This window comes from Balaenoptera physalus (assembly GCF_965194825.1).
Source record: "Balaenoptera physalus genome assembly, chromosome: 19".
Lineage (NCBI taxonomy): Eukaryota > Metazoa > Chordata > Mammalia > Artiodactyla > Balaenopteridae > Balaenoptera > Balaenoptera physalus.
In genome coordinates this window covers 17,382,572-17,454,660 of record NC_138900.1, presented here as the reverse complement: position 1 = coordinate 17,454,660, position 72,089 = coordinate 17,382,572, and the positions used below count along the sequence as shown (strand labels likewise).

At 38.6% G+C, this 72,089-nt stretch overlaps 2 protein-coding genes across 6 annotated transcripts; one reads left to right on the top strand and one right to left on the bottom strand.

Moving 5' to 3' along the window:
- Positions 1-31,893: 31,893 nt before the first annotated feature.
- On the bottom strand, positions 31,894-53,855 carry LOC309648817 (uncharacterized protein). Its single transcript, XM_082437912.1, has 4 exons — positions 53,718-53,855; positions 36,356-36,451; positions 34,286-34,405; positions 31,894-32,154 (listed from the first exon to the last, which is right to left on the bottom strand). Exons 1-4 carry the CDS (start codon positions 53,747-53,749, stop codon positions 32,046-32,048), a joined length of 357 nt encoding a protein of 118 aa, XP_082294038.1. The 5' UTR covers positions 53,750-53,855; the 3' UTR covers positions 31,894-32,045.
- A 591-nt stretch (positions 53,856-54,446) lies between these two features.
- Positions 54,447-66,004, top strand: ZNF181 (zinc finger protein 181). 5 transcript variants are annotated; one of them, XM_082437877.1, is made up of 5 exons: positions 54,447-54,749; positions 55,361-55,436; positions 59,682-59,802; positions 60,046-60,144; positions 61,472-66,004. In XM_082437877.1, exons 2-5 carry the CDS (start codon positions 55,428-55,430, stop codon positions 62,956-62,958), a joined length of 1,716 nt encoding a protein of 571 aa, XP_082294003.1. In that variant the 5' UTR covers positions 54,447-54,749; positions 55,361-55,427; the 3' UTR covers positions 62,959-66,004. The 5 variants fall into 5 exon arrangements, with proteins under 5 accessions (XP_082294003.1, XP_082294002.1, XP_082294004.1 ...); XM_082437876.1 differs by having other exon boundaries at positions 54,447-54,754; XM_082437878.1 differs by having other exon boundaries at positions 54,452-54,754; positions 60,049-60,144.
- The last annotated feature ends 6,085 nt before the right edge of the window (positions 66,005-72,089 follow it).

Sequence of the window (72,089 nt, the reverse complement as noted above, 5' to 3'; positions counted from 1 at the left end):
GGTACATACATACAGTGGAATATTACTCAGCCATAAAAAGGAACGAAACTGAGTCATTTCTAGAGACGTGGATGGATCTAGAGACTGTCATACAGAGAGAAGTAAGTCAGAAAGAGAAAAACAAATATCGTATATTAACGCATATATGTGGAACCTAGAAAAATGGTACAGATGAACCGGTTTGCAGGGCAGAAATTGAGACACATGTACAGAACAAATGTATGGACACCAAGGGGGGAAAGTGGCAGGGGGTGGTGGTGATGGTGTGATGAATTGGGAGATTGGGATTGACACATATACACTGACATGTATAAAATGGATAACTAATAAGAGCCTGCTGTATAAAAAAATAAATAAAATTCAAAAAAAAGCTGAAAGTCTGATTTCTGGGGTACTATAAATATATATGTATATGTATAAATTATATCTATATATAGATATTAAAATATCTATATAGATTTATAATTTAAACTGATTATTAGGTGCTAGGCTTTCTGGTAGGAATCTGTGATACAATGGTGAACAAGAGCAAGTATATCTCTGCCTTTGTAAATCTGATAGGGTAACCAAATCTAATCTAATTATGCTGTGTTATCCAATGGAAAAGCTTTGAAAAGTTTTTAAAAAGTGCAATGAAAAGAAACACCAAATCTGGGGATAGAGAGGTAATGTTACTTTGTACTTGCTTTTTATGTGGATACTTGAATCATTTTATGATAAAAAAACAAACAATGAAAACCTAGTTGGGTTCAGCAGTTTCAAGTAAAGATAAAATCACTTGGAAAGGCTCTTGACAGAAAGTCACACAGAGTCTTCAGTGATTTGAAAAAATCTATGTTTGAGATGTAGAGAGTTAGGGAACGTGTGATGGGAAGTGAAGCAATAACTGTATGTAATGACTGGATCTGAGAGATAATGTGGGAACAGTCAAGAATATTAACCGTAGTCCTAAGAGTAGTACAAGCCAATTAGAGGTCTAATCAGAAGTATGAAATCACAACATTGTAAATCAACAATAAAAATTTTTTTAAAAGTATGAAATTAGTATCTCTCCTTATTATAATTTACTAAGTATTCCATTTAAAATACCTTACATATGTGGTAAAAGCTTATATGTTTACAACTGTCAATGCTGACACCAGAACCACCTGGAACATACTTGTAGTTGAAAACTTGGGTTTATGAAGACACACACTATGTAGGACCATGGGGCATCTGACTAAGGGTATTAGAAAGACCTAATTCTGGGAAGGATACAAAGAAGCAGGTGTATTTTATTTTTTCCTGCTTTATTGAGATATAATTGACATATAACATTGTGTAAGTTTAATGTGTACAATGTGTTGATTTGATATACGTATGTATTACAAAATGATTACCACCAAAGTGTTGGCTAACACCTCCATCATGTCACATATTTACCATTACTTTTTTGTGCTGAGAACAGTTAAGTCTATTCTCCTAACAACTTTCAAGTGTATGATACATTATTGTTAACTGTAACCATGATCCATAACTTATTCATCTTCTAACTGGAAATTTGTACCCTTTGACCAACATCTCTGCATTTTTCCAATCCCCAGTCTCAGGCAACCACCATTCTACTCTGTTTTTATGAGTTTGGCTTTTTTAGATTGTACATAATACATGAGGACATATAGTATCAATATTCGTCTTATTTGTCTCTGTCTTATTTCACTTTAGTATATCCATCCATATGGTCACAAATGGCAGAATTTCCCATTTTCTCATGGCTGAATAATATCCCATTGTATGTCTATACCACATTTTCTTTATAAATTTATCTGTTCATGGACATTCAGATTGTTTTCATCTTAGCTGTAGTGAATAATCCTGCAGTGACCATGGAAATGCAGATATCTCTTCAAGATCCTATTTTCACTTCCTTTGGATATATACCCAGAAGTGGGATTGCTGGATCATAAGCTAATTCTATTTTAATTTTTTTTTTTTTTTTGGCCATGCTGCGTGGCATGTGGGATCTTAGCTCCCTGATCAGGGATCGAACCCGCATCCCCTGCAGTGGGAGTGTGTAGTCTTAACCACTGGACCACGAGGGGAGTCCAATTTTTAATTTTTTGATCCCCCCCGTACTATTTTCCAAAATGGATGCACTGATGTACGTTCACTCCAGTAGTGCACAATGGTTCCCTTTTCTCCACATCCTCACCAACACTTGTTATCTCTTGTCTTTGGATGATAGTCATTCTAACAGGTGTGAGGTGATATCTCATTGTGGATTTGATTTGTATGTATCTGATGTTTAGTGATGCTGATGAGCATATTTTCATGTACCTGTTAGCCATTTGTATATCTTCTTTGTAAAAATGTCTATTCAGTTCCTCTGCATTTTTCAGGTTGTTTGTTTTCTTTCTATTGAGTTGCATGAGTTCTTTATATATTTTTTAGTGATATCTTTTTAAAAAATATTTATTTATTTTGGCTCTGCTGGGTCTTAGTTGTGGCATGTGGGATCTTCATTGTGGTATGCAGGATCTTTAGTTGCGGCATGCAGACTTCTTAGTTATGGCATGCTGACTCTCAGTTGCGGCATGTGGGATCTACTTCCCCAAATAGGGATTGATCCCGGGCCCCCTGCATTGGGAGCGTGGAGTCCTACCCACTGGACCACTAGGGAAGTCCCTCTTTATATATTTTTTATATTAATCCCTTATCAGATACAGATATATGGCTTGCAGTTTTTTTCTCCATTCTCTAGGTTGCCTTCTTATTTTGTTGATTTTTTTTTCTGTGCAGAAGATTTGTAATTGTTGTAATATTACAGTTGTTGATTTTTGCTTTTGTTGCTTGTGCTTTTGGTGTGATATCTAAAAAATCATTGACAAGACTGATTTCAAGGAGTTTTTCCCTATTTTTTTTCTGGGAGTTTTATGGCTTCAGGTCTTATATATAAGTCCTTAATCCATTTCAAATTAATTTTTGTGAATGGTGTAAGATAGGGATCAGTTACATTCTTTTGCATGTGAATATCCAGTTTTCCCAACACCATTTATTAAAGAGACAGTACATTTGCAATTCAGTATTCTTGGTTCCCTTGTCAAATATTAGTTGGCCACATATGCATGGGTTTATTTTTGGGCTGTTTATTCTGTTGCACTGGTCTATGTGTCTATTTTTATGCCATTACTGTACTGTTTCAATTATTATAGGTTTGTAACATATTTTGCAGTCAGGAGTGTGATGCCACCAGCTTTACTTTTTTCTCAAGATTGCTTTAGCTGCTTTTGTGGTTCCATATAAATTTTAGGATCCCCCCCTGCCGGGTTTATAAAGAATACCATTGGAATTTTGATAGGGATTATGTTAAATCTGTAGGTGGTGGGACTTCCCTGGTGGTCCAGTGGTTAAGAATCCGTCTTCCAATGCAAGGGATGTGGGTTCGATCCCTGGCTGGGGAACGAAGAGCCCACATGCCGCAGGGCAACTAAGTCTGCATGCTGCAACTACTGAGCCCATATGCTCTAGAGCCTGTATGCCACAACTACTGAGCCTGTGAGCTCTGGAACCGTGCACCACCACTAGGGAGAAGCCCGCGCACTGCAACTAGAGAAGCCTGTGTGCCACAATGAAGAGCCCGTGCACTGCAATGAAAAGATCCTGCATGCCACAATGAAGATCCTGCATGCTGCAACTAAGACCTGACACAGCCAAATAAATAAGTAAATATAAAATTATCTAAAAAATCTGTAGATGGCTTTGGATGGCATGGGCATTTTCACAATATTAACTCTTTCAATCCATGAACATGGGATATCTCTCCATTTGTGTGTCTTCTTCAGTTTCTTTAATTAATGTCTTACAGTTTTGGTGTACAGGTATTTCACCTCTTTGGTTAAATTTATTCCAAGTAGTTTATTGTTTTTGATACTATTATAAGTGGAATTGTTATATGTCATTGTCAGATATTTCATTGTTAGTGTATAGAAATGCAACTGATTTTTATATGTTGATTTTGTATTCTGAAACTATCCTGAACTTGTTTCTTAGGTTTGACAATAAGGATTTTCTATACAAGATCATGTCATTAGCAAAGAGAGACAATTTTACTTCTTCCTTTCCAATTTTTTAATAAATTTATTTATTTATTATTATTACTATGTTTTGGCTGCATTGGGTTTTTGTTACTGTGCGCGGGCTTTCTCTAGTTGTAGTGAGTGGGGGCTACTCTTTGTTGCAGTGCGCAGGCTTCTCATTGTGGTGGCTTCTCTTGTTGCGGAGCACAGGATCTGGGCGCGTGGGCTTCAGTGGTTGTGGCTCGCAGGCTCTAGAGCGCAGGCTGAGTAGTTGTGGCACATGGGCTTAGTTGCTCCGTGGCATGTGGGATCTTCCCAGACCAGAGCGCGAACTCATGTCCTCTGCATTGGCAGGCGGATTCTTAACCACTGTGCCACAAGGGAAGTCCCCTTCCTTTCCAATTTAAATACTTTTTTTTTTTTCCTTGCCAAATCACTCTGCTTGGACATCCAGTACTATGTTAAAGAGGATTGGTGATAATGGGCACCCTTGTCTTTTTCCCTGATCTTAGAGCAATAGCTTTTAACCTTTCACCATCGTGTATAGTGTTAGATGTGGGTTTGTCATATATTGCCTTTACTACGTTGAGGTATGTTCCTTCTGTACGCAATTTGTTGAGAGTTCTTATCATGAAAAGATGTTGATTTTGTCAAACGCTTTTTCTCCATCTATTGAGATGATCATAGAATTCTTTTCTTTCATTCTGTCAATGTGGTGTGTTACATTTATTGATTTGTGTATGTTGAATCATCCTTATATCCCAGGGATAAATCCCACTTGATCATGATATATGGTCCTTTTACTGTGCTCTTGAATTCAGAGGCTAATATTTTGTTGAGAATTTTTGCATTTATATTCATCAGGGATATAGGCCTGTAGTTTTCTTTTCTTGTAGTGTCCTTATCTGGCTCTGGTATCAGAATAATGCTGGCCTTGTAAAAATGAGTTTGGATATATTCCCTTCTCTTCAGCTTTTTGGAATAGTTTGAAAAAGGTTGGCATTAATTCTTCTTTAAGTGTTTAGTAGAATTCACCAATGACATCATTTGGTTCTGGGCTTTTATTTTGGGTGAGTATTTTGATTACTGCTTCAATATCCTTAGTCATTTCTAGTCTCCTCAGATTTTCTATTTCTTCTTGATTCAGACTTAATAGCTTGTATGTTTCTAAGAACTTATTCATTTCATAATTTGTTGGCATGTAACTCTTCACTGTAGTCTTCATAGTATTTTGTGGAATCAGTTGTAATGTCTCCTCAATCGTTTTTAATTAGTTTGAGTCCTCTTCCTTTTTTCCTTGTTAAGTCTACGTAAAAGTTTGTCAGTTTTATCTTTCAAAAAAATCGACTCTTGGTCTCATTGATTCTCCATTGTTTCTGTATTTTACATATTCACTCTGTTCTTTATCTCCTTCCATTTGCTAACTTTGGGTTTAGTTCTTTTTCTAATTCTTAGAGGTGAAAAGTTAGATTGTTTATTTGGGATCTTTTTTCTAATGCAGGCATTACTCACTATGAAGTTCCCTCTTAGCACTGCTTTTGCTGCATCCCTTAGTTTTGGTATGTTGTGTTTTTATTTTCCTCTTTTTCAAGGTATTTTTTCAAATTTCCCTTTTGTTTTCATCTTTGGTTATTTTAGATTATATGTTTAACTTCCACATGTTTTTGAACTTTTCAGTTTTCTTTCTGTTATTGATTTCTAGTTGATACCTTTGTGGTCAGAAAAGGTACTTGGTATGATTTCAGTCTTTTTGAATTTGTTGAAACTTGTTTTATGACCTAACATATTATCTATCCTGGAGAACATTCCATGTGCACTTGGGTACACACATTCCATGTGTATAGTTCAAATCCAATGTTTTCTTACTGATTTTCTCTCTGGATTTTCTATTCACTGTTGAAAGTGGGGTTGAAGTCCCCTTCTATTATTGTATTGTTGTCTATTACTCTTCAGTCTGTTACTATTTGCCTAATATATTTAGGTTCTCCAATATTGGGTGCATATATATTCACAATTATTATATCCTCTTAATGAATGAACTGAACTGTTTACTATTATATAATGAACTTCTTTGCTGTTAAACTTTTTGAATTAAGGTCTGTTTTGTCTGATATAAGCATAGTTACCTGTGCTGTCTTTTAGTTTTCATTTGCATGGAATATCCTTTTCCATCCCTTCACTTTGAGCCTATGTGTGTCCCTGAAGATGAAGTGAATCTCCTCTGTGCACCTAGTTGGATCTTGATTTTTTTTTTTTAATCCACTCAGCCATTCTGTGTCTCTTGATTACAGAATTTAATACATTTATATTTAAAGTAATTATTGATAGGGACTTGCAGTTGCCATCTTGCTTGCAGTTGTTTTCTGGCTGTATTGTAGTCCTTTCCTTTTTCCTCTCTGTTGCCATCCTTTGTGAATTTATGATTTTCTGTAGTGGTATACTTTGAGTCCCTTCTCTTTATCTTGTGTTTATCTACTATAAGTGTTTATTTTGTTACCTTGAGTGTTATGTGAAATATCTTATTGCTGTAACAGTCTGTTTTAAGCCAATGACAACTTAACTTTAATTGCATAAAAAAACTCTACCCTTTTACTCCACCCAACCATCATTATGCTTTTGATGTCACAATTTGTATCTTTTCATATTGTGTATCCATTACCAAATTTTTGTAGCTACAGCTATTTTTAATGCTTTTGTCATGTAACCTTTATACTACAGTCAAGTGTTTAACACACCACCATGTTACAATATTAGAGTATTGTGACTCTTAACTATATACTTACCTTTACCAGTGTGTAATACTATTTTCATGTTTTTCTGTTTCTACTTAGCAACTTTTTTGTTTCAGCTTGAAGAACTCATTTCAGCAGTTCTTGTAAGGCAGGTCTAGTGGTCATGAACTCCCTCAGCTTTTCTTTTTTTGGTAAAGTCTATCTCACCTTCATTTCTACAGGACAATTTTGCTGGGTAAAGTATTCTTGGTTGGCAGTTTTTTTCTTTCAGCACTTTGAATATATCATCTCATTATCTCCTGGGCTGAAAAATTCTGCTTAGATATCACTGATAGACTTATGGGGGTTCCTTTTTTTTTTTAAGTGTTATATTCTTTTAAAAATATCTATCTATCTATCTAAGTATTTATCTATCTATCTATCTATCTATCTGTCTATCTATCTGTATCTGTTTGGCTGCACCAGGTCCTAGCCAAGGCATGCGGAATCCTCGCTGCTGCATGTGGGGTCTTCTTTGCAGCATGTGGGATCCTAAGTTGTGGCGTGTGGGATCTTTTAGTTGCGGCATGTGGGATCTTTAGTTGTGGTATGAGAACTCTTAGTTGCGGCATGTGGGATCTAGTTCCCCGACCAGGGGTAGAACCCAGGCCCCCTGCATTGGGAGTGCGGAGTCCCAGCCACTGGACCACCAGGGAAGTCCCTGGGGGTTCCTTTATATGAGAGAAAATTTTTTTCTCTTGATGCTTTGAAAATTCTCACTTAGTCTTTGATTTTACACAATTTTATGGTATTTTGGAGATGACTGTTTTAGAGTGAAATGTTTTGGTTTATCTATTAGCTTCATGAACTTGGATGTCAGTATCTCTCCCCAGGTTTGGGAAGCTCTCAAGACATTATTTTTTTTAAAGAGTCTTTCTTTTTCTCTCTCTTCTCCTTCTGGTATTCCAATGATGCATAGATTGCTTCTCTTAATGGTGTCCCATACGTTCTGTAGTTCTCAATCTTCTTTTTCATCCTTTTTTATTCTTTTTTTCTCTTTCTCCTTCTGATAGGATAATTTTAAATAATCTGCCTTTGAGCTCACCAGTTCTTTCTTCTCCTTATGCTATTTTGATGTTAAAGCTCTCTATTGAATTCTTCAGTTCAGTCATTGTATTATTCAGCTCCAAAACTGTTTGGTCTTTTTATTTAAAGCTCTCTTTGTTGAACTTCTCATTTTGTTCTTGTATTGTTTTCCTGATTTTGTTAAACTGTTTAACTGTTCTCTTGTAGCTCTCTGAGCATCTTTAGATCAACTATTTTGAATTATTTGTCAGGCAATTCATGTAGCGCCTTTTTTGTGTGAGTCAGTTATAGGATGTTTACTGTGTTCCTTTGGTGGTATCATGTTTCCCTGATTCTTCATGATCTCTGTAGCTTTGCATGGGTGTCTGTCCATTTGAAGAAGAAGTCACTTCTTCCAGACTTTAGGGACTTTGGAAAGGAAAGAACTTCACCTGCAGGTGGAGGCATGCTGGAACATGTTGAGACCCTGGTTCTAGTGCTGCACGGCATGAAGTGTGAATATGTATGTTGTCTCTGGGTCTGGGTGGGAGTGGTGACTCTGGCTCAGGCTGCTGGGGTACAAGGCATCAACAACTTCATGGTCATTGGTGAGTGATATAGGGGGTCCACAGAGGCTGCAAGGAGTTTTGGGGTCCTCAGCAGCACCTCCAGGTCCAGTGGCTAGGGAACAAGGCACGGAGCAGTGGTAGCCAGAGCTGGTGTTGTGTATATGCTTACCTGTGGGGGCCAGCTGCAGGTGCATGTAAACTGTCAGGGGCCAGTTCCAGACACATGTGTAGCGGTGGGGGCCAGGGTCAACTGTAAAGGCCAGGGTCAACTGTGAGTGCACTGGCAATGTGCACAACCAGGGCTGTTGTGTCTTGCCGTGGGTGCATGTAGTAGAGGCTTGGGGTTAAGAGTTAGGTTGGGGGTATGCAGGCATACAGCTGGAGGGGCTAGCTGAAGGTGAATCCAGTAGTGCAGGTCAGTGACATGAGATAGGGTCAAATCTGAGGCCACAAGGAGCTGTGGAGGCCCTGGCTGTTGACATGCACTACTGTGGCTGCAGGATCTCCCCAGCCATGTGCCACAGCACTGGAGGCCAGTAATGCGGGTTTGGGCCAGGCAGTGCGTGTACAAAGCTTCAGGAGGCTAGCTGTAAGTAAGCCCAGTGGTGTAGGCCTGTAACAGGAGAGAGGGCCTAATTCAGGCCTACAAGCAACTGTGGGGGCCTTGGCTGTTGACATGCCCTTCTGTAGCTGCAGGATCTTGCTACAGGTGTGCACAAAGCAATGGAGACTATTGATAGGTTTCAGGCAGGCAGTGTGTAAGTGCACAGAAGGAAAGGCTAGCCCTGCGCATGTACATGGCAGTAAAATTCATTTTTACTTACCTGATTGGACCCCTTCATTAGCCTATAATTTTTCTTAAGACAAACTTCAGAATTCTTGGTCTATCTCCAGAACCATCTGTTGATTTTCTTTCCAGTTTCATATCGTGCTGTCCTACCCATGTCTCTATTATTCTCAAAACACATCAGATTTCTACCATTACCCTGAGGCTGCACAAGACTTCCATGAGATTCTTCCAGTTGGTTGTCCTAATGTCAGAAGCACCTGAACTATGCTTAGAAAATCCATCACAAACTTTCATAGTGAGAGGCTTCTTTCAGATCTCCAAACAAAAAATTTTCCTCTACCACACTATTTCAGAATTTCGTGAATTTCTTCATTGAAGAACCTAGCATAGTTAATTCGAGTAATCTTTATATAATTAATTATATGCATAATGTTAACGTGTACATTTGTTATAGGATTTATGAGTTCTGGGACATTATTTCTCCATCCACTGTTCATTGAATCACAGATTCCTAGGGAGAATCTGAAACTCCTAAATATTAACAGATGATGGAAAGAATGATTGAATGCCCTTTGGAGAACAGAGTCATACAGTTACAGTTTCACTGTCCAGGAAGCAAAGCAAAACTGAGAGACATGGGTATCACTGACGATGACTATAAAAGGGCCAAATGTTGAGAAACATGAAGCAACAAACAAGATATGTTCACCACTCACTGGCCTAAAATAACAATAGAGTCCTCTAAACAGTCAAAATGAAAGAGGGTGAGGAAAAGGAAGCAACACCTCACTAGGTATAAGATGATGTGTGTGGCTCTGTTTTCATGGCTAGGATTGGGGGAAGGGCTGTTTTTTTGTGACTGGATTGGACTCATGGCTTCAACCTATGTAGGATGAAGACCATGGTGACACTACCCCAGACGATGGGGCCCAAACACATAGTCAATTGTAGAGACCATAACTGTAAGTAGAGGGCTTAGAAATCTGTCTGGAAAGAGTAAGGAACATACCCATAATTTATTATTACACTTAAGCTTCGGCTGTTCAATGTACTACTTTCATAGGAACAAAGGTATTTACCAAGAGATTAAAGATCCAAAAAAGGAAATAAAGGAAGCCAATGCACTTTTGGGAGCCGGTCTGAGCTCCATCCACCTCAGTTTACTGGGGAAAAGCTTAGTGCCCTGGGAGCCACTCATGAGGCTGGTCGTGCTGAGGGGCACCCCTGTGCCCACTCTGAAAATACAAGTTGTCATCCTGTGTCATCCAGGAAATATTTCGATCCAAATGCTGCCACTCTCTGAGGCTACCTTGCCTTGTGTTCATGTCACATATATTCTTTCCACATTCCTTTTTCTGCCTTTTATAGTGTTGACTTAGGTCTCTTTTAATATTGCATTTTATCAAAAAATTTTTGATACACTGTTTTAAAAATGAAGTGGTTCTCAACAGGTGACTGTGTTGCCCCAAGGGGACATTATCAATGTCTGTTGAAATATTTATTTACTTATTTAAAATTTAAAATTGTGGTAAGACTATTTAACATGAAATACACCTTTAAAAAAATTAATTAATTAATTAATTTATTTTGGCTGTGTTGGGTCTTTGTTTCTGTGTGAGGGCTTTCTCCAGTGCGGCGAGCGGGGGCCACTCTTCATCGCGGTGCGCAGGCCTCTCACTGTCGCGGCCTCTCCCGTTGCGGAGCACAGGCTCCAGACGCGCAGGCTCAGTAGTTGTGGCTCACGGGCTTAGTTGCTCCGCAGCATGTGGGATCTTCCCAGACCAGGGCTCGAACCCGTGTACTCTGCATTGGCAGGCAGATTCTTAACCACTGCACCACCAGGGAAGCCCTAGATACACCTTCTTAACAAATTTTTAACTCTTAACAAATTTTTAACTGTATAATACAGTGTTGTTGGATCTAGGTACAATGATGTATATAGTAGATCTCAAGAATTAATTCATCTTGATGAACTGAAACTTTATGCTCATTGATTAGTAACTCTTCATTTCCCCCTCCCCCCAGCCTCTGGCAACCATGATTACACTCTTTGATTGTATGAATTTGACTATTTTAGATACCTCATACAATAGTGGAGTCATATAGCTTGTTTTTCTGTGATTGGCTTATTTCACTTAGCATAATATTCTCAAGGTTCATCCATGTTGGCACATACTGCAGAATTTGCTTATTTTCTGAGGCTGAATAATATTCTGTATTTTATTTATATAAGAAACATTTATATACTTATATATACATTTATATATTTAATGTAGTATTATCCATCCTAAAAAATGTGATAGGCTAAATATCTAATATATGTTATATCATATAGTAATATATATTATAAAATTACATTGCATATATGTATATTTTCTTTATCCATTCATCTGTCAATAGGTTGTTTTCACACCTTGAATAGTGTGAATAATGCTATAATGAACATGGGAGTGAAGATATCTCAATACCCTGATTTTGACCCTTTGGGATAAATACCCAGAAGTAGGATTGCTGGATCATATGGTAGTTCTATTTTTACTTTTTTGAGGAACCTCCACATTGTTTTCCATAGCTGCTCCAACACTTTGAATTCCCGCCAATAGTGTACAAGGGTTTCAATTTCTCCACATCCTCACCAGCTCACCAACACTTCTTGTCTTGTGGTTTTTTTATAATAGTCATCCTGACATTTGTGAGGTGATATCTCCTTGTAGTTTTTATTTGCATTTACCTGACGATTAGTGATGTTGAGCACCTTTTCATATATACCTGTTGGCCATTTGTATGTCTTCTTTGGAGAAATATCTATTCAAGTCTTTAGCTAATTTTTAAATCAAGTTATTAATTTTTTAAAACTGTTGCTCTGTATATATTTTGGATATTAACCTCTTATATCAGATATATGATTTGCAAATATTTTCTCCTATTCTGTAGGTTGCTTTTTCACTCTATTGTTTCCTTTGCTGTACAGAACTTTAGTTTGAAGTAGTTCCACTTGACTATTTTTGCTTTTGTCACCCATGCTTTTGGTGTCATATCAATGAAATCATTGTCTAGACTAATGTCATGAATCTATCCCCCTTTTTCTTTAGGAGTTTTACAGTTTCAGGTCTTATGTTTAGGGGTTTGTGTTTGTTTCTACAGTAGATCTCCAGAACTTACTTATCTTGTATATCTGAAACTCTGTACCCTTTGACCAACATCACCCCATTTCTAAGCCCCTGGAAACCACCATTCTGTTCTCTGCATTGGACTATTTTATCTTTTTTCCCCAGGTTTATTGAGGTATATTTGATAAAAATTTTGTATATTTAAGGTGTACAACGTGATGTTTTGATATATGTATACATGTGAAGTGTTTACAAAATCAAGCTAATATTTCCCTCATCTCACCTAGTTACCATTTTAGTGTGTGTGGTGAGAACACTTAAGCTTTACTCTTAGCAACTTTCAAGTACACAATATTATCAACTATAGTCACCATGGTGTACCTTAGATCTCTAGCACTTATTCATACTGCATAACTGAAACTGTACCTTTGACCATTATCTCTTCATTACCCCCAAACTCCAGCACCTGGCAACCACAATTCTACCCCCTTCTCTTATAAGTTTGACTTTTTTAGATTCAACATACAAGTAATATTATACAGTATTTATCTTTCTCATTCTGGCTTACTTCACTTAACTAAATGTCCTCCTGTTTCATCCATGTTGTAGCAAATGGAAGGATTTCCTTAGTCCTTAAGGCTGAATAATATTCCATTATATACAGGTTATATATTGGAACTGATTTTTTATATTGTGTGAAACTTCCTTATTCTGCATGTGGATATCCAGTTTTCCCAACACCATTTATTGAAGAGTCTGTCCTTTTGCCATTTTGTGTTCTTGGCACCACTGGCAAAGATCAGTTGCCTGTAAATGCATACATTTATTTCTGGGCTCTCTATTCTGTTCCTTTAATCTATATGTCTGTTTTAATTCCAGAACTATACTGATTTTATTACTATAGCTTTGTAGTATGTTTTGAAATCAAGAAGTATGATGCCATCAGCTTTGTTCTTGTACAAGATTGCTTTGGCTATTCAGGGTCTTTATGATTCCATATTAATTTTAAAATTATTTCTTCTATTTCTATAAAAAATGCTATTGGAATTTTGATAGGGATTGCATTAAATCTAGGCATTTTAATAATATTAATTCTTCCAATCCATGAACACAGGATAAATTTCCATTTGTTTGTGTCTTCAATCTTTCACTTAGTTTTTACTTTCACTCTATAGTTTTCAGTGCACAGATCTCTCACCTCCTTGGTTAAATTTATTCTAGGTATTTTTTGGTTTTGATGCTATTGTAAATGGGATTTTCTTTTTCAGAATGTTCATTGGTGTATAGAAATTGAACTAATTTTTGTGTATTAATTTTGTATCGTGCAACTTTACTGAATTTGTTTATTAGTTCTAACAGTTTTTTGGTGGAGTCTTTAGGACTTCTATATATCATATTATGTCAACTGGAGATACAGTTTTTCTTCTTTTCCAATTTGGATGCCTTTTATTTCTTTTTCTTGCCTAATTGCTCTGGCAAGGACTTCCACTACTTTGTTGACTAGAAGTGGTAATAGTTGACTAGAAGTGGTGATAGTGGGCACCCCTGTCTTGTTCCTGATCTTAGAGGAAAAACTTTCAGCTTTTCTAACTGAGTATGTTGTTAACAGTGGACTTGTAATATAGGGCCTTTACTATGTTGAAGTAAGTTCCTTCTATATCTAATTTGTTTAGTCTTTATCATGAAAGAATGTTAAATTTCATCAAATGCTTTTTCTGCATCTATTCAGATGATTATATGCTTTTCTTTCTTTTTTAATTTTAACTTTGGGTTTATTTATTTATTTATGGCTGTGTTGGGTCTCCGTTTCTGTGCGAGGACTTTCTCTAGTTGCGGCAAGTGGGGGCCACTCTTCATCGTGGTGCACGGGCCTCTCATTATCGCGGCCTCTCTTGTCGCGGAGCACAGGCTCCAGACGTGCAGGCTCAGTAGTTGTGGCTCACGGGCCTAGTTGCTCCGCGGCATGTGGGATCTTCCCAGACCAGGGCTTGAACCCGTGTCCCCTGCACTGGCAGGCAGATTCTCAACCACTGCGCCACCAGGGAAGCCCGATCATATGCTTTTTATCACTCATTTTAATGTGGTATATCACATTTTTATATTTGCATAGGTTGAACATCATTGCATCCTAGGGACTGCCACGGAAGTCCTGTAGTTTTCTTTTCTTGTACTAACCTTATTTGGCTTTGGTATCAGTTTAAAACACTGGCCTCATACAATGCATTTGGAAGTGTTTCTCCTCTTCAACTTTTTGGAAGAGGTTGAGAAGGATTGGCATTAATTCTTTAAATGTTTGGTAGAATTCACTAGTGAAGCCATCTGGTCCTGGGATTTTGATTACTGATTCAATCTCCTTACTCATTGGTCTGTTCAGATTTACTGTGTCTCCATGATTATTCATGGTACATTGTATGTTTCCCCAAATTTGTCCATTTCTTGTAGCTTATCCATAATAGTTGGCATACAATTGTTCATAGTAGTCTCTTTTGATCCTTTTCATTTCATTGGCATCAGTTGTAATGTCTCCTCTTTCATGTACAATTATCTTCCCTTGAGTCTTCTCTCCTATATTCATGGTTAGTCTAGCTTAAGATTTGTCAATTTTGTTTATCCTTTCAAAAAGACAACTCTTAGTTTTGTTGATCTTTTGTTGTTTTTCTAGTTTCTATTTATTTCTTCTCTAATAATTATTTCCTTCCTTCTGCTAATTTTGGCCTGTGTTTTTTTTTTTTTTTTTTTTAGTTCCTTGAGGTATGAAGTTAGACTTTTGAGATCTTTTTTCTTAAGGTAGGCATTTATTGGTATAAACATCCCTCTTAGAACTGCTTTTGCTGCATCTCATAAGACTTGGTATGTTACATTTCCATTTTTGTTTGTTTCAAGGTATTTTTAAATTGCCTTTTTGATTTCTTCTTTGACTGAGTGATTTTTCTCAAGAGTATATTGTTTAAATTCTCCATTTTTCATTTTCTTTGTTACTAATTTCTAGTTTCATAAAATTGTGGTAAGAAAAGATACTTGATATGATTTTAATCTTATTAAATTTCTTAAGACTTGTATTTTGGCCTAACATATGATCTATCCTGGAGAGTGTTCTGTATGTATTTAAGAAGACTGTGTATTCTACTGCTGTTGGATGGAATGTTCTGTATATGTCCCTTAGGTTCAACTGGACTGATAATTGAAATCTGCTGTTTCCTAATTGATTTTCTCTCTGAATGATCTGTCCATAATTGTAAGTGAGGTATTGAAGTCCCCCAACTATTATTGTATGGCTATCTATTTCTCCCTTCAGACCTGTGAAAGACTGCATATATTTTTAGGAGCTCTGATGTTGGCTATGTATAAATTTTAAATTTTTATATTTTTCTTGATAAACTGACCCCTTCATCATTATGCAGTGACAATCTTTGTCTCTCTGACAGTTTTTGACTTAAAGCCTATTTTGTCTTACATAAGTGTAACTACCCTCTGATCATTTTTGGTTACCATTTGCATGGAATATCTTTTTCCAATCATTCATTTTCAGCCTATGTCTGAGAGTAATTATTGATAGTAAGGAGTTACCATTGTGATTTTGTTGTTTTCTGACTTTTTAAAAGTCCTTTTTTACTTCCTCTCTTCCTGTGTTCCTTTGTGACTTTTTTTTTTTCCTTGATTGTGGTATGCTGTGATTCCTTTCCCTTTATGTTTTGAATTGACTGGAGGTTTTTTCTTTGTGGTTACTATGAGGCATACATAAAACATAGATATAACATCTATTTTAAGCTAATGATGACAACTTCAGTTGCATGCAAAAATTTGTAACATTTCACTTCTCCAACCCACATATTATGTTATTGATGTCACAATTTACATTTTAATATTGTTTATCCATTATCAAGTTACAGTAGTCACAGTTATTTTAGTAGTTTTGTCTTTTACCTTTTATACTAGACTTAAAAGTGATTTATGCATACCATCACTATATTGGCATATTCTTTTTTCCAGTTTTATTGAGACATAATTGACATACAGCACTGTATAAGTTTAAGGTGTACAGCATAATAACTTGGCTTCCATATATTGTGAAATGATTGATTACCACATAAGCTTAGTTAATACCCATCATCTTACATAGATACAAAAAAAAGTTTTTTCCCTTGTGATGAGGACTCTCAGGATTTACTCTAACTTTCAAATATACCATACAGTGGTGTTAACTACAGTCATCATGTTGTACATTACGTTTCCAGTACTTATAACTGGAAATTTGTAGCTTTTTGTATTAGAGTATTCTGAATTTGACTATATATGTGCCTTTATAGTACGATTTATACTTCCACGTTTTTATATTATTTTAAAAAATTTAACATTTATTTATTTTTCGCTGTGTCAAGTCTTAGTTGCAACACGTGGGATCTTCATTGTGGCACATGGGATCTTTCGTTGTGGCGTGCAGGCTTCTCTGTAGTTGAGGCGCACGAGCTCAGTAGTTGTGGCGTGCAGGCTTAGTTGCATGTGGGGTGTTAGTTCCCCGACCAGGGATTGAACCCACGTCCCCTGCATTGGAAGGTGGATTCTTTACCACTGGACCACGAGGGAAATCCCTAAAATTTTTATTGAAGAACTCCATTAGGACTTCCTGTGAAGCGGTTCTAGAGGTTTGTTGTTTTCTTTTTTCCTCCTGGAAGAATCTTATCTTGCCTTCATTAAAAATTTTCTGACATATAACTGACAAAAAATAAATGTATATGTATATTATATACTTTATAAATATGTTTAAAGTATACAAAGTGATTATTTGATATAAGTACACACTGTGAAAATATAACTACAATCCAGTTAATTAACACATCCATCACTTTTTTTGGTAAGAATGCTTAAAATCTCCTCTCCTAGCAAATTTCATGTATGTGATACAATACTATTAACTACAGTCACTGTGCTGTACATTAGATCCTCAGAATTTATAATGGAAAGGGTACAAACGTTTCTGAGAAGAAACCCACGACATTCCTCCAGAATCTCTTGTGTATAACAAACTGCTTTTTCTTTGCTGCTTTCAAAAATCTCTGTCTTTGATTTTGACAGTTTGATTATAAAGTGTCCTGTTGAAGTCTTCTCTGTGTTGAAACTGACTGGGGAACTCTGAGATTCATTTATCTGGATGGTCCATATCTCCCTACATATTTGGGATGTTTTCACCCATTATTTCTTTAAATAAGTTTATGGCCACTTCTCTTCTCCTTCTAGAAGGACTCCCATAATGCATATATTGGTTCTTAAAGTCCCACAGGCTTTCTTCACTCTTTATCATTCTCTTTTCTTCCCCTCCCCCAACTGTATAATTGCAAATGATCTGTTTTTGAATTCAGTGGTTCTACTGCATGATCAAATCTTCTGTTAAAGCTCTCTATGGAATTTTTGATTCATCATTGTATTCTCAGCTCCAAAATATATGTTTGGTTGTATGTTAAAGTTTCTGTCTCTTCATTTAACTTATTTTGATTATGTATTGTTTTCCTGATTTTGTTGAGTTGTTTTAGCTCATTCAGTTTTTTTGAGATGATTATTTTTCAATTCTTGTTCATCAATTCATAGATCTCAATTTCTTTTTGACTGGTAACTGGAAAATTATTGTCTTCCTTTGGGGGTATCATTTTCCTATTTTACTATCTCTGCCTATACTCTGCATCCCACCCTTTTCCATCCATTCATTCATCTATCTTCCCATTTGTCAGATAGAGGCAATCCCTAGCTGCATTGTCTTCCTGGCTCTCTACTGTAAAACCCCAAGATGACATTTGGCTTTGTCTGGCCCACATCTGGGCTGCTGAGAACAGTTGGATTCATCAGGTGTCTAGATTGGCACCACTAAAGAGTAATGCTCTTGCCCCTCTCCTGCTTCCTTGCACAGCTCAGTCAGTTGATGTGTCTCTAAGCCCCTCCTCAGCCCGACAGTCTCTTCTAACTACTTACTTTTGCATTATATCCCACACGTTCCATCGAATTCTTCATGCATAAGAAGGAAATCATGATCTTGCCTACTCCTCCATCCTCCACAGTATCAGTGGATGGCCCTGTTTTTCAGAGAGTTGAGAAGGTGGAACCTTGTGCAAACTCGTAACACTCTGCCTCCATCTAACCCAACATTCAGCCATCATCATCATGCTTATTTTGTTTTCCATATTGCATGAATCCATCACCTTTACCACCTGAATGGGTTCCACCACGAACATCCTGGTTTAAGCTCTCATCATCTTTTGCCAAGATGATGCCAAAACACTTCTAACTGGTTGGCTCACATCTGCTCTGTTTCTTCTGATCAGCTCTCTCTCCTGCACCAGCTCCGCCATCAATACAAGCATTGATCCAAACATTCACCACTCACTCCCTGAGCCACTGATGTCTCGGCATACAACCTACTTCATGGCCTTCTTTCGTGCTGCTCAACCTTACAGGTCATCTCTATCTGTCTCATACCTGTAGCTTCCCTTCCCAACTTTGTGGAAGAGGTCTCGCCCCCTGCCGTGGCTACTTCCTGCACCAGAGACTAAATCACAACTTCTCCTGCAACTTCGGAGGCTTCTCATGCTTCCTCCTAGAAAGGTAACTGGTATTTAGACTCTGTCACCATAGATTAGCTTTGACTGTTCTTGACTTGATGTAAATGGAGTCCCACAGTTTATTCTGTCATGTCTGTCTTCTTTTGATCTTCGTTATGCCTGTGAGAGTCATTCTTGTGGTTCTATATAGTTCAACTCTGTTCTTTCTCCGTACTCAGCAGTATCTCATTGTAAGGATGTCCATTCTCCTGTGATTGCCGTTTTTTTTTTCCTATTTCTGATATTATGAACATTCTTGTTCATGTTGTTTTTGGAGATATATACTATGTATATATAATATAGTACTCATTTTTGTTGGGAATATACACAGAGAGGAATGACTAGGTCTTCGGGTATGTATATGTTTAGCTTGAACAGAAACTGCTGAACAGTTTTACAGAGTGGCTGCACCCTTTCACGCTCCCACGAGCCATGTGTGAGAGTGCCCATCGCTACGCATTCTCATCAGCACTTGGTGTCTTCCTCTTTCCTTTCTGAGGCCCAGTGGTGAGGTGGCTCAGAACCACAGCACTGAAACCATTCTTGATGAGGTCATAGCTTTTATCCTAATTGCCAAATGTAAGAACAGTACTAACGATAGTGGATAATGGCCCACGATATACTGAACATTCAACCTGTGCCAGGCACTGTGCTAAGTACTTTACAGGTGTGGTCTTGTTAACCCTCATGGCAGCTGGTGAATTAGGAACTGGGCATCTCCCAGTGTTTCAGGTTAGGAAATGGTGATTTACAGGTGGTTAAAAACTGTCAAGATGATTGCTTGGTAGAGGCAGGGTTTGAACTGAAGTGACAGTCTTCACCACCACGCTGTACTTGTTTTTGATGCAGTGGAAACCTGTTCCACTTTTCTGCACCTGGGCTTTGGTAGCACTTGGTTCCAGTGGTCCCTCTTTTCCAATTCTGACAGTATTGTTCCCTGCCTTTTAGTCTGATTGTCCCCTCAATATTGGCTTTGCCTGGCGAATTCCCTGGCAGTCCACTGGTTAGGGCTCTGTGCTTCCATTGCAGGGGGCATGGATTCAATCCCTAGTCGGGGAACTGGGATCCTGTATGCTGTGCAGCACAGCCAAAAAAATAAAAATAAAAAGGCTTTGCCTGGCATCTCATGGCCCTTTCTTCTTTTAACTGTAATTAGTTTCCCTGAATGCTCCAGCTCTACTTAGTTCTTCAGCTTCAACTCATGCATGTTGTGTTCCATGTCCATGCTGTGATATAGACAGGATAGTTAACGAGTATTCATTGCTTTCTGGTCCTTGCACTGTATTAAGCACTGTAGGTGCAGTGTTTCAACTCATCCTCACAGTAATTTTTGAGACTCTATTTATACTGATTTGTAGGTGAGGGGGCAGAAGCTTGTGGAAGTTGAATGGCTTGCTGAAGGGCAGAAAACTAGCAAGGGGGTGTTGCTAGGATTTGTTCATGGGCTGATTCTCCCCAGGTACCATGATGTCAAACACAATACACTCTGTTGGCTTCTAAAATTTGTAATTGACTACAGGTGTATAGGTTTATATTAATAATAAACCTTAATGACACACTTTCATTTGTCAGTGCACTGTCATGTTTATTTTTAAACTTTTTCCAGTCATTTATTTTCTCTATAAAGATTATAGTGAACGTCATCAGCCAATGCAAGAACAGGAGTATTACCAACCAATATCCTACCTCTATCTATACATTTCTTCTTTTTCCAATCCTCTCTTTTCCTGAATTACTGTCTTGAACTTGCTTTCATAATTTCATTACTTTACAGTGGGAGTGTTTTGTATTATAAATTGAATTTCTTTTGTAGATGTGGTGCATTTCAGATTTTGTTTCTTGTGTTAGATTTATTTTGCATCTTTCAAGCAATTTGTTTATTTCATCTAGTTGTTAGTTCATCCCTTGATTTAATTATTACATCATACTTGCTTGTAAGTATATTTAAAGAAAATATAGTTTTCTGTTTTTTAATTTCTGATAAACAGTATCATTGTTGATTGCTATGGCTTGAACATGTCCCCTACATGTTGAAATCCTCACATCCAAAGATGATGGTATTAAGAGGTAGGACTGTGTAAGTCATGAGGGTGGAACCCTCCTGAATGGGATCAGTGTTTTATCAAATAGGCTCCAGAGAGATCCTTCGCTCCTTCCACCATGACAGCGAGAAGGCACCAGCTATGAACCAGGAATAAGGGCCTCACCAGAATATGACCATGCTGGCACCTTGATCCTGAGCTTCCCAGCTTCCAAAACGCTGAGAAACAAATTTCTGTTTGTAAGCTACCCAGGCTGTGGTACGTTGTTACAGCAGCCTGAATGAACCAAGACATTACTGTAGCCTTCTGATACATGCTTTAAAAAAATTCAGTGTTAAATAACTAAGAAGCACAATCTGTGCACTATAGCTTTCTTTCTTCTTAAAATATTCTGTTACGCCAGTATATCACAATGTATTTATCAATTTTTGTGGACATTCACCTGCTTCCATAATTATACCCATAAATTCTGACTAGATTATACTGTTCAGTTAAAGATACTCACTTGTTTCCTTTTTATTTATTATTTTTTTGTGGTCACCCACCTTGCTGCTATATGCATATTCTTTTTTTTAAATTTTATTTTTTATACATTGGGTTCTTATTAGTTACCTACTGTATACACATTACTGTGTATATGTCAATCCCAATCTCCCAATTCATCCCACCACCACTAACCCCCACCCCTGCTTTACCCCCTTGGTGTCCATACGTTTGTTCTCTACATCTGTGTCTCTATTTCTGCCTTGCAAACCAGTTCATCTGTACCATTTTTCTAGATCCCACATATATGTGTTAATATATGATATTCGTTTTTCTCTTTCTGACTGACTTCACTCTGTACGAGTCTCTAGGTCCATCCACATCTCTACAAATGACCCAATTTTGTTCCTTGTTATGGCTGAGTAATATTCCATTGTATATATATACCACATCTTCTTTATCCATTTGTCTGTCGATGGGCATTTAGGTTGCTTCCATGACCTGGCTATTGTAAACAGTGCTGCAGTGAACATTGGGGTGCATGCGTCTTTTTGAATTATGGTTTTCTCTGGGTATATGCCTAGTAGTGGGATTGCTGGGTCATATGGTAGTTCTATTTTTAGTTTTTTAAGGAACCTCCATACTGTTCTCCATAGTGGCTGTATCGATTTACATTCCCACAAACAGTGCAAGAAGGTTCCCTTTTCTCCACACCCTCTCCAGCATTTGTTGTTTCTAGATTTTCTGATGATGCCCATTCTACCGGTGTGAGGTGACACCTCACTGTAGTTTTGATGTCTATAATAATTAGTGATGTTGAGCAGCTTTTCATGTGCCTCTTGGCCATCTGTATGTCTTCTTGGAAAAATGTCTATTTAGTTCTTCTGCCCATTTTTGGATTAGGTTGTTTGTTTTTTTGATATTGAGCTGCATGAGCTGCTTGTATATTTTGGAGATTAATCCTTTGTCAGCTGCTTTGTTTGCAAATATTTTCTCCCATTCTGAGGGTTGTCTTTTCGTCTTGTTTATGGTTTCCTTTGCTGTGCAAAAGCTCTTAAGTATCATTAGGTCCCATTTGTTTATTTTTGTTTTTATTTCCATTACTCTAGGAGGTGGGTCAAAAGGGATCTTGCTGTGATTTATGTCATAGAGTGTTCTTCCTATGTTTTCCTCTAAGAGTTTCATAGTGTCCAGTCTTACATTTAAGTCTTTAATCCATTTTGACTTTATTTTTGTGTATGGTGTTAGGGAGTGTTCTAATTTCATTCTTTTACATGTAGCTGTCCAGTTTTCCCAGCACCACTTATTGAAGACACTGTCTTTTCTCCATTGTATATCTTTGTCTCCTTTGTCATAGGTTAGTTGACAATAGGTGCATGGGTTTATCTCTGGGCTTTCTATCTTGTTCCATTGGTCTATATTTCTGTTTTTGTGCCAATACCATACTGTCTTGATTACTGTAGTTTTGTAGTATAGTCTGAAGTCAGGGAGTCTGATTCCTCCAGCTCCGTTTTTTTCCCTCAAGATTGCTTTGGCTATTCAGGGTGTTTTGTGTCTCCATACAAATGTAAAGATTTTTTCTTCTGGTTCTGTAAAAAATGCCATTGGTAATTTGATAGGGATTGCATTGAATCTGTAGATTGCTTTGGGCAGCATAGTCAGTTTCACAATATTGATTCTTCCAATCCAAGAACTTGGTATTTCTCTCCATCTGTTTGTGTCATCTTTGTTTTCTTTCATCAGTGTCTTATAGTTTTCTGAGTACAAGTCTTTTACCTCCTTAGGTAGGTTTATTCCTAGGTATTTTATTCTTTTTGTTGCAGTGGTGACTGGGAGTGTTTCCTTAACTTCTCTTTCTGATCTTTCATTGTTAGTGTATAGGAATACAAGAGATTTTTCTGTGCATTAATTTTGTATCCTACAACTTTACCAAATTCATTGATTAGTTCTAGTAGTTTTCTGGTGGCATCTTTAGGATCTTCTACGTATAGAAGATGACATGTCATCTGCAAACAGTGACAATTTTACTTCTTTTCCAATTTGTATTACTTTTATTTCTTTTTCTTCTGTGATTGCCATGGCTAGGACTTCCAAAACTATGTTGAATAATAGTGGCGACAGTGGACATCCTTGTCTTGTTCCTGATCTCAGAGGAAATGCTTTCAGTTTTTCACCACTGAGAATGACGTTTGCTGTGGGTTTGCTGTTTATGGCATATGGCCTTATTATGTTGAAGTAGGTTCCCTCTATGCCCACTTTCTGGAGTGTTTTTATCATAAATGGGTGTTGAATTGTCTCAAAAGCTTTTTTTGCATCTATTGAGATGAGCATGGTTTTTATTCTTCAATTTGTTAATATGGTGTATCACATTGATTGATTTACGTATATCCCTGGGATAAATCCCACTTGATCATGGTGTATGATCCTTTTAATGTGCTGTTGGATTCTGTTTGCTAGTATTTTGTTGAGGATTTTTGCATTTATATTCATCAGTGATATTGGTCTGTAATTTTCTTTTTCTATAGTATCTTTGTCTGGTTTTGGTATCAGGGTGATGGTGGCCTTGTAGAATGAGTTTGGGAGTGTTCCATCCTCTGCAATTTTTTGGAAGAGTTTGAGAAGGATGGGTGTTAGGTCTTCTCTAAATGTTTGATAGAATTCACCTATGAAGCCATCTGGTCCTGGACTTTCATTTGTTGGAATTTTTTTTTTTGTATAAATTATTTTTTCCTTTTATTTATTTATTCATTTATTTTTGGCTGCGTTGGGTCTTCGTTGCTGCATGCGGCCTTTCTGTAGTTGCAGCGAGTGGGGGTACTCTTCGTTGTGGTGCACGGGTCTAGGCATGCGGGCTTCAGTACTTGTGGCATATGGGCTCAGTAGTTGTGGCTTGCAGGCTCTAGAGTGCAGGCTCAGTAGTTGTGGTGCATGGGCTTTGTTGCTCTGCAGCACGTGGGATCTTCCTGGACCAGGGCTCGAACCTGTGTCCCCTGCATTGGCAGGTGGATTCTTAACCGCTGCGCCACTGAGGAAACCCTGTTGGAAGATTTTTCAGTTTCAATTTCATTACTTGTGATTGGTCTGTTCATATTTTCTATTTCTTCCTGGTTCAGTCTTGGAAGTTTATACCTTTCTAAGAATTTGTCCATTTCTTCCAGGTTGTCTGTTATATTGGCACAGAGTTGATTGTAGCAGTGTCTTATGATGCTTTGTATTTCTGCGGTGTCTGTTGTAACTTTTTTCATTTCTAATTTTACTGATTTGAGTCCTCTCCCTCTTTTTCTTGATGAGTCTGGCTAAAGGTTTATCAATTTTTTTCTTAAAATTTTTATTTATTTATTTATTTATGGCTGTGTTGGGTCTTCGTTTCTGTGTGAGGGCTTTCTCTAGTTGTGGCAAGTGGGGGCCACTCTTCATCATGGTGCGCGGGCCTCTTACCATCAGGTTTATCAATTTTGTTTATTCTCCTTAAAGAACCAGCTTTTAGTTTTATTGACCTTTGCTATTGTTTTCGTTGTTTCTATTCCATTTATTTCTGCTCTGATCTTTATAATTTCTTTCCTTCTACTAATTTTGGGTTTTGTTTGTTCTTCTTTCTCTAGTTCCTTTAGATGTAAGGTTAGATTGTTTACTTGAGATTTTTCTTGTTTCTTGAGGTAGGACTGTAGCGCTATAAACTTCCCTCTTAGAACTGCTTTTGCTGCATCCCATGGGTTTCGGATCATCGTGTGTTCATTGTCATTTCTCTCTAGGTACTTTTTGATTTCCTCTTTGATTTTTTTCAGTGATCTCTTGGTTATTTAGTAACGTATTTTTTAGCCTCCATGTGTTTGTGTTTTTTAAGTTTTTTTGCACTGTAATTTATTTCTAATTTCAGTGTTGTGGTTGGAAAAGATGCTTGATATGATTTCAGTTTTCCTAAATTTACCAAGGCTTGATTTGTGACCCAAGATGTGATCTATCCTGGAGAATGTTCCGTGTGCACTTGACAAGAAAGTGTAATCTGCTGTTTTCGAATGGAATGTCCTATAAATATCAATTAAATGTATCTGGTCTATTGTGTCATTTAAAGTTTGTGTTTCCTTATTAATTTTCTGTCTGGATGATCTGTCCATTGGTGTAAGTGAGGTGTTAAAGTCCCCCACTATTATTGTGTTACTGTCCATTTCCTCTTTTACAGCTGAAGATAAACGAATTCAGCGAGGTAGCAGGATACAAGATTAACATACAGAAATCGGTTGCATTTCTTTCACTAACAATGAAGTATCAGAAAGGGAATGTAAAAAACAATACCTTTTTAAATAGCACCAAAAAAGTAAAATATCAATACTTAGGAATAAACTTGACCAAGGAGGTGAAAGACTTGTATGCTAAAAACTATAAAACATTAATAAAGGAAATTAAAGAGGATTCAAAGAAATGGAAAGATATCCCATGCTCTTGGGTTGGAAGAATAAATATTGTTAAAAGGGCCATACTACCCAAAGCAATCTACAGATTTAATGTGATCCCTATCAAATTACCCATGACATTTTTCATAGAACTAGAATAAATAATCCTAAAATTTATATGGAATCACAAAAAGACCCAGAATTGCCAAAGCAATCCTGAGAAAAAAGAATAAAGCAGGAGGCATAACGCTCTCAGACTTCAGATAATACTACAAAGCTACAGTATCAAAACTGTGGTATTGGCACAAAAACAGACATATGAACAGAATGGAGACCCCAGAAATAAACCCACACACCTATGGTCAAAAAGACAGTCTCTTCAGCAAATGGTGCTGGGAAATTTGGACAGCTGCGTGTAAATCAATGAAGTTAGAACACACCCTCACACCATACACAAAAATGAACTCAAAATGGCTTAAAAACGTAAAGATAAGACATGACACCATAAAACTCCTAGAAGACATAATAGGCAAAACATTCTCCACAATAAATTGTACCAATGTTTTCTTAGGTCAGTCTCCCAAGGCAATAGAAATAAAAGCAAAAATAAACAAATGGGACCTAATCAAACTTACAAGCTTTTGCACAGCAAAGGAAACCATAAATAAAAAGACAACATACAGAATGGGAGAAAATACTTGCAAATGATGTTACTGACAAGGGGTTAATTTCCAAAGTATACAAACACCTCATGCAACTCAATATTAAAAAAAAAAGTCTTAAGTCCTCAGTAGACATTTCTCCAAAGACATACACATGGCCAAGAGGGACATGAAAAGATGCTCAGCACTGCTAATCATTACAGAAATGCAAATCAAAACCACAAAGAGGCATCACCTCACACCATTCAGAATGTCCATCATCAAAGTCCACAAATAATAAATGCTGGGCATGTAAATTGGTGCAGCCACTACAGAAAACAGTATGGAGGTTCCTTAAAAACTAAAAATAGAGTTACTATATGATCCAGCAATCCCACTCCTGGGTATATATCCGGAAAAGATGAAAAATTCTAATTTGAAGATACATGCACCTCAATGTTCACAGCAGCACTATTTACAATACCCAAGGCAGGGAAGCAACCTAAGTGTCCATCAACAGATGAATGCATAAAGAATATGTAATATAATATACAATAAATATAGACACATACACAATGGAATATTACTAAGCCATAAAAAAGAACAAAATATTGCTATTTGCAGCACCATGCATGGACCCAGAGAATATCATAATTTTAGTGAAGTAAGTTAAACAGAGAAAGGCAAATAGTACATGGTATCACTTACATTTGGAATCTAAAAAATAACACAAATGAATGTGTTTACAGAACAGGAACAGACTCAAAGACATAGAAAACAAACTTATGGTTACCAAAGAAGAATGGGGGTGGGATAAATCAGGAGTATGGGATTAACACATACACACCATATATATAAAATAGATAAACAAGGACTTACTGTACAGCTTTGGGAAGTATATTCAGTATCTTGTAATAATGTATAATGGAAAAGAATCTAAATGGAATATAACTTAAATATAAATCTGAATTACTTTGCTGTACACCTGAATCTAACACAATATTGTAAATTAACTACAGTTCAATTAAAAAAAAAAAAAGAACTACCTATATGATCCAGCAATCCCACTTCAGAGTAATATCCAAAAGAATTGAAAACAGAGTCTTGAAGAGATATTTGTACACCCATGTTCATAGTAGCACTGTTCAAAATAGCCAACAAGTGAATATCTTTTATTGAACAGTGTAGTATAGTCATATATTTTAAGATATAATTATAGAAACAGATGAATGTCCACCCAAGTGGGTAAATACACTGTGATTATTGATGTAATGTTTTGATAAAAAAACAAAAAACAAAACAGGAACACTCTCTAAGGGCTGACCTCAGCAGAGGAAGATTTTAATAATCAAGTGGATATAGGATGACTCATTTTTTGGATACCAGACAGCTGCTCTCCATCATCCTGCCCTGCAGATTTCAGACTTACTAGTCTCCAGAATCATGAGGTAATTTCTCAAAATAAATCTCCCTCTAATGTATTCATTTAGACACATTCTGTTGGTTCCGTTTTTCTGGAAAACCCTAAGTAACAAAATTACTTTTTAAAAAATTGAGATAAAAGAATTAATTCTGAAGAAGTTACATATTTAACATATCGTGTGTCCTCATTTATGAACACGATGACTTCTCTCTGCATTTGAGGACATAGCGAGAAGGTGGCTCTCTGCAAGCTAGGAAACTGAACCCCATAGGAATCTTTTTTTTTAAAGGAATTCCTTTATTTTTATTATTTATTTATTTATTTATTTATTTTTGGCTGTGTTGGGTCTTCGTTTCTGTGCAAGGGCTTTCTCTAGTTGCAGCAAGCGGGGGCCACTCTTCATCGCGGCCTCTCGTTGCGGAGTACAAGCTCCAGACGTGCAGGCTCAGTAGTTGTGGCTCACGGGCCTAGTTGCTCTGCGGCATGTGGGATCCTCCCAGACCAGGGCTCGAATCCGTGTCCCCTGCATTGGCAGGCAGACTCTCAACCACTGCGCCACCAGGGAAGCCCCCTGAACCCCATAGGAATCTTGATCTTGGACTTTCCTGACTCCAGAACTGAATGTAGAAAAAAAGTAGTAAACAACTAGTGACAGTGAGAGGAAACAAGATGGTGGAGTAGAAGGACCTTATGTTTAGCTCTTCTCATGAGCACACCAAAATCACAACTAACTGCTGAACAACCATCAATAAAGATGACTGGAACCTACCAAAAAAAAATTCTACAGCCAAAGACACAAAGAAGAAACCAGAGCGAGATGGTAGGAGGGGCACACTCACAATATAATCAAATCCCATACCTCCCAGGTGGGTGACCCACAAACTGGAGAATACTGGAAGATAATTATATCACAGAAGTTCTGCCACAGAAGAGTTCTTAGCCCCACGTCAGGCTCCCCAGCCTGAGGGTCCAGCATCAGAAGGAGGAGCCCCAGAGCATTTGGCTTTTGAAGGCCAGCAGGGCTTGAATGCAGGAGCTCCACAGGACTGGGGAAAACAGAAACTCCACTCTTGGAGTGCACACACAGTCTCATGTACACTGGGACCTAGGGCAAAAGCAGTGACTTCACAGGAGTGTAGACCAGACCTACCTGCTGGTCTTGGAGGGTCTCCTGGGGAGGCAGGGGGCAGCTGTATCTCACCTTGGGGACGTACACACTGGGGGCGGAGATACTGGTGAGTATTCATCTACATTAACTTGTCACTGAAGGCAGAAGTCTTTCTGGCGTCATTAGCACCAAGACCTAACCCTACCCAAAAGCCTGTAGGCTCCCATGCCTTAGACCAAACAGCCAACTTGGTGGGAACACAGCCCCACCCATCAGCAGATAGGCTGCCTAAAGACTTCCTGAGTCCACAGCCACCTCTAGAGACACCCCTTGACATGGCCCTGTTCACCAGAAAGCCAAAACCCAGCTTCACCCTCCAGTGGGTAGGCACCAGCCCCTCCCACCAGGAAGCCTGCACAAGCCTCTTGACCAGCCTCACTCACCAGGGGCAAGTCCAAAAGCAAGAAAACTATGATCCCTAAGCTTGTTTAACTAAGTCCTCAAAAACAGGTCAGAAACTACCCTAGGACCAGCTGTCCTCTGGCCCTTGGGTGATGAGAGGGGAGTGTACTGCTGGGACAAATAGTCCATCCCCTACAGAGGGCCACTTCTCCAAGGTTGAAAAACATAATGACCCTAACACACACATAAAAATACAAATAGAGATTCAGACAAAATGAGACAGCAAAGGAATATGTTCCAGATGAAGCAACAATAAATAAACCCACAAGAACAACTAAATGAAGTGGAGATGGGCAATCTACCCGAGAAGAGTTAAGAGTAATGATCGTAAAGATGACCCAAGAACTCGGGAAAAGAAAGGATGCAGAGAAGGTTAAGTTACAAGAAGTTTTTAGCAAAGAGTTAGAAAATATAAAGAACAACCGAACAGAGTTGAAGAATACAATAACTGAAATGAAAAACACACTATAAAGGGATCAACAGCAGAATAAATGAGGCAGAAGAATGGATCAGTGAACTGGAAGAGAGTGGTGGAAATCGCTGCCACAGAACAAAGAAAAAAGAAAGAAAAGAAATGAGGACAGTTTAGAGATATCTGGGACAACATCAAACACACTAACATTCACATTATAAGGGTCCCAGAAGGAGAAGAGAGAAAGGGCCAAGAAAATACTTGAAGAGATAATAGCTGAAAACTTCCTTAACATGGGAAAGGTAACAGTCACTCCAAGTTCACAGGAAGTACAGAGTTCCATATGGGATTAATCCAAGGAGGAACATGCCAAGACACATGGTAAGAAAGAAAATATTAAAAGCAACAAATAACATACAAGGGAATTCCCATAATGCTATCAGCTGACTTTCAGCAGAAATCTGCAGGCCAGAAGGGAATGGCATAATATATTTAAAGTGATGAAAGGGAAAAACCTACAACCAAGAATACTCTACCCAGCGAGACTCTCGTTCAGATTTGATGGAGAAATCAAAAGCTTTACAGACAAGCAAAAGCTAAAAGAATTCAGCACCACTGAACCAGCTTTACAACAAATGCTAAAGGATCTTCTGTAGGCAGAAAAGAAAAGGCCACAACTAGAAACAAGAAAATTATGAAATGGGAAAGCTCACCAGTAAAGGCAAACATTAGGTAGGAAATCATCTACACACAAACTATGGAGGTTAAAAGACAAAAGTAGTGGGACTTCCCTGGTGGCACAGAGGTTAATCTGCTTGCCAGTGCAGGGGATATGGGTTCAAGCCCTGGTCTGGGAAGATCCCACATGCCGTGAAGCAACTAAGCCCGTGTGCCACAAATACTGAGCCTGCACTCTAGAGCCCTCAAGCCACAAATACTGAGCCTGCGTGCCAAAACTACTGAAGCCCACGCATCTAGAGCCTGTGCTCCACAACAAGAGAAGCCTGCGCACTACAATGAAGAGTAGCCCCCGCTCACTGCAACTCGATGAAAGCTCGTGCGCAGCAATGAAGACCCAACACAGCCAAAAATAACTAATATATAAAATCATTTTAAAAAATCCTTTTAAAAAAATAAATAAAAATAAAGTTCTTGGTGAAAATGAAAAATCTGTCTTTTATTTTTACTTAAAAACGAAACGCACTTTTTGGCCAACCCAATATATATAATAAAACAGGAACAAGACTCAGAGAGAACAAACTAGTGGTTACCAGTAGGGAGCGGTAAAGGAGGAGGGGCAAGATAGTCGTATGGGATTAAGAGGTATAAACTACTATGTGTGAAATAGATAAGCAACAAGGATATACTGTACAGCACAGGGAAATAGAGCCATTGTTTTGTAAGTACTTTAAATGGAGTATAATCTATAAAAATATGGAATCACTATGTTGTACACATGAAACTAATATAATATTGTAAATCACCTATACTTCAATTAAAAAGTGGCTATTTCTGGGCTTTCTATTCTATTCCACAAGAAGATACACAATGGCCAAAAAACACTTAATGAGGAGTTCAACCTCAGTGGTAATGAGGTAAATGCCAGTGAAGACCAGAGTAAGAAACCAGTTAGCACCTATTCAACTGGCAGAAATTATACAGCCCAAAAATATCATATGTGGGACAGAATGTGGTCTATGAAATCTCGCATTCATCGCTGGTGAAGTTAACAAATTGGTAAAGTCACTTTAGAAAACACTGGGCAACATCTTGTAAAGTTGTTTTCGATCATCCGGTCATTCCACTCATAAAAAGAATTACAACTAAAACTCCTGCACATGTGTGCAGCAAGGTGGGTGACCACCAAAAGAAAAAAAAAGGAAAAGGAAACAAGTGAGTATCTTTCATTGAACAACGTAGTATAGTGAGAATTTTTGGATATAATTATGGAAATAGGTGAATGTCCACAAAAATCGATAAATACATTGTGATATACTGATGTAACAATATTTTGAGAAGAAGGAAAAAAAAACTACAGCTTAGTAATTTAACACTGAATTCTTTAAAAGCATGTATCAGAAAACTACATCAATGTCTTGGTCAGTTTGGGCTGCTGTAATAACATACCAAAGCCTGGGTAGCTTACAAACAACAGAAATTTGTTTCTCACAGTTCTGGAGGCTGGGGAGTCCAGGATCAAGGCGCCGGCGTGGTCACATTCTGGTGAGGGCATTCTTTCTGGTTCATAGCCAGTGCCTTCTTGCTTGTCCCTATATGGTGGAAGGGAGAGGGATCTCTCTGGAGCCTATTGGATAAGACACTGAACGCTCATGACTTCTGCACCTCCCAAAGGCCCCAACTCCTAATACCATCATCTTTGGAGGTGAGGATTTCAACAAATGAATTTGAGGGGTACATGTTCAAACCATAACAATCAAGTATGATAACCATTTATCAGAAGTTAAAAAACAGAGAACCATATAATACGCTGTTTAAGTATGCTTACAAACAGGTATGATACGATTTTAATTAAACCAATGAATTGACAACTAGATGAAATAGACAAACTGCTTGAAAGATGCAAAATAACAAATCCAGCACAAGAAACAGAAAATCTGAAAGCCACCACATCTACAAAAGAAATTCAATTTGTAATACAAAACACTCCCACATATAAAGTAATGAAATTATGAAGAAAAGTTCAAGACAGTGATTATCTTTGTCAGGAAGGGAGAGGATGGGAAAGGGAAGAAATATATAGATCAAGGTAGGATATTGGTTGGTAATACTCCTGTTCTTGCATTGGCTGATGGTGTTCACTATAATTTTTTTTTTTAAATCTTTTGGCCGCGCTGCGTGGCATGTGGGATCTTAGTTCCCCGACCAGGGATTGAACCCACATCCCTTGCATTGGAAGCGTGGAGTTTTAACCACTGGACCACCAGGGAAGTTCCCACTATAATCTTTTTAGGGGAAATAAATAAATGGGAAAAGTTTAAAAATAAATTAAACATGACAGTACACTGCCAGATGATGAGTGTGTCATAAACCAAGGTTTATGATTAATATAAACCTATAAAACTGTAGTCAAATATAAATGTTAGAAGCCAACAGAGCATTGTGTTTGACATCATGGTACCTAGGGAGAATCAGCCCAGGCTCAAATCCCAGCAACACCCCTTTGCTAATTTTCTGCCCTTTAGCAAGCCATTCAACTTCCACAAGCTTCTGCTTCCTCACCTACAAATCAGAGTACAAGTAGAGTCTCAAAAATCACTGTGAGGATGAATTGAAACAGTGTATATACAGTGTTTACAAGCACCAAAAAGCAATGAATACCTGTTAACTATCCTGTCTATATTACGGCATGGATATGGGACACAACATGCATGAGCCGAAGAACTAAGAGTAGAGGTGGATCATTCTGGGAGACTAATTACAATAAAAAGAAAGGGCCATGAGATGTCAGGCAAAGCCAATATTTAGGAGGTGATCAGAGTAAGAGGCAGAGAACAATCCAGTTAGAATTGGAAAAGAGGGACCACTGGGACTAAGTGCTACCAAAGCTGAGGTACAGAAAAGTGGAACAGGTTTCTGCTGCATCAAAAACCAGTACAGCGTGGTGGTGAAGACTGTCACTTCAGTTCAAACCCTGCCTCTACCAAGCAGTCATCTTGACAGTTATTAACCACCTGTAAATCACCATTTCCTAACCTGAAACACTGGGAGATGCCCAGTTCCTAATTCACCAGCTGCCATGAGGGTTGACAAGACCACACCTATAAAGTACTTAGCACAGTGCCTGGCACAGGTTGAATGTTCAGTATATCGTGGGCCATTATCCACTATCGTTAGTACTGTTCTTACATTTGGCAATTAGGATAAAAGCTATGACCTCATCAAGAATGGTTTCAGTGCTGTGGTTCTGAGCCACCTCACCACTGGGCCTCAGAAAGGAAAGAGGAAGACACCAAGTGCTGATGAGAATGCGTAGCGATGGGCACTCTCACACATGGCTCGTGGGAGCGTGAAAGGGTGCAGCCACTCTGTAAAACTGGCAGTTTCTGTTCAAGCTAAACATATACATACCCTAAGACCCAGTCATTCCTCTCTGTGTATACTCCCTGCAAAAATGAGTACTATATTATATATACATAGTATGTATCTCCAAAAATAACATGAACAAGAATGTTCATAATACAAGAAATAGGAAAAAATTAAAATGGCAATCACAGGAGAATGGACATACAATGAGATACTGCTGAGTACTGAGAAAGAACAGAGTTGAACTATATAGAACCACAAGAATGACTCTCACAGGCATAACGAAGATCAAAAGAAGACAGACATGACAGAATAAACTGTGGGACTCCATTTACATCAAGTCAAGAACAGTCAAAGCTAATCTATGGTGACAGAGTCTAAATACCAGTTACCTTTCTAGGAGGAAGCATGAGAAGCCTCCGAAGTTGCAGGAGAAGTTGTGATTTAGTCTCTGGTGCAGGAAGTAGCCACGGCAGGGGGCGAGACCTCTTCCACAAAGTTGGGAAGGGAAGCTACAGGTATGAGACAGATAGAGATGACCTGTAAGGTTGAGCAGCACGAAAGAAGGCCATGAAGTAGGTTGTATGCCGAGACATCAGTGGCTCAGGGAGTGGTGCATGTTTGGATCAATGCTTGTATTGATGGCGGAGCTGGTGCAGGAGAGAGAGCTGATCAGAAGAAACACAGAGCAGATGTGAGCCAACTAGGTAGAAGTGTCTTGGCATTGTCTTGGCAAAAGATAATGAGAGCTTAGACCAGGATGTTCGTAGTGGAGCTCACAGAGGTGGTGGAGGTGATGGATTTACCCGATGTGAAAAACATAAAATAAGCAGGATGATAATGGCTGAACGTTGGGTTAGATGGAGGCCGAGTGTTAACGAGTTTGTACAAGGTCGTTTCCCACCTTCTCAACTGTCTAAATGACAAGGCCATCCACTGATACTGTGGAGGATGGAGAAGTGGGCAAAATCATGATTTCCTTTTAAGGTATGAAGAATCTGATGGACCATGTGGAATGGAATTGAAAGGTAAGTATTTGGAAGAGACTCCATCGGGCTGTGAAGGGGGCTAGAGACACACATGAACTGGCTGGGGAGTGCAAGGAAGCAGGAGAGGGGCAAGACCATGACTGCAGTGGTGCCAGTCAACACACCTGTGACTCCAACTGTTCTCAGCAGCCCAGATGTGGGCCAAACAAAGCCAAATACCATCTTGAGGCTCTACAGTAAAGGAGGGCCAGGAAGACAGCGCAGCTAGGGATTGCTTCTGTCTGACAAACAGAAGGATAGATGAACAGGTGGAAAAGGGTGGGATGCAGCCTATAGGCAGAGATGGTAACATAAACTTTTTTACTGAGTCTAGGAGGACATGTGAGAGATTATGCATTGTGATTGTTATTATTACATGAAAGATCCTAACAGCTGACTTTTTTTGAGCTCGTAACTATAACTCAGGCATGGTGCTAACTAATTTCATGCATCAAACAGCCCAATGATGTAAACAAAATTACATCTTCAAACAGCCCAATGAGTTAGAAATCATTATCACTTTCATTTTTCAAGAGTAGGCTGAGTGCAGCAGACTGGTTTGATGTAAACAAAACCCAGAAACCCATCTGCTCTTCTCCTTGGATACAGAGCTAAACCTCAGTTCCCAGCTGCATCGAAAGAGGGACATAGACTCACAGACATAGAGAACAAACCTGTGGCTGCCAAGGGGGAGGGCGGGGTGGGGGAGGGATGGATTGGGAGTTTGGGATTAGTAGACGTAAACTGTTATATATATGTATAACTGAATCGCCTTGCTGTACACCAGAAACTAACACAACATTGTAAATCAACTATACTTCAATAAAATAAATTGAAAAAAAAAAGGGATGGCCAACTGCCGAGTTTTGTCAAGAGTGTGAGGGGAAATAATGTAGGTGTGACTTCCATACTTCCTCTCATTTCCCCTCTACCAGTGGAAGGATGCCAAGGTGACCATAAAGCCAGACAGGCGACACCTGGGTCTCTGAATAACCGTGTGATACGATCTCACACGCTGACCCACACAAACCCTGCCATGAGTGAGAAAGATCCTTTTCATGTGTTGAGCCACTCAGCTGTTGGAGATTATCTGTTACTGCAGTGAACATTAACAGCCTAAATTAGCTAAAGGAGGCCCGACAAAATCATGCAACTTCCCTATTGCCACTGGGCTGGTGACCGGCAAAGGCAGGTTTTAATACCAAGCAGTTGGAGCCCAGAGCCTTGCCGTTATACATAAAACAGGTTCTTTACCCTGTGGCAGAAAAGAATGTGTTGAGGTGGGAGGACAAAGGGACTTCAAGACAAAGAGCTCTACACTGACCCAGGCACCCAAGGAAGCCACAAGAAGAAGCTTCCCACGGAATTCCAGAGGCAGTGGTCCCCTCAGTTAAGGTTGCCATGACCCCTCCTGCCCAACACTTGGCCACCCACCTGGACAGGCACTTTGGGAGAGGCTTCTCTTCACCACCCACAGCTCCTGCCTGTGCTTCAGTGGGTGGATTAGATCTGGTTTGGGAACCGGATATCCTGTTTGTGGAGAAAGAAATAAGATATTCGTATTTTAGCAAAGACGAAAAGAAATGTTTCAATCCTGTCTGGGACTTTGAGATGGAGAGGAGACCTCGGAATGAGGCTGCTCTTGTCCAAACTGATCTGCGACCTGGGAACCAAAGCCAAGAACGTTATCATTAGGCCCTAAAGGCTGAGTAGGGTAGTGCTAGCTGTCTAGGCTGATCCATCTCCCTTGACCTCCATCCTAGAGGACCCCCCAGAACTGTCCAGATGCAGTCATGGGACCCAGGTGCACCAGTGTTCATGGAACATTAATTATGACCACTGCTAATAACTGCCTTCCTTGACACTGACCCACTTTTTATTTAATTTTAATACATGTCTTCACAAAGGGAATCTTGTGTCCATATAAGAAATGGAAAAACCAGTTTCATTTGCCACAAATGCAAAGTTACTGCAAGAAAATCAAAACAGAACTATCAAGTCTCGATGAACTCATGCTGCCTGCTCAGGGCTGTGAGTCTGAGGCTGTCCCTTCTGTTGAAGAGAGAAATTGCCAACAGTCAAAGGGGCATTAAAGACAGCATGAAACAGCAACAGGAAAAACAAGAGAAAAAGGAATGGCCTTCTCTGATTGTCCATCAATGCCACTTGCCATGTTTGTGCACCCTCTAAAATGATCTCCCATACCACGAGACAATCATGGCCCAGACCTGAGTACACAAGGGATGAGCATGTAGGCATCAGGGGCCAAAGAAGCCTTTTAAAGGAGATTCTGTTTTTTAGAATGACTGCCAGTAGGACTCACACAGATGCCTCCTGATGTCCTGTCTGCTTCACTCACTTGCTGAACAACATGCCATTACCCAGGGGTTCTGCTGACTGGGCTATAAACCAATCAAGCTTGGCCACTCAGTCTCCATCTTGTAGGAATCTGGAGAAGGAACAAATTAGGGCCAGCCTGTGCTGAGCACTGGAGTGAGAGTTAAAAAGAAGTGTGGGCTCAGGTGGCTGTTTCCTGCCACTAGAACACCCATGCAGACAGCCAGATGTAGAGAAAGATAGATATATGAAAAAAAAAAGTACAGCAAGAAGTAGAGACAAGGAATTGAGGGGTTTCTTAGATCAAGGGCAGGGGTGACCACTTCTGGCTATCAACTCCTTGCAGCAGAAAAAGCCAATCTGCTGAGAATGGCACAAGGAGACCCACAAAGAGACAGAAAGATCAGAAGACAGCAAGGCCAGTATCTAATCAGGATTTCTTCCATTTCCTGACTTTAGTCTCTCACGGTGCCTGACTGGACCTCCTGCCCCTCAGTATTACAAGGCACCCATATTTCCTCCAACAAATCCTTCTCCTCTGCCCTCTGAGCCGTTTTGAGGGAAACTATGTTTCTTGCTCCAAATTCCTTGTGGCAGACACAGGAGCCTGAAGATAAAACCAATACATGTCAGGGCCATGGGGAGGAGGGAGAGTGTCCTCGGAAGCCTCCTGAAAAGGGCAGCATGAAAGAGGCTGTAGGTCCCCACAGAAAGCGCAGTGAGGCCTTACCCAGAGGGGTCAGGAGCCCACAGGTCTCCAGCATCACCTCCCAGTACAGGCTCCTCTGGGCAGCATCCAGCTGCCCCCACTCGTCCTAGGTAAAGGTCACTGCCACGTCCTTGAAGGTCACGGATGCCTGGAAAGTCAAACAGAGGTAGCTTTGTTGGCCCTGGGACAGACATGTGATTAGAGCTCAAAGTTCAGTCGTTGGTAAAGGACCAGAAGGCCCCAAGGCCAATATCACTCAGCACTTCCTGGGAGCCCAGCTCTGTGTCAGGCTCCAAGGGGAGGCAGCCACTGCCTTTGGGCAGAATGTGACTGTATTAGAGCCAAAGGTCTTCTATGCTGAAATCATTCACAAAAGACATAAAACGATGCCAAGGCCATGTGGCCTGAGAGACATAGACAGCAAGCATTCTGGTAATGAAGAGGAGGGAACAGATGACAATGATCATAATACTAATCAGCAGTTGAGCATAATACTAATCAGCTGGTCCTCACCATGTGCCTACACCATGGCCTTGAAGTCCCTGTGCGAGCGGGGCCAAGAGGGGCAGCAACCGAGACGGGTCCCGTGGGCTTCCTCTAACCCCCCCACAAGGTCTTACAAGGCACAGAGGTGGTTCCCGCCTCTTTATGGTGATTCTCTGGAAAGCTGTGAAAGGTCGCCGGGCAACCTATGAGCACAAAACACACGTTTCAAAAGAACTAATGCCCCCAGGACGCCGGAAGTCCAGGAAACAACACAGGAAACGCCCGTTTTACGGTCCCTATTGGCCCAATTCTTACTGCTTCCTCCCGGCACAGACTTCTGGGTAGTGTAGTTTCTCTCCTGCAGGCAGCCTGGCCAAGAACCGGAAAGCCTTCAGGGAACCCTGGGTGGGGCGCTAGGAAAAGATGGCCTGAGGCTCTTAGGAAGGGGCGGGGCCTCGCACCTTCTTAAAGGGGAAGCACACAGATAACTTCAAAGATTTCAGATGCTCCAAAGGTTACAAACCTAATTGGATACACCACACCAAACTATGACTCAGAAAGTGTGTATCTGCATCTAAGAGGAAATATATGATATCTAGCTACTCTTCAAATACATGGAGATTGAAGCCTTAGAGTTGGTCCTGTGGACCAAAAAAAAATGCACAACAGAGAGTTGTGAGTTAAGTTTTATTTGGGGCAAAATGAGGACTTTAGCCTGGGACACAGTGTCTCGGATAGCTCTGAGGAACTGCTCCAAAGAGGTGTGTGTGGTGGGGGGGGGAGTCAGTATATATGTGGTTTTGGTGACGGGAGATACATGCAATCAAGCACACATTTTTGCAGAATGTTGCCACTAGTCCTGAGGAGCAGATGTCTCCATTAATGATTTTAGTGCTTTTCTAGATATGAGAAGATGTAAGAAATTGGGCTGATAAAACTCTCCTGAAAATATCTAACTATCTAAAGGCCTGTTGTGCCAGTTTTTCCTAGAGCACAGAGTGCCTCATTCCTGATCTCTGCTCTGGACTCCTCTCAAGGTGTGTTGAAAGTCAGCAACTGCAGTGGCTAGTAATCTAATCCTTATAGAGGCAGATGGCTAGTGACAATTTTTATTTGGCAGTTTTGTAAATTTCAGTATGTTTTGTTAGGGTTAAGTGAGAAAACAGGGATGGAAAGATGGAGGGGAGGGGAGGACTTTCAGAGGCTCTGAAGCTGGTGAACATGGGTGGCACTCTGCCTCTGGTTGCCTCAGAAAACGTCTGTCCTGTTGGTATAATCAGTGATGTGTCCAACCCAGCAAGCAACATTATTTTATCCAGATGCTGTTTCCTAATCCACATCCTAAAACACATTCAGTTTCTTTTAGGAATCTGGAAAGGAAAGCCACTTACAAAATGTCATTTCCTGGGCTTCCCTGGTGGCGCAGTGGTTGAGAATCTGCCTTCCAATGCAGGGGACACGGGTTCGAGCCCTGGTCTGGGAAGATCCCACATGCCGTGGAGCAACGAGGCCCATGAGCCACAACTACTGAGCCTGCGCGTCTGGAGCCTGTGCTCCGCAACAAGAGAGGCTGTGATAGTGAGAGGCCCGCACACCGCGATGAAGAGTGGCCCCCACTTGCCGCAACTAGACAAAGCCCTCACACAGAAACGAAGACCCAACACAGCCATAAATAAATAAATAAATAAATAAAATAAAATAAAAACCATTAGAAAAAAACTATTCTAAAAAAATAAAAAAAAAAAGTCATTTCCTGCCAGGAAAGAAGCTGACACAACCCCTGCAAGTGTGCCAAAGGGGCCTCTGAAACCTGAGACAAATATTTGTGACTTCATGGTCTCAATTCCTTACTAAGAAGTGATTATCGCTTCACCTGAACATAATTTCACAAACAGTAGTAACTGCATGCAGAGTGAGAGTATCACTGAAACACACTTGTAAATTATTTAAATTTCTGAAAGTCATTAATAATAATTAAGAATTCATTCAAAGATAGTGGCAGAAATACCCCTGGGAAAGCACACTGTGAGAAGTGAAAAAAGTTAACATCTTAAGGAACTTTGAGCATAAGAAACTGAAGTCTGAGGAGTAATAGTATGAGAAGTAATAGCCTGTGCTATCCTACAAGTTTTGCCACACTTGAGGATTTCTCTTCAAAACGTGTGCCTTTTTTATTCTTAACACACTGAGGCAAAACCCACTAGAAGAAAGTGGTAAAGAGGACATTTGGAAGGATTTTCCAGAGCGGTGAAAATGAACAGGAAGGGGGGTTGCTGTCATGTTTATTCACTGCTCTAACCAATGTTCAGTGAGCAAATAATGGATTTTTTGGCACTATCATCAGTGTATGGGAGACAAAGGAAAGAAGAGACACAAAGAAACCTGCCCTCGTGATACTTACATTCCATTTGAGAACGACAGGCAGGAAAAATGAAAAATAAAAAGAAATACTAAATTAAATAGTATGTAAAACATGGTAGACAAAATGGGTAAAAGGAGAGAAGGTGAGGGTGCCAAGAAGGTGGTGGAACAAATGTTGAGTCAGGGAGTAAAGGAGAATAATTTTTCAAGTAGAAAATATGAATTAATGATGCTGTTTTAAAAAAGAGCTTATGTAGGTGTAGATAGAGTAGGAAGCACCAGGATTTTCTCTCCTCACATAGACAACAATTTCAGCAGAATCTGTCTGATGTAAGTATTTTGGAACTCTGTAGTCTACTGCAGTCAAATTCCATAAGAAGACTTGGGCGTAAATCGTGGTTAATGTTAGTCAATTTCAGCCCTTAGCACAGTAGCAGCTACCAGTCCTCCACCTCCAGCCCTGTGACAGACCACTGTGCACGTGTTCCTGGAGCAAGCTATGTATAGCTTGTGCGAACCAGGGCAAAAAGAACCCTGGCCTCGAAACATCAGGGATCTGTTCTTTGATTTCTGTTCTTGATCAGAGAGGAGAAGACAACTGAGGGGTGTGAGGTGCATTGTTCTTGCACCTCCCCTCATTGTTGAGCCCCTCCCACTCTGGCTGATGTGACTTCTGGGAGGATTGAAAGGGCTAGAACCCTTTTTTCCTCCCTTCAGTTTTCTCATTTTCCCACTTTGGGAGCTAGAAATCAAGGACTAGGACAGTGAAAAGCAACTTGCAAATATGAGAAAAATTAGAAAGTGATGAGGGAAAGGTGCAGGCCCAGAAAACACCTGAGAAGACTGCAAGTTTAAACCTCAGGTGATCCTTCCCACAGAGTTAGCCTACAAAATCAAAATAAAATAAGCAAAAATAGCAAGCCCTGGAAAAAGGGGAGAGTCTGATTTCCAGAATTACCAGATTATTAGATTTAAATGTCCAGTGTTCAACAACAACAACAAAAAAAAAGAAAGAAAGAAAGAAAGAAAAAACAGAGCCAAAGAGAACTACCAGATACCATGTAGAAGACTAACACACGTTACAGGACTCCCAGAAAAGGAGACAGAGAAAGGGGTAGAGAGAATATTTGAAGAAACAGTGGCTGAAATCTTTCCTAATTTGATGAAAGGCATAATTATAAATATCTCAGCTCAACAAACTCCAAGTAAGATGACTGCAAGGAGACCCACCACAAGACACAATATAATCAAATTTTGAAAGACAAAGACAGAAGAGAGAGTTTTGAAAGTAGCAAGAGAGTAGCAACTTATCACATGCAAGGGATCAACATTAATATCATCAGCCTATTTCTCATTAGAAACTTTTGAGGGCCAGGAGGCAGTGGGCCAATACATTAAAATGCTAAAACAAACAAACAACAACAAAACAAACACCCACACCATCAACCAAGAATCCTCTATTTGGCAAAACTTGGAGCCAAGAAATTAAGACATTCCTACATAAATAAAAGCTGTGGGAGTTTGTTACCACTAGAGCTGTCCTGTGAGAAATGCTCAAGGGAGTCCTGCAGTCCTTAAATAAAGGGAAACTACACAGTAACTTGAAGCCACATGAAGGAGTAAAGATCTCAATAAAGGTAAGTACATGGGAAATTATAAAATCTAGTATTATTGTAACACCAGTTTCTAACTCCACTTTTTGATTTCTACATTACTTTTTAAAATTATTAGTCTAAAATTAGTACTTTTGTAACTCTGCATTTTGTATTCTATATATCTTAAGATACTAATGTACTTTAAAGAATTATTAGTTTATATTTTTAGTCACACAATGTAAAAGATATAATTTTATGATATCAAACACCAGGGTTGGGGATGGAGTTGTAAAACAGCAGAGTTTTTGTATGTTATTGGTTAAGCTGGATAAATTCAAATTAGAATGTAATGACTTTAGTATGTTAAATGCAATCCCATGGTAACCACAAAGAAACAGCTATAAAATATATACAACAGAAAATGAGAAAAGAATTTAGATGTTTCACTACAAAAAATTGACCAAACACAAAAGAATATAGTAATGCAGGAAATTAGGGATAAAAGAGCTACATCTTTGTTTTCTTTAAGTTATGTAGAAAACAAAAAGCAAAATGATAGAAGGAACAAGATAAAACCCTAGAAGAAGAACTTACTGAAGTGGAGATAGGCAATCTACCCCATAGAAAGTTCAAGGTAATGATGGTAAATATGTGTAAAGAACTTGGGAAAAGATTGGATGAACAGAGTGAGAAGCTAGAAGGTTTTAACAAAGAGTTAGAAAATATAAATAAGAACCAAGCAGAGATGAAGAATACAATAACTGATATGAAAAATACACTAAAAGGAATAAACATTAGATTAAATGATACAGAGGAGTGGATCAGTGAGCTGGAAGACAGAGTACTGGAAATCACTGAAGCTGAACAGAAAAAGAAAAGAGAATAAACAGAAATGAGGACAATTTAAGAGACCTCTTGAACAACATCAAGCATACTAATGTTCTCATTATAGGGGTCCCAGAAGGAGAAGAGAGAGAGAAAGGGGCATAGAACATATGTGAAGACATCATAGTCGAAAACTTCCCTAACCTGGGAAAGGAAACAGACATCCAGGTCCAGGTAACACAGAGAGTCCCAAAAAGGATCAACCCAAAGAGGACCAAACCAAGACACACTGTAACTAAAATGGCAAAAATTAAAGATAAAGAGAGAATATTAAAAGCAGTAAGGGAAAAGCAACAAGTTACATACAGGGAACTCCCATAATGCTAACATCTGACTTTTCAGCAGAAATTCTGCAGACCAGAAGAGAATGGCATGATATAGGTAAAATGATGGAAGGGGAAAACCTTCTGCCCAGCAAGGATTTCATTCATATTTGATGGAAAGATCAAAAGTTTTACAGAGAAACAAATGCTAAAAGTGTTCAGCACCACCAAGCCAGCTTTACAAGAAATGTTAAAGGGACTTCTCTACCTAAAAAAGAAATGGCCACTAGAAACATGAAAATTATAAAAGGAAAAATCTCATTGTAAAGGCAAATATATAGAAAAGGTAGTAAATCAACCACTTATAAAACTAGTAGGAAGGTTAAAGACAAAAGTAGTAAAATAATCTATATCCATAATAAGTAGTTAAGGGATACAAAAAAACAAAAAGATGTAAAATATGATGTCAAAACATTAAAAGTGGTGGGGAGAGTAAAAATGCAGGGTTGTTAAAGTACGTTTGAACTTAAGACATCAGCAACTTAAAATAATTATATATCTATATTGCTATCTAGTTGCAGATAAAGATACGGATATAAATTGTTATATGTAAACATCACAGTAACCACAAGCCAAAAATCTATAATAGATAATACATACAGAGAAAAGAAAGGAATTCAAACATAACACTAAAGATGGTCATTAAAGCACAAGGGAAGAGAACAAAGAAGAAAGGAACAAAAATAACTGCAAAAAGAACCCAAAAAACAATTAATAAAATGGTAATAAGTACATACCTATCAATAATTACTTTAAATGTAAATGGACTAAATGTCCCCATCAAAAGACATAGAGTGGCCGCATGACCCGTATATAAGCTGCCAAGAAGAGACTCACTTCAGACCTAAGACACACACAGACTGAAAGGGCATAGAAAAAGGTATTCCGTGCAAATGGAAATTAAAAGAAAGCCACTGTAGCAATATTTATATCAGATAAAATAGACTTTAAAACAAAGACTATACAAAGACAAAGAGGATATCACATAATGATCAAGGGATCAATCCAAGAAGAAGCCATAATAATTGTAAATATATATTCAAACAACATAGGAGCATCCAAATACATAAAGCAAATATTAACAGACATAAGGGGAGAAATCAACAGTAACACAATACTAGTAGGGGACTTTAACACCCCACTTATACCAATGGACAGATCACCCAGACAGAAAATCAGTAAGGAAACACTGGCCTTAAATGACATGTTAGATCAGGTGAATGTAATAGCTATATGGAGAACATTCCATCCAAAAGCAACAGAATATAAATTCTTTTCAAGTGCCCATGGAACATTCTCCAGGGTAGATCACATTCTAGGCCACAAAACAAGCATTGGTACATTTAAGAAAACAAATCATATCAAGCATCTTTTCTGACCACAATGCTATGAGACTAGAAATCAACTATAACTAAAAAACCACTGCAAAACCCACAAACACATGGAGGCTAAAAAGTATGCTACTAACAACCTATGGGTCACTGAAGAAATCAAAGAGGAAATAAACAAATACCTGGAGACAAAGAAAATGAAAACACAACACAAAATCTGTGAGACAAAGCAAAAGGAGTTCCAAGAGGGAAGTTTATAATGACACAAACTTACATCAGGAAACAAGAAAAATCTCAAATAAACCACCTAACCTTACACCTAGTGGAATTAGAAAAAGAAGAACAAACAAAACACAAAGTTAAAGAAGGAAAGAAATCATACCTCTCAGAGCAGAAACAAATGAAATAGGGACTAAAAAACCCACAGTAGAATACATCATTGTAACTAAGAGCTGACTCTTTGAAAAGATAACAAAAATGGTAAACCTTTAGCCAGTATCATCAAGAAAACATGAGAGAGGGCACAAATAAATGAAATCCGAAGTGAAAAAGGAGAAGTTACAAATGATACCACAGAAATACAAAGGATCATAAAAGATTACTACATTTATATACATTTATATATTTAGATACTAAAATTATATGCCAATAAAATGGATAACCTAGAAGAAATGGACAAATTCCTACAAATCTACAATCTCCCAAGACTGAATCAGGAAGAAATAGAAAATATGAAAGAACCAATTACCAGTAATGAGATTGAATCAGTAATAAAACAACTCCCAACAAACAAAAGTTCAGGTCCAGATGGCTTCACAGTTGAATTCTACCAAAAATTTATAAGACAGTTAACACCTATCCTTCTCAAACTATTCCAAAAAATTTCAGAGGGTGGAACACTCCCAAACTCCTTCTATGACACCAGCATCACCCTGATACCAAAATTAGACAAAGATATCACAAAAAAAGAAAATAACAGGCCAATATCATTGATGAACACATATGCAAAAATCCTCCACAAAATATTAGCAAACGGAATCCAACAGTATATTAAAGGATCATACACCATGATAACTAGGATTTATCCCAGGGATGCAAGGATGGTTCAATATCCACATATCAATCAATGTGATAAAACACATTAGCAAACTGAAGAATAAAAACCATATGATGGGCTTCCCTGGTGGCGCAGTGGTTGAGAGTCTGCTTGCCAATGCAGGGGACACGGGTTCGAGCCCTGGTCTGGGAGGATCCCATATGCCGCAGAGCGACTAGGCCTGTGAGCCACAATTGCTGAGCCTGCGCGTCTGGAGCCTGTGCTCCACAACAAGAGAGGCCACGATAGTGAGAGGCCTGCGCACCGTGATGAAGAATGGCCCCCACTTGCCGCAACTAGAGAAAGCTCTAGCACAGAAACGAAGACCCAACACAGCCATAAATAAATAAATAAATAAATTAATTTAAAAAAACCCAACCATATGATCATCTCAGTAGATGCAGAAAAAGCCTTTGACAAAATTCAACATCAATTTATGATAAAAACTCAACAAAGTGGGCACAGAGGGAACATACCTCGACATTATAAAGGCCATATATGAAAAGTCCACAGCTAACATCATACTCAATGGTGAAAAGCTGAAAGCATTTCCTCTAAGACCTGGAACAAGACAAGGATGCCCACTCTCACCACTTTTATTCAACATAGTATTGAAATTTCTAGCCATAACAGTCAGACAAGAAAAATAAATAAAAGGCATCCAAATTGAAAACGAAGAAGTAAAATTGTCACTGTCTGCAGATGACACAATACTACACAATACATAGAAAATCCTAAATATGCCACCAAAAAACTACTAGAACTCCTCAATTAATTTGGTAAAGTTGCAGGATACAAAATTAATATATAGAAATCTGTTATTTCAATATACTGATAATGAACTATCAGAAAGAGAAATTAAAAAAAACAGTTCCATTCACAATCACATCAAAAAGAATAAAATACCTGGGAATAAATCTAGCTAAGGAGGTAAAATACATGTACTCAGAAAACAATAAGACACCGACGAAAGAAGTTTAGGTTGACAATGCATATGGAAAGATATATTGTGCTCATGGATTGGAAAAATTAATATTGTTAAAATTTCCATACTACCCAAGGCAATATACAGATATAATGCGATCCCTATCAAAATACCAATGGCATTTTTCACAGAACTAGAACAAAATAGTCTAAAATTTGCATGGGGACTTCCCTGGTGGCACAGCGGTTAACACTCTGCGCTCCCAATGCAGGGGGTCCGGGTTCAATCCCTGGTCAGGGAACTAGATCCCACATGCATGCTGTTAACAACTAAGAGTTCACATGCCACAACTAAGAAGCACACGTGCCACAACTAAGGAGCTGGTGAGCCTCAACTAAGGAGCCCTGGAGATGCAACTAAGACCCCATGCAACCAAATAAATAAATAAATATTTTAAAAAATGAAATTTGTATGGAAACACAAAACTCACAAAGCTGGAGGTATCAAGCTTTCTGATATCAAACTATACCACAGAACTACAGTAATCTAAACAGTATGATACTGGCACAAAAACAGACACAGAGATCAATGAAACAAGATAGAGAGCCTGGAAATGAACCCACACTTATAAGGGCAATTAATGAATGACAAAGGAGGCAGGAATATAAAATGGGGGAAAGATAGACTCTTCAATGACTGGTGTTAGGAAAACTGGACAGCTACATGCAAAGGAATCAAACTGGACTACATTCTCACACCATATAAAAAATAAATTCAACATGGATTAAAGACTTGAATGTAAGACCTGAAACCATAAAATTTCTAGAAGAAAACATAGGCAATATGCTTTTTTACATTGGTCTTAGCAATATTTTTTGTATATGTTTCCTCAGGCAAGGGAAATAAAAGCAAAAAAATAAACAGTTGAGACTACATCAAACTAAAAAGCTTTTTCACAGCAAAAAAGCCATCAATAAAACTAAAAGACAACCTACCAAATGGGAGAAGCTACTTGCAAATGATATATCCAATAAGGGGTTAATATCCAAAATATATAAATAACTCATAAAACTCAAAAACAACACCAACAACAAAAACAAACAACTCAAAAAATGGGCAGAGGAGTTGATTTGACATTTTTCCGAAGAAGACATACAGATAGCCAACAGGCACATGAAAAGATGCTCAGCGTCTCTAATCACCAGGGAAATGCAAATCAAAACCGCAATGAGATGTCACCTCACATCTGTCAGGATGGCTATTACCAAAAAGACAAGAAATGACAAGTATTGGAGAGAATGTGGAGAAAAGGGAACCCTTCTGCACTGTTTGTAGAAATGTAAATTGGTGCAGCCACTATAGAAAACAGTATGGAGATTCCTCAGAAGAAATTAAGAATACTATCATATGAACCATCTATGTTACTTATGGGTATTTATCCAAAGAATGTGAGAAGACTGATCAAAAAAGATATGCAAACCCCCATGTTCATTGCAGCATTATTTACAATAGCCAAGACATGGAAACAACCTAAGTGCCCATCAAAGGAAGAATGGATAATGAAGATGTGAGATACACGCACACAATGGAATATTCATACTACTCAGCCATAAAAAGATGAGATCTTCCCATTTGGGACAACATGGATGGACCTTGAGGGTATTATGCTAAGTGAAATAAGTCAGACAGAGAAAGACAAACACTGTATGACTTCACTCCTATGTGGAATAAAAAAACTAATAAACAAAAACATAATAAATGAACAAACCAAATCGAACAAAAACAAATACATAGATACTTAGAGAACAGAGCAGTGGTTACCAGAAGGCACAAGGGGGAGGGAGGGCAAAATTTGTAAAAGGGATCAACTGTATGGGGACAAAGGGAAAATAAATGATTGCATTTATATGAAATTCCCAGAATAGGCAAATCTATAGAATCTTAAAGTAGATTAGGGTAGGGAGGATGGGAAGATTGGGTAGACTGGAAAATGAAGAAGCATATAAGATGCCTTTCTTTCTTCCTTTCTTTCCTTCCTTCCTTCCTTCCTTTCCTTTCTTTCTTTCCTCCCTCCTTCCCTCCTTCCTTTCTTTCTCCTTCCCCCCGCCCTCCCTCCCTTCCTTTCTTACTTATAAAGTACCTTCAATACCCCAGTACTGATCTTCATGCTGGAGGTGCATTGGTGAAAAGAGACCTGTATTCTTTCAGTAAGTTTCAATCAAGTGCTTGCTGACAAATAATAAACAAACCAAAGTGAATTACCATAGGAGTAACAAAAATTGATGAGTGTTGGGTGAATAATTAAAATAGGATGGTATACAGAGGGACTAGATGGCACCTGCAGAGAGAGTGGTGAGGAACGACCCATTTGAGAAGGTGACAATAGAGCAAGGATCTAGAAGACAAGACAGAACAGCAGTGAGGTCACGAGGAGGAGCCTCCAGGCAAAAGGCTTGTTTAAAGTCTTAAAGATGCATAAATGTGGCTTATGAGAGGTAGAGAAGGCAGGTCACTGAATTAACATGTGTGTCTTTGTGAGCAAGGAGAAGCATGGAAGGAGGCAGAGCCAGGTCAGGTAGGCCTGTATAAACCAACAGAAAGAATTTGGATTATATTCTTTGAGAGATCAGAAGATATTAAAAGATGTTATAAAATGGAATTCTATTTATGTAGTTTAAAAATCATCTAATTTCTGTATAGAGAGGGGACTATATGGATGCAAGTGTGAAAGCATAGGACTGGCTAAGCAGTCCTTGCAGTGCTTCAGGTGAGAACCGGATGCAAATAAATGAAGGCTGAGGCCCCATCACTTTGAGGCAGCATTGAAAACAACACTGTCTGCTGGAATGAATGTGCAGGGAGGGTAAGTGAGGACAAAAGGGATACAGGAAAATGTCTGGATGTTCAGCTTTGTCTGGTGGGTGGACGGCGATTCCATTTGCTAAGTGCGGGGGCTTGAAAGAGGAGGAGAATAAGGAGAAAATCAAGACCTCTGTGTGGGCCCCATGAAGCATGTGGAGTTTGAGTTGACAATGAACCACCAAAATGAGCTGGGAGGTAAAGAGCTGGATGTATGGAGAGAGAGTTCCAGGGAGAGGCAAGGCTGGGTTATAGATAGACTTGGGAGTCTTTTTTTAAAGGATGAGTTATAAACACATGGAAATGCAAAAAAAAAACATATGTAGGAAATGTGGAAATGGAGGCCAAATATGGTCTTGGGTCCCTTTAACATTTAGAGATCAAAGGAGAGATGAAGAACAAGCAAAAGAAACTGAGAAGCAGCAGCCACTAAAATAAAAATTAAGAAAAATGTAGTGTCATAGAATCAAGAGAAGAGATTGAATTGAATTTAATCTATTACTGTTATGACTCCTGATATGGAACTGTGGACATTCTAATGATAATGTAGGTTGTATGTTGCTAGTACTGTAAGACATTCACAATGGATTGAGTGAAAAAGAATATGAGCGTATGTGTAAAATAAATCTGTATTTTAAAATAAATGATACCTTTCTCTCAATAGATTAGCATGATAAGTCACTTTCTATGGGAAATAGAATGAGTTAAAATTTTCTTTTTCTAAATTTTGCAACAGTGTTTATTGAAGTTTTGTAAAAAGAACAGTGACACTTTACTTCCATCCACATACTTTCCCAGACTAACATACATATTGGACTTCACCTCCCATAAGCCATTTTGTTTTTTAGAAATCATGCAAAATCAACAAATAGGAAAAACTTGAGCTCTCTACCTAGTAAGCCCCCGAGGGTATTCTCAGGCTTAAAGTCTAAATGAAATCCCTTCTTATGGAGCTAAAACAAGACTTATTCCAATTCCTCCATAATCTAAGAGGGAGGAAAGGAAGTGAGATGGGCACCCTCCTCCCCATCATAGCCACAGACAGTGCCCTTGATACCTGTCCTTAGTTTTCCTCAGGGAACCCAGCCAACCTATCAAGCAAAGGCTTCATACTATTGGTCAAACATATGCACACCTGACACTTCATACTGAAGTGTCTGGTGTTACCTGATACTAGTCACATAAATAATCAGAGATGTGGGATGTCAGAGGTCCTCTTGGACAGAAGGAGAGAACACAAACGTCTTGTTGGAGGCTCTGCACAGGTTCTACATTGAGCATTCCAGGGTCAGGCTTAGGGCAGATTGGGAATGGACAGGTCTTCAAGCCAGTGACAGGAGAACTAGGACTAGGCTCTTGGATTTAAAACTTTGGTCCATAGTGGGATGTGTAGGCTTATTACAAAGTGATAGATGGAGAATGAGCCAGGAACAAGGACAAAGATTTCTACCAGAGGTCTCAGCAGGAGTTTCTCCCTATGGCAAATACATATGATTTTTTTTGATGTCTCTGGAAGCTTAGAGTTTCGAACTTCCTTATCACCCTGAGTCTTAGAACAGTTTCAGCATCAACATCAACTGGTTTTCTTCTCCCAGTTCATATTCTTTTTTTTTTTTAAATAAAATTTTATTTATTTATTGGCTGCATTGGGTCTTCATTGCTGCGCACGGGCTTTCTCTAGTTGCAGTGAGTGGGGGCTACTCTTCGCTGTGGTGTGCGGGCTTCTCATTGCTGTGGCTTCTCTTGTTGCGGAGCACGGGCTCTAGGCACGAGGGCTTCAGTAATTGTGGCACGTGGGCTCAGTAGTTGTGGCTCATGGGCTCTAGAGCGCAGGCTCAGTAGTTGTGGCGCATGGGCTTAGATGCTCCACGGCATGTGGGATCTTCCCGGACCAGGGATGGAACCCTTGTCCCCTGCATTGGCAGGCGGATTCTTAACCACTGTGCCACCAGGGAAGTCCCTCCCAGTTCATATTCTAAAATGCGCCCTTGAACAGATAAATTCCAATAGCAAAATCAATTATTGTAAATATTGCCTAATAGAAAAGGGAACGAAGGCAGCTCAGGGCTAGTGGAAGGGCGAGGGTTCAGTATGGCATGTACAGTATTTTTCTGTCTCCTTATTGATCTCTCTTGGCCCTATTTTCTTTCTCAGGTGACTGGCATATTTGTGTAAAACTGGTTTACTTAGGTCTGAGTCCCCACTCCATCTGCCCCTGGATTTCTCTTTCTTAGTCTTGCTGTTCATCAGAGTGCCTCTATTCTTTCTCTTAAAAATGCAAATCATAGAGCACTCACGTTAGGGGTTCAGCTTTGAAGTAATGTTCCTTAAGCACTGGTCATAAATAGCTACTGAAATAGAAGCTATTGAAATAGCTTCTCACCTCTGCCCCCAGTCACATCTAGTCCTTTAATGTTAACCCCCCTTCCCCATGAACTTAATTTATGTCCCAAACATCTGAGGAGGCATAATGGGAAGGCTTCATAATTCTTCCAAGAAGCTCATGAGGAAAAGCAGCAACAATGAGGAATTCCTATATAAGATTTTCTGGAAGGAGTGAGCAGGGACTTTATGTCTTAGATTTAGTTTAAAGTGGTTCCAGAGTGGTAGTAATCCCAGATCATGTCTGAAAATAAAACTATATAATCTCTAGAAAAGAGAGGCACTTTCATCCAAGGATATTGGGGAGCCCAGTAAAATCTCTTTTCAAGGACCGAGTGGCACACAGATAACCAACCAAAAAAGGAAACAAAGCAAACTGAGTAAAGAAATTAAAAAATAAATTTACAAAGATTCATAAGATCCTCAATTATTGGTATTATCAAATGCATATTATGAATCAACTGTGCCTACCATGTTACAAAAATCTTTGAAACACTGAAAATTAAAAAAAAAATCCCCTGTAAAGGGAATTATGAATGTTAGATAAATAAGAATAAATCACCCAGATTGCAATACAGAGACTGAAAGATGTAAATCACAGAGAAGGATAGAATGGAAAAACCTACCTAACAGCTAATGGGAGTTCACAAGAAGAGGAGAGGAGAAGAGGCAATGTATGGAGAAGAAAAATTTGCTGAGCACAAGAAGATGGCACTTCACAGATTCAAACTGCTCAACAATCCCAAGCAGGAGAAAAATCAAAGAATTTCACACTCAGAAACATTATGCAAAAACTGTAGAAAACATATTTGGTTACTGAATCCAGTTCAATGCCCGGGGTTCTCAGGGGAAAAATTTTAATATCCTAGTCTCTGCATTCTCCCTTTAAAATCTTGCATTTTTCTGTGTAACTTGTATTTTAATATTAAAAAGGTCATTGTTCTAAAAGAACATTGACCAAGAGATGTGCAATTCTCAGAGAAGGAAGTACTAAAGCCAACAGACACGTGAAAAGATTCTCAATCTTATTAACAATAAAAGAAATGCAAATTTAAGCCACAATGAGTTATAATTTGACACCTAGCAGATTTGTAAGATTTGAAAGTTTCACAAAAATCAAGTGTTGACACCAACAGTTGCCAACCAAAATAACTATAAACTATGGTAGGAGCACAAATTGGTACAACTTTGAAAAAAATGTCACTGTTTAATAAAGACATAAATGGGAATATACTTTGCACTGGCAAATCTTTCCTTGTTACATACTCTAAGCCTTGAGAGGAATCCAGTTGATGCCACAATGTTTTTAAAAACCACTGCTGCTATAGGGACTGAATACCACACTCACAAGATATACCAAGGTGGAAGCATTACCTCGTGAATCTTATGCATATAAGTACTTGACATATGCAAGAAAATTCATAGTGATACTATTTATAATTTTTTTAAAAATAAGTAAAATTTAACTTATTTAAAAAAGAAAGTAAAGACAACAACACAAACTCACACCAACAGTAGAATGCTCTGGACTGGATACATCTTTGTCCAGGGCCCGTGTGGGTGGGCTGGGCAAAGTCAGAGACTAAGAAGAGCTTCTGGGGCCGGAGGAGGGTCAGAGGAGTGTTTTTTCCCAGGATTGAGGGTCTTTGTCCTCAGTGCCCTCACTCGAGTCCGATAATCCTGAGTCCTTCGAGGACATGTAATGCACATCACAGCAGCGGTCACTGTCGTAGCGAAGACGTGACCCCTCGAACTTCCGGGAAGTGTCATTGGTCCGCGGACAACTAATGTTGTAACAGCCCGGACACAGGGCATTTGGGGAAATACAGTCCTGGAAAAGTGGGCGCCAAATACTCAAGACCTATACGAGCTGGACAGCGTAGCACCAAAGTTTTGGATGAGAGGAGACCTTCGGCTGGTAGAGGCCACTTCTTGTCCCGCACTAGGAAGGTTGCCCTTCTCCGGGCAGGACAACATCTGTGCGAGCAGAGGAATGACCCGAAAGACGTTTCGCGGCCGCATAATTTTCTGGGAAGTGTAGTTTCGCGGTTCGGGTGCCATTGTCTTCACAGTGCATGTAGACGGCTGCCGTTGGTTCCGGGAAGCAGAGTTCGCCAGAAACGACTGTTGTCCTCCCGGTACTTAGCGAGTGTCCCCGGTGGAGTAGCCCTGCTGCGTAATTTCTCACACAGCCCAGGCTGTGGTCTCGCGGTGCGCCGAGATCGCGCGGTCGCAGAGCCTCCTGGGAAGTGTGGTTTTTCGGGAGGCGACCATGCGACGCACCGGCAACTTTTGTCTCTGACGCGGAGGAGTCTGAGAAGTGCAGCAGGCCGTGGAGTCCGTTCTTGGCCCGCCCCGCGGTCGTCTCCGGCCCTGCTGCGGAATTCTCGGTCCTGGAATCGCGGAGGACTCTGGGCAGCGCAGTTCCCGCGAGGCGGGCGGCCATTGTCCGCTGCAGCGACCCGGCGCGTTAGGTACACGGAGGTGGCCGCTGTGGACTGCCGCGCCCGGCTTCGGTGCCGGCGGGCTCCGCTGAGGAGTAAGGCAAGTGTGGGTCCCGGGAGGGCGGCCGCGGGCCTCGGGCTGATGGTACCCGGGCGCTGGGCATGGCAGCCACAACGTCGCTGGTCCCAGGGTCTGCCCCCCGGTGTGAACCCAAGCAGGCCCCTAGCTTCTCTGGGCCTCTGTCATGCTTTGTAAAAGGGGAGTAAGGATGGCGCTTACCTCAGAGCTGTTGCGAAAAGGAAAAGGGAGAGCCAGTGTGCGTTGTACGCACTGAAAGAAAATGCCATCTACATTTTTTTAAAAATCCAGTGTGTAAACCTTGAACAAATTGCTTCAATATCGCCGAGTTTCAGTTTTCTCAGAGTTTTAAAAAAGAAATCTGGAATAATGTGAATGCCTACCATGCATAGTGGTGAAGATCGAAAGAGCTCTTATTTAACAGTGTTATTACTGTTGTTTTACGGGTTTGTCACTTATGTATATGATAGTTGATTTACACGCAAATGGCACCTGGTTACTTCTTGTCTAGGAAAAGGTTAGAGCCCTAGAAAGTGATTCCCAGTGTGATTCTCCGTGCAGGTGTGTCCAGAGCTGCAAGATAAGCCTGATTTTTCATGACTGCTTTTTCCTGTTCTGCCTTCTCAGGCACTGCCCTTCTATAAGAAGAGAGCCTGGAAAGAGGACTGTGTTGACTTTTGGAAATTGCAGAGTCATGTTTCAGGTAAGTTGGTATGTCCCCAAATCTTCCTGAAACACCTACTTATCAGGACTCTTTGAGTGTTTGCTTTGCCTCTCCTACCAGTTCCCACCTCACAGAGTCCTTTTAGGCACTGGATCTATGATTCCTTTCATTATAGCAAAGGATGGAGACTGCAGAACTCCAAAGTACTGTTTTCTCTCAGTGCTCCTGTTTTCTACCAGTTTTCTGCTAGAAGCCTCTGAAGAGTCTTGAGCAAAACTTTTTTTTTTAAATTACAATTCAAAGTTGAAGTTTGGAATTATTTGTTTTGTAGTTGTCAAAAGTATATCATCATGTGGTCTCAATTAATGGTGTATGTCAGTCCTTTCAGTTGTTCAAGTCAAGAGAGGTTTGGAGTCATCCTTGAGACCTCCCTTTCTCTTATACCTCAAATTCAGACACTCTAGTTGGATCTAAAGTATACACAGTACATCTACACAATCTGACCATTGGTTACCCTATCACTGCCACTACCACTGCCACCCTGGTCCAAGCCACTTATATCATTGCAGTAGTCACCTTGCTGGATTCCCTGCTTCTGCCCTTGACCCTCTTCAGTCTCTTCTCAATACAGCTGTCATAGAGATCCTCTTGTTATATAAAATCCTGTCATTCCTCAGCTTAAGACTCTTTGGTGACCCTAACTCATAATAGAAGTCAGAGTTGTGTCGTGACATAAAAAGTTTTGTACAGTTAGGCTCTCTTATTACCTCCCTGATCTCATCTTCCTTCTCTGTCTCTTTGTTCCCTGTGAGCTCCAGCCACACTGGCTACTGCCTCCAGGCCTTGGAATTTGCTGTACCATCTGCTTGGAATATTCTTTCCCTGGATATACACAAGCTTGCATTCTTACCTCTGTATCTTTGCTCAGGGGTTACTTTCTTGGTAAAGCCTCCCTGAACACCTATTTAAAACTGCAGTCACCTTCTCTCGATGGTCACTTCCACTCCTCCATCACTGTGTTGTTTTTCATAGCACCTATCACTCACTAGCTGATACACCATGTGTTTAGTATATGCATACACTCATTGTTTGTCTCCTCCCACTGGAAGGGATTTTTTTTCTTTTTTGTTGACTGTTTTATCTTTAGTGTCCAGAGTGGTATCTGGCATAAAACAGATGCTTAGTAAATAGCTGTTGAGTGAAGGAGTGATGAGAAAATGATGGGACAGAATCATGGCGTGGAAGTGAAGCCTGCACAGGAGAAGGTATGAGTGGCAGATGTACGTGTTGGGCAGACTCTGTTTCTTCGGAATATTAGATAATTAGAATTGAAAGAACTTTTTTTTTTAAGTAAAGGCTAAAGTGAACTAATTGCCAGAATCATTCATGGATTCATTTTCTAAACACTTAATGAAGTACCTGTTAGGAAGACTCTTACATAGGTTTGGGTGTACAGTGACATGCAGGATTTCATGATCTCGTGCAGTACTGTCCAAGAGAGCTTTCTACAGTGGGGGAAGTGTTCTATTTGTGTCCTGTCCAATATGGTAGCCACCAGTGCCATATGATTATTGAGTACTAGAGTGGCTGAGGAACTGAATTTTTAATTTTATTTAAATTTAATTTTAATTAATTTAAATTTATATAGCCAAATATGGTGGCTACTGTACTGAGCAGTACAGGACTTGTAGAAAAGTAAGAAAGCATAAGAAATTAAGGTATTTACTTAATATCCTAAGTTCTGGGGACAAAGGTGAATTAACATCCCAGGCTGCTCAGGCAATTGAAGGGGAAGAAAGAGTTGAAGCATCCCTGGGGAAGCAAGGCTGGAGTTGTTTCGGTGTCTCATAGAACCAGGGCGGCAGAGGTAGAAGTGAAGTTATACCAAACTGAGAAAACACCTTGTGTGTAGGTAGAGAGGCCTAAGAGAGTCTTTCAAGGAAGTGCAAAAATTTTGTACAGCAGTGGTTTTCAAGTGTTTTTGTACAGCAGTGGTTTTCCCACTCATAGGGGACATTTGATAATGTCTAGAGACATTTTCAGTTGTTATAACTGGGGGTGGGGGTGGTTAAGGGGAGTTGCTACTGGCATCTAAAGGGTGGAGGCTAGGGATCCTACTAAACATCCTACAATGCACAGGACAGCTCCCACAATAAAGAATTGTCCAGCCTAGAATGTCAGTAGTGCCAAGATCAAAGAGTAGCTATTAGATTATGTGGGATTTCTTCTCTAGACTATTAATACAATGATATTCATTAATATCAAAACTTAAAATGTAAAATATCTTTGCATTGGTGGAATAAAACATAGTGTTTTATTCATTTAATATAGTGTTGATTTTTTAATTTGGCTTATCAGTTGGGATTTGTAAAAGCTAATCATTTAAAGACCACTGTGGGGGAATTCCCTGGCGGTCCAGTGGTTAACTTCACCTTCCAGTGCAGGGGGTATGGGTTCAATCCCTGGTCAGCGAGCTAAGATCCCACATGCCTCGTGGCCAAAAAAACCAAAACATAAAACAGAAGCAATTTTATAACAAATTCAATAAAGACTTTAAAAGTGGTCCATAGCAAAAAAAAAATCTTAAAAAAGAAAAAAAAAAAAAAACCACTGTGGAAAATAGGAAAAGATGGAAATTTTCTCAGTTCATATGATAAGGCTAGCGTAACCCTAATACCTGGCTAAGAGTAAATACAAATGGAAAAAAGAATTTTCCCTGGTGCCAAAAGAGAGACCTTCTCCCCCTCCCTTTTCTTAGAGTGTTTCCTTGAGAAAAATCTGTAATTGTATATCCTTTCCCTGTCCCTTTGAGATGCTTGTTCATCTTTTTCAGAGCTAAATAAGCCTCTGCGAGTTTTGCAAAGCATTAAAGTCTTTCTTAAGGGCCTTGGAGCCATCTCTTCAAAATGGAAACATGAAGGAAGATGCACCCCTATCTCCCTATCTGTATGAGAGTTTAGCCTAGACTCCTGGCTCCAAATTCTAACTACTTGCTTGTCATAAAGATATGAGTTTAAAAATTTTTCTTTAGGGTAAAGGCAGTTAACACAGATGACTACCCCAATTACCAGGTGAATTTAGGATGAAGTATGTGTGGCAAATGATGCTTTCAAGTCCTCTTACCTAAGGACAAGTTATCATTTACTTTGAAAACATGTGTAATGGATTGTATCTGCTTGAGTTTATAAAAGGGTGAAATTTCCTTCTGTCCTTGGAGTCTCATTAGTGATTACCTGTGAAGTGCATTACAGTGTGGTTTAATGCTTTCTCAGTAATAAAACTGTTTTTTTTTTTTCCCCTGTAGAGAGGATTTTCTGCTTGGTAGATTTGATTTTTAATTATTTCCCCAACACCTGACAAAGGTAAATTCCCTCTTTAAAACCAAAGACCAGTGTCACTGGTGAACACATGTATTAATAAAATATTCAAATAAAGTAATAGAATATTGAATCTACACTTGGAGTGAAAAATTTACAATAGCCAAACAATGTCTTTTTCACCAGTGAAAGGTAATAATAATGACATTTTAAATGCATACTTTTTTTGCACATATTTTAATTTGACTAACCAGTAAGCTATTATTAAACATTAAAAATTTTTCTAAAATTTTGCTATTTTAAATAATACTGTGAATGAGTACTATTGGGAAGAAATCTATTTTCTTAGAATATTTTCCTTAAAATGTGTCTTCTTTTTTCTTTCTTTGCCCTTCCCTTAAGGTTCTATTCAAGGACTACCTATGGCATGAAACCATCCTTCAGTCTTCTTGCCCAGGGGTCTCAAATTATTTTAATTATAGATTATGAATATGAGGTTTAATTATGTACCATAAATGTTTCTGCTTTTTGTTTATAAGTTGGTTATGTATGTGGTTATGAATGTGTCTATCTTTAATATAAAGGTGTCTTTTTATTATGAACCTATTGGATTCTTTTTTTTTGAACCTTAATTCATGTTTTATTATTTACCTGGCACGTAAACTATAAAAAACACAGCTAAACACTTGACTATATGCCAAAAGTTGAATGCTGATTTTGAAAAATTTTATAATTCTATTCCCTACTCTCCTGAAGCAGAGCTCTTATATTTATCTCTTATCCTTATTGTATAACAATGCCAAGCACATAATTATCCACTTATTACTTAACTTAGATCAGATTCCTGATCATTGTCACAACTGCTGAATCTTGTTCCCTTTCTTCCACCCCAGGGTAATTTTACCCCTTAACCAGTGACAAAAGAGGCCAGGGCTATGGTTGAGCCTAAATGTGTTTGCTATTTCAGGTGACATTTAGTGATGTGGCCATAGACTTCTCTCATGAAGAGTGGGGATGGCTAGATCCTACTCAGAGGAATTTATACAAGGATGTGATGGTACAGAATTATGAGAACCTGGTATCTCTAGGTAAGCATATCTCTGCCTCCACCCCAATGAGGGAGATCTTTCTTCTGCCACTCCAAATTGCTAGAGATCCTCCTTAGTAAATGTTCTGAGGAAATGTATAGCTCTGTTGTGTCCTGCCTGAAGCTTATCTTCCCGTTTCAGTGAACATCCTTCAGACCTTTCTTCGGTCCCTTTTTTGATGATAGTCTCTCCTCCATGAAGGCCACAGCTTAAACAATGTTTGTTCTGTATTTTTCCTGTAAGCAGGTCTTTCCATACCTAAGCCATACGTGATTGCTTTATTGGAGGATGGCAAAGAACCTTGGATGGTGGAGAAAAAGCTGTCAAAAAGTTTGTTTCCAGGTAAGTCATGGTGAATCAGGCAAAGGAGATCTTTGTTTAAAGATGCTTGTAGAAAGTATGGAGGCATTTTAGTATATTTTAGGGATACTGTCATCAGAGATTCCAAATATAACAAAATTGAGGGATCCTTAGCTTAGATTTCAAAACAACCATTCCTCTATCCTAAATTATTATTTTTCTGTATTACTCATGTCATCTCATCAAAAGTGGAGGGTTTTGGCATCATAATCATTCAAATTGTTATTTATTTGAAATGAAAATAAGGCAATTATTCTTTTTGAGTCCACTTAAGGAAAAATATACAAATCGTTTTAGGCTGAAAAAGCTGTCAATTAGATGGAAAATCACTTTTCCCCTAAGGCAGAACTTCAAAGAACAAATATGCACATAAGTGTGTTAGAGGAAGTAAGGGATAGATAAGAAGGTTTCTGAGAACAGTATTTTCTTTCGTTTTTTTTTTCTGGCTGTGTTGGGTCCTCATTGCTGCGTGCGGGCTTTTTCTAGTTGCGGTGAGCGGGGGCTACTCTTTGTTGCAGTGCACAGGCTTCTCATTGCGGTGGCTTCCCTTGTTGGGGAGCACGAGCTCTAGGGCGCGTGGGCTCAGTAGTTGTGGCTCATGGGCTCTAGAGCGCAGGCTCAGTAGTTGTGGCACAAGGGCTTAGTTGTTCTGCGGCATGTGTGATCTTCCCGGACCAGGGCTCGAACCCGTGTCCCCTGCATTGGCAGGTGGATTCTTAACCACTGTGCCACCAGGGAAGTCCAGAACAGTATTTTTTAATGTCAATAAATATGATTTCACACAGATCCTACATAAACTCACAAAGCTTAAACCTTTCTGAGCCATAAAGAGTATTTAGATTATTTTGTTTTCATTGTAGCTGTTTAGCACAGTGCTATAAATTCTTCATATTAAGCATACTAATCTGACAGCAAATTTAGATTAATCAAACGTTGGAGAACCAAGGCTGTGTGAGATAAAATGTAGTCTTTCACATAAGTATAGGCACGAAATGTTGGCTTGGGATCCAGAATGCCTTTTGCATTTTCTTTCTGACAGTTTCCTTTTTTCCCCCAAAACTGATTGCCTATATTAACCCATTTCCCTTATTATACTCTGTTCCTGCCTCTGTGAGCTGTCTGTATTCTCCGTGCTGCATTTGAACTTTGTTCAGAAATCATTGAATATATGAGAGTTGTCAGAGCCATGTGTCTTGGGGGTTAGAGGGTAATGACTTTAGTTTTTATCCAGTTCTCCTATTTCTACCATAGAAGTTTCTTTTCAAGAAGTTCAGAAAAAGCAGTGTTTTGCTGTCTTGATATATTACAGATTGGAAATCAAGATGGGAAAGCAAAGAATTATCAACGAAGGAAGATATTTATGATGAAGATTTTCCCCAAATGGTAATAATGGAAAAAACTATAAAACAAAGTCATGAATTTTCAAATTTTAACAAGGACTTGGATTGTATAGAGAAGTTGGAGGGGAAGTGTGAAAATCAGGTAGAACATTTCAGACCAGTGACCCTCACCTTTAGAGAAAGTCCCACCAGGGAAAGTGTTTACAAATGCAATATGTTTAGAAGCATCTTGCCTTTAAAGTCTATTCTTTCTGAACCACAGAGAATTTCTGATGAAGGGAAGTCACATAAACATGATATATTTAAGAAGAGCTTACCAGCAAATTCAGTTATAAAAAATGAGACTATCAATGACGGAAAGAAACTTTTGAATTCTAATGAAAGTGTGGCAGCCTTCAGCCAAAGCAAATCTCTTACCCTTCACCAGACTTTTAATAGAGAGAAAATCTATACATGTAGTGAATGTGGGAAAGCCTTTGGGAAACAATCAATCCTTAATCGCCATTGGAGAATTCATACAGGAGAGAAACCCTATGAATGTCATGAATGTGGGAAGACTTTTAGCCATGGCTCATCCCTTACTCGACATCAAATAAGCCACAGTGGAGAGAAACCTTACAAATGTATTGAATGTGGGAAGGCCTTTAGCCATGTCTCATCACTTACTAATCATCAAAGCACTCACACTGGAGAGAAACCATATGAATGTATGAACTGTGGAAAGGCTTTTAGTCGTGTTTCACATCTCATTGAACATCTGAGAATTCATACTCAAGAAAAACTCTATGAATGTCGAATATGTGGGAAGGCCTTCATTCACAGGTCATCTCTCATTCACCATCAGAAAATTCATACTGGAGAGAAACCTTATGAATGTAGCGAATGTGGAAAAGCCTTTTGCTGTAGCTCACACCTTACTCGACATCAAAGAATTCACAGTATAGAGAAACAATTTGAATGCAACAAATGTCTGAAAGTCTTTAGCAGCCTCTCATTTCTTATTCAGCATCAGAGTATTCATACTGAAGAAAAACCCTTCGAATGTCAAAAATGCAGGAAATCCTTCAGCCAGCCTGAATCACTGAATATGCATTTGAGAAACCACACTAGATTGAAACCTTATGAATGTAGTATATGTGGGAAAGCCTTCAGTCATAGGGCATCCCTGTTTCAACATCACAGAATTCATACTGGAGAGAAACCCTATGAATGTATTAAATGTGGGAAGACCTTCAGCTGTAGTTCAAACCTTACTGTACATCAGAGAATTCATACTGGAGAAAAGCCATATAAATGTAATGAATGTGGGAAAGCATTTAGCAAAGGCTCAAATCTTACTGCCCATCAAAGAGTACATAATGGAGAGAAACCCAGTAGTACAATAAGTGTGGAAAAGCCTTTAGGCCATATAAATCACTATACATGTGAAAGATCATATAAGAGAGAAACTGCATAAATGCAGAATTTGTCATAATACACTGTAGCCATAGATCCTCCCTGATTCAAAATCAGAAAATCTGTACTGGAGAAAATTCTTATGAATGTAATGAATATGGGAAACTCTTTAGCAATGATACAAGCCTTATTGTCTATCACAGTTCACACTGTAGAGAGACTATATGAAGGCAATAAATGTGGGAAAGACTTTAACCAGCATTAATCCCTTAATTGACATAAGTAAATCCACACTGGGGAAAAACCCTTTACATGTTACAAGTATGGGAAAGACATTAGGTGATATGACTCTCTTAAAAAACATTAAACTCATACAGGAGAGAAGCAATATGAATATAAAAATTGCGGGAAGTCCAGTTAAAATGCATCCCTCATAAATAAAATTAAAATTAAAAAAAAATGCATTCCTCATTTTACATCAAAGAACTCACACTGGAGAGAAAGCTTATGTAAGAAATGTAGCAAAGTGTTCACTAAGCATTCTTAGCTTGCTAGACATCAGAAGATTAATACTAGAATAACCTGAAGGATTTAGGAATTATGTGTAAGTCTTTCTTTGCAATGATGCTAGCTTGTAAACAATTCTACAGAAGAGCAAACAAGCATATTATAAATGAATATGCATATCTTATAGTAGCAGCATGCATTTTACTCAAGAGTCCTATGTAGAAATTATCTTTAGCTAATGGGCATGTGAAGATATTTAGTCACCCAGTGGATCCAATAAATGTTATAATTGAAAATTAAAGTTGCAACAGAAGTAAAATGTGTGAATAAAATTTTTGGTCTCTAGTAAAATCATTTTGTATATATTGAACTCTTTCACTGACACACTGATACTTCTTACAAAATTTTCCACTACCTTCCTCTTGAAGAATTAGGATCAGCTTTCCTATATAGCCTTCAGTGGGAGACTAACAAGCCTAGAAAAAAATGGCTTGATCTCTGAGCTAAGAATGTCACTATTTTGGTAAGGATAATCCACAGTCCATTTCCAGTTGGCTTAATTGACACATTTTAATTTTTACAAGTGCTGTGAGAACATAACCAAGAAACTATACGTACTGTGAGGGATTAGAGCAGAGAGGATGTGCTTTTTAATCCAAATCCTAAGGAATGAGTCCTAATTACAGTGACCTTCCATAACTGCAGATTCTGCATGTGCAAATTCAACCACTCCCAGTTGGAAAATGTTAAAAAAAAGTTTTTACCCAGAAAGTTCTAAAAAGAAAAACGTTAACTTACCGGCTGCAGGCAGTTATTTACATAGTATTTACATTGTGTTTACAACTATTTACATGGCATTTACATTGTATTAGGTATTATAAGTAACCTAGGGATAATTTAAAGTGTACGGGATGATGTGCCTAGGTTATAGCAAATACTATGCCATTTTATGTAAGGGATTTGGAGCACCTGCAGATTTTGGTATCCGTAGGGGGTGAGGGAGTATGTTGGTCCTGGAACCAGTTCCTCGCAGATGCTGAGGACAACTGTATGTAAGGCACACACGCTCTTGTAGTTCATTCTAGGCAAAGCGGACAAGCAAGTTCTATCATGTTTTCTGCAGCTGGAATACATTATTCAGTGTCTAGTTTCAAGTTTTGTGGCTTTGAGGTACTACTGCTGGCAGCAACACTAGTAACAGCAGCAGTCATTTCCCCATCCCTTGATCATTGTTATGGGAGGTTGGAATTTAGTAGTCCAGAGCTGTTCCCATTACTTCTCCAGCCTGCTCACCAATTTTGAGAGCACCAGTATCCTGCAACATATCTTCTTAAAATATTTAAGAGTGTTTTTGTTTTCTACACTGAACCTTGACAGATAATTATAGTTTATAAGGGGGATGGCTTCAAATATAAGTTTCAGATAAGAAATGGAATAGCCTTACTGGCTTCACAGTTTCCTATCTTGTGACTGGAAAGGTGATACAGATCAGTGATTAGGATTGTATGGACACAGTTGCAAGTAAAGGGCAGTTATATAGTTTATATTTCAGATTATGTTCTCTATGGCATTTGATAGTTGTAAGACATTATTTTAAGGAAGAATATTATATTGCTTATATAATTCTGGTATGGAATGAGTGATAGGGTTTCCAACTTTAGACAAAATATTCTCCTACTCTGGTACATGTGCTACTTTTAACAGAAAGCTAAGAGGTGAAGGCACATAGCAATTCTCACCAGATGTAGTGGGTTTGGAATGGGATGGTGAAGTTTTAATATTAAGCGGAAGTTTATCTTTCCTTTGATTTAGTTTTAGTTATAAGATTTATTTTGACATTCTATGGATGTTGAAGGATCTTTGAGAGATTTATAATTAAAGGAGTATGGGATGGTATCAAACAAGGATAAGAACATTTATAATTATGGAGAGACTGGCCCCTAGAAGTATATTTAGTTGTGCAATAATGGCGGTAGCTTTTTGTTTCTCCCGTGCTCTGTCCTCTGCTCTCCTAAGCACTGATACAGCAAAGATGAAGTAGTCCTTTAATCCCCCAGATTTTATTCGCTTCACTACACATAGTTTTATGCCATCTTGTTATTTTGTTATGAGGATTCATCCAAATACTCACACTTTGTCATTTAAAAAGCATGAGCATACACATGATAATGTTTTACAATTCTTGATTTAAAGTGCCTTCACAATAACACTGAACTAGGAAAAGAAAGCCAGAGACTTAAATATTTAAGATAGTGAAGGTTTTAAGAAAGCAATAAGAGTATATACCTGAGATCATAATGATGTTATAATGTCACCAATGGAGAATCATGCTCAGTCTTATCTCTTAACCATTTCTTGATGTGTATGAAGAGCATAGGCTCTGGAGTCATGTTACCTGGGTATAAAACCAAGTTACGTGTATACTGGCTTTGTATGACCTTGGACAAATTGCTGCACCATGCCTCAGTTTCTCCATCTGTAAACTGATGATAATAAGATCTCAGGATTATTATGAAGATTAAGTGGGTTAATTGATGTAAGATGCTTATAATGCCTTGTACCTCAAAAGCACTAAAATAAATATTAGCTATTAATTTCATCATCACTATCTTCACATGGTTCCTTCATCGTTCTGGTCTCAAATGTCACATCTTCTAGTGGGTCTTCCTAATCACCTGTCACCCATCTACTTTTTCACCTTTTGGGGGGCTCTTACAAGACACTCCCATTTGCTTCCAACAAGTCTTCCTTTGGTATTTGAACCATCTTGCAGGGGAATATATTTATTATCCAAAATACTCTGAGGAGACACAAAGGACACTGGATAGGAAAAAGTGAGACAAGAACACAGCAGGGCTGCAGGAAGGTGGGAGGGTGTACTACACATGTGTTTTGGAGAAAGAGCAGAATGAAGGCGGCCCCAGGTCCCTGTGGAGGAGAAGTGAGGCTTTGCCCAGTGAGACCAGAAGCCTAAAGGTCTTCAGCATCACCTCTCAGTACAGGGTCCTTTGGACTGAGTGCAACTGCCCTCAGTGTTCCTGAATAGAGTTTACAACCATGTTATTGAAAGTCACTGATGCCTGGAAAGTCAGAGTAGCTTCAGTAGCCTTGGGCTAGTCATATGTTACTGGAGACAATTGTGCAGTCATCCATAAAGATCCTGAAAGAACCAAGGCACACATCACTGAGCACTTTGTGGGAGACTAGCTCTGTGTTGGGCACCAAAGGGGGGTCAGATACTGCCTTTTAAACAGGATGCAATTGTGTTAGAGAAAAAAATGCCTATGATTTCGTTGATGAAAGACAATGACAAGGCTGTGTGGCTTGAGGGGCACAGAAAGTAAGTTCTGGCATTAAAGATGAATAGGGAAAAAATTATAATGGTAACAAACAATATCGGTAGCAGCAGTATTTGAGTCTCATGGCTGTATACAGTGCACTGTATACCTGCACTGTATGCTGAGAACTTTGTATGCAGCGTTCAAGCAATTAAATATTCCCAGCTCTGGACCCAAATTCCCAGGTTTGAGTCAGCCTATTGGTACTGACACTTGCTTTTCATTAATCTTAGAAAAGTTACTTCATTTCTCAAGCTTTGATTTCAGCATCAAAACAAAAATAATTCCCACTTCACCAGGTGGGTGTGAGAATTTATTTATTCATAAAGCAAACAATGGAGTGACTGGCACATGTAAGTTGTTTAGTGTGTTTTTCTTACTTTTATTAATCCTCCCACAGACTACTAGGCAAATGCTATAATCTTTTCTATGGCACAGTCAGCAACCTGAGACTCAGGCAGCACTAGCAAATCTCCCAGAGTCACACATCTCAGGAACACAGGCTGAATTTGAACATCCAGTGAAAGACATACAGTTGCCTCCTGGCAGTATTGTCTCTCAGAAGATCAAGGTTCTCTTTGCAATCTCACAGGTCCTCTCATGCCTCCTTGAACAAAAAATATTCCCTTTGACCATGTGGTTCACTCAGCCTAGAATGTTTCCAATATCTATCAAGTTCACCTGACAGAAGGACTACTGCCTACCTTACAAAGTTCACTTTAGGTGTCTGACAATAATTCCTCAGGCAAAAATGGAGAAAATGAGAGATAAAAAGTAATAAGGCATTTGAAAACAAAGAGCAAGTTGGCAGAAGTTCCTCCTTTCCAGTAATTACTTTAAATGTAAATGGATGAAACTCTCCAATCAAAAGACAGAGACTGGCAGAATGGATTAAAAAGCCAAACATGATCCAGCTACATGCTGTCTATGAGTGACTCACATTAGATCCAAAGACACAAATAGGTTGAAAGTGAAACAGTGGAAAAAGCTCTTTTATGGAAATAGTAACAAAAAAAGAGCTGTGGTGTCTATACTAATATCAGACAAAATAGACTTTAAATCCAAGATTACAAGGGACAAAGAAGGTCATTATATATTAATAAAATGTCAACACAGCAAGAAGATATAGCAATTATAAGCATTTACACATCTAATAACAGATCCATCAAAATATATAAAGCAAACATGGAAAGAATTGAATGGAGAAACAGTTCTACATTAATAATGGGAGATTTCAATACCCCACCTTCAATAATGGATAGATCAACCACATGGAAGGTAAGTAAAGAGACAGAGAACTCAAGTCAATAAACCAACTACATCTAACAGATATATGACACTCCACCCCCAAAGTGCAAAATACACATTCTTCTCAAGTGCATGTGAAACATTCTCCCAGGATAGATTATAAATTAGGCCACAAAACAAGTATCAATAGATGTTAAATGATTGATATCATCATACAAAGAAACTTCCCTAACTACAGCTGAATGAAATTAGAAATTAATAGGAAAACTGGAAAATTCACAAATATGTGGAAATTAAACTGCACACTCTTAAACAACTGCTATGGTCTGAAAATTCATATGTTGAAATCCTACTGCCCAATGTGATGGTATTAGGAGGTGGGGCATTTGAGAGGTGCCTAGGTCAGGAGGGTGGAGCCCTCATGAATTGGATTAGTGCTGTTATGAATGAGAGCCCACAGAACTTTCTAGCCCATTTTGCCATGTGAGGACTCAGTGAGAAGTCTGCAACCAGGAAGACAGCCTGACAATTCTGGCACCCTGATCTCAGACTTTCAGCCTCAAGAACTGTGAAAATAAATTTCTGTTGCTTATAAGCTACCCATTCTCTTGTATTTTCTATAGCAGGCTGAATGGACTAAGACAACAATCCATGTGTCAAAGAAGAAATCACAAATTAAATCAGAAAATACTTAAAGACTAATGAAAATGAAAACATAACATACCAAAATTTATGGTACACAGCAAAAACAGTGCTAGGAGGGAAATTTATAGCAGTAATCACCTACATAAAAAAGAGATCTGAAATCAATAACCTAACTTCACAACTTCATGAACTACAAAAAGGAGAAACTAAACCAAAAGCTACAGAAAGTAGGAAATAACAAAAAACAGGGTAGAGATAAGCCAAATGGAAGAAGAAAAACAACAGAGAAAATCAATGAAACCAAACGTTGGCTCTTTGAAAAGATCAACAAAATTAATAAACCTTTACCTAGACTGACAAAGAGGAAAAGAGAAAACACAAATAACCAAAATCAGAAATGAAAATGGAGATATTACAGAGATAAAGAGATAAAGAGGATTATAGTACAATATTGTGAACAACTATACACCAACAAATTAGATGACCAAGCAAAAATGGAAAAATTCCTTGGAACAGAAATTACCTATACTGACTCAAGAAAAAATAAAATATTTCAAAAGACCTATAAGAAGTAAAGAGATTGAATCAATAATCAAAAACCTCCTGACAAAAACAGTTCTGTACCAGACTGCTGCACCAGTGAATTCTACCAAATATTTAATGAAGAATTAACACCAGTCTTTCTCAAACTTCCAGGAAATTGAAGAGGAGGAAACACTCCATAACTTATTCTATGAGGCCAGTATTTTTCTGATACCAAAGCCAGATAAAGACATCACAGGGAAAGAAAATTACAGACCAATATCCTTTATGAATATAGATGTAAAAATCCTCAACAAAATATTAGAAAATTGAATCCAACAGCATATTTAAAGGTTTACTCACCATGACCAAGTGAAATTTACCCCAGCAATACAAGGGTGGTTCAACATAAGAAAATCAATGTAATCCTTCCCACTAATAAAATGAAGGAAAAAAACCCCACATGATTATCTCAATTTATGCAGAAAAGGCATTTAACAAAATCCAATGAACTTTCAGGATAAAAATGCTCAGAAAACTAGGAATAGAGGGAAAATTCCTCAATATGATAAAGTTATTTGTGAAAAAACCTACAGCTAACATCATACTCAAAGGTGAAAGACCGAAAAATCAGAAAAAGAAAAGGAAGGAGACCTGCTTTCACAGTTGCTATTAAGCATTGTACCTGAAGTTCTACCCAGAGCTATAAGACCAGAAAAAAAAAGTCATCCAAAGTGGAAAGGAGGTTGTAAAATGATCTCTCTCTCTCTTTTTTTTTTGCAGATGACATGATCCTCCTATACATTAAAAATCCCAAAGAGCTCACAAAAAATAATAAAGCTAATAAATGGATTCAGCAAAGTTGCAGGGAAAATGAATACCCCAAAATCATTTCTGTATCTATAGAATAGTAGTGAACAACCCAAAAAGGAAATTAGGAAGCTCCTTCTATTTACAACAGTACCTACAAGGATAAAATATGTAGTAATAAATCTGACCAAGAAGGTGAAAGATTTGAATGCTGGAAACTAAAAATACATTGCTGAATGAAATTAAAGAAGACCTAAATAAATGGAAAGATGGCTCATGTTCAAAATAAAATAGGAAGACTTAGCATTGTTAAGATATCAATATTACCCAAAGAGATAACAGATTTAATGCAATTCTTATCAAAATTCCAACAGCCCTTATTGCAGAAATGGGAAAGCCAATCCCCAAATTCATATGAAATTGCAAAGGACCCCAAATAGCCAAAACAATCCTTTAAAAGAATAAAGTTGGAGGACTCATATTATCCAACTTCAAAACTTAACAGTGTGGCACTAATATAAGGACAGACATACAGACCAATGAAATAGATTAGAGATCCCAGAAATAAACTCTCACATATATGGTCAATTAATTTTCAACAAGGATGATAGGACCATTCAAGGGGAAAGGACAATCTCTGAAAAAACTGCAGAGGAGGAAACACTTCCTCATTCTATAATGCCAGAATTGCCTTGATACCAAAATCAGACAAAGACACCATAAGAACACAAAAACACAACAAAAACTATAGACCAATATCCCTTATGAATATGGATGCAAACATACGCAGAATACTAGCAATAGACACTTCTCCAAAGAATATATATAAATGGCTAAAAAGCACATGAAAAAATGGTTAGCATAATTAGTCATTAGGGAAATGCAAATCAAAACCTCAATGAATTGCTTCTTGGCCTTTTTGCTAAGATCAAATGCAAAACCATGAGATACCAGTTAACACTGCCAGGATGGCTATAGTGGAAAAAAGAAAGAAAGGGAAGTAAGTGTTGGTGACGATGTGGAGAAATTGGGACCCTTTGTGCATTGCTTGTGGGAATGTAAAATGGTACAGCCATTGTGGGAAACAGTATGGTGGTTCCTCAAGAAGTTAAATATATTTATAGAATTATCATATTTTTAAGCAGTTCCAATTCCAGATATACATTCAAAAGAGTTGAAAGCAAAAATAAAAACAACAAAAATTAAAAAAGAGTTGAAAGCACGGACCCAATTGCTTAGGACTCAGATAATTGCTCACGGATGTTTATAGCAGCATTATTCACAATATCCATAAAGGCAAAAAACAACCCAAATTGTCATCAACAGATGAATGGATAAACAAAATGTGGCATATACATACAATGGAATATTCTTCAACCTTAAAAGGAATGGAATTCTCTACAGGCTACAATATAGATGAACCTTGGAAACATTATGCTAAGTGAGATAAGCCATACACAAAAGGACAAATGTTTTATGATTCTATTTATATGAGATACCTAGAATAGGCAAATTCATACAGAAAGTAGAATATAGGTTACCAGAGACTGGGGGCAGGGTGGGAAGGGGAGTTATTGTTTAATTGATACAGAGTTATTGTTTGGGATGATGAAAAGTTTCTGTAAATGGATAGTGCTGGTGGATGCACAACATTATGAATGTATCAATACTTAATACTATTAAATTGTACATTTAAAAATGGTTAAAATGGTAAAATTTATATTATATATCTTGCAATAAAAAATGAAAGGAAAAAACCCCCAATACACAATACATAGCTAGCCTTCTTTATTCTTGGGAAATTAGATGCTACATCTTTGATTCTAGCAGAAGTATGGCAAAAGGGAGAAGCCCAAGCAAATTATCTAAATCCCATATAAAATCATATATATTTCAGGGTAATTTTCAGAGTGCCACAAACCATATCTGCTAGCTTTTATCTCCAAAAGAGATACTTTTGTAACTGAGCTAACCTATCTCTATTAGGATTCACTAGTAGACAAGTTAATGGAAGTTACACACCAAGACTGAACATGAAAAGAAAGAGACAGAACAAAGTTTGTAAGTGCTCACCAATTACACTGAGAAAAATCTGACTTTCTAAAAGGGTGGCAGGTTCCAA

Excerpts from the sequence above, each read along its gene's own strand:
- ZNF181 (XM_082437877.1), top strand. Across the intron at positions 59,803-60,045 it reads TGAGAACCTGGTATCTCTAG|CAGGTCTTTCCATACCTAAG; the intron begins GTAAGCATATCT and ends TTTTCCTGTAAG. Across the intron at positions 60,145-61,471 it reads GTCAAAAAGTTTGTTTCCAG|ATTGGAAATCAAGATGGGAA; the intron begins GTAAGTCATGGT and ends GATATATTACAG.
- LOC309648817 (XM_082437912.1), bottom strand. The coding sequence starts at position 53,749 with ATGTATCCAGTCCAGAGCATTCTACTGTTGGT. Across the intron at positions 36,452-53,717 it reads CAGAGCATTCTACTGTTGGT|GATATCCGGTTCCCAAACCA; the intron begins GTGAGTTTGTGT and ends CTCCACAAACAG. Across the intron at positions 34,406-36,355 it reads CTCCCAAAGTGCCTGTCCAG|CTTCCCTTCCCAACTTTGTG; the intron begins GTGGGTGGCCAA and ends TCATACCTGTAG.